General features: G+C 43.0%; 4 protein-coding genes and 1 long non-coding RNA gene across 6 annotated transcripts; 1 reads left to right on the top strand and 4 right to left on the bottom strand.

Moving 5' to 3' along the window:
* Nucleotides 1-9337: 9337 nt before the first annotated feature.
* On the bottom strand, nt 9338-11532 carry LOC128588072 (growth-regulated protein homolog gamma-like). The gene is made up of 4 exons (XM_053594702.1): nt 11274-11532; nt 11066-11189; nt 10887-10970; nt 9338-9982 (listed from the first exon to the last, which is right to left on the bottom strand). Exons 1-4 carry the CDS (start codon nt 11359-11361, stop codon nt 9967-9969), a joined length of 312 nt encoding a protein of 103 aa, XP_053450677.1. The 5' UTR covers nt 11362-11532; the 3' UTR covers nt 9338-9966.
* A 14909-nt stretch (nt 11533-26441) lies between these two features.
* Nucleotides 26442-27330, bottom strand: LOC128589723 (platelet factor 4-like). Its single transcript, XM_053596464.1, has 3 exons — nt 27178-27330; nt 26719-26848; nt 26442-26603 (listed from the first exon to the last, which is right to left on the bottom strand). Exons 1-3 carry the CDS (start codon nt 27290-27292, stop codon nt 26516-26518), a joined length of 333 nt encoding a protein of 110 aa, XP_053452439.1. The 5' UTR covers nt 27293-27330; the 3' UTR covers nt 26442-26515.
* A 5788-nt stretch (nt 27331-33118) lies between these two features.
* PPBP (pro-platelet basic protein) lies at nt 33119-34612 on the bottom strand. The gene is made up of 3 exons (XM_053594805.1): nt 34421-34612; nt 33976-34111; nt 33119-33825 (listed from the first exon to the last, which is right to left on the bottom strand). The coding sequence occupies exons 1-3, from the start codon at nt 34542-34544 to the stop codon at nt 33723-33725; spliced, it is 363 nt and encodes a 120-aa protein (XP_053450780.1). The 5' UTR covers nt 34545-34612; the 3' UTR covers nt 33119-33722.
* Nucleotides 34613-44522: 9910 nt separating this feature from the next.
* LOC128588057 (C-X-C motif chemokine 6-like) lies at nt 44523-46584 on the bottom strand. 2 transcript variants are annotated; one of them, XM_053594676.1, is made up of 4 exons: nt 46366-46584; nt 46142-46277; nt 45946-46029; nt 44523-45600 (listed from the first exon to the last, which is right to left on the bottom strand). In XM_053594676.1, exons 1-4 carry the CDS (start codon nt 46472-46474, stop codon nt 45579-45581), a joined length of 351 nt encoding a protein of 116 aa, XP_053450651.1. In that variant the 5' UTR covers nt 46475-46584; the 3' UTR covers nt 44523-45578. The 2 variants fall into 2 exon arrangements, with proteins under 2 accessions (XP_053450651.1, XP_053450661.1); XM_053594686.1 differs by having other exon boundaries at nt 44523-45597.
* On the top strand, nt 46366-47982 carry LOC128588065 (uncharacterized). The gene is made up of 3 exons (XR_008380703.1): nt 46366-46487; nt 46596-46658; nt 46967-47982. It is a non-coding gene; the product is annotated as an uncharacterized LOC128588065 (long non-coding RNA).
* Nucleotides 47983-70766: the final 22784 nt, after the last annotated feature.

Genomic DNA, 70766 nt, shown 5'->3' with positions numbered 1-70766 from the left:
AATGAGAACATAAAGACCAGGCAATTATCCCCCACGTTGTGCGGGAACAATGCCTTAATGCCTCAGTCTCCTGTTGGCACCTTTTTTTGTTAAAAATCGCCAGCGCTGGAGGTGTTCATGCTCCCAAATCTTCACTAATCACATGATTCCTGCTGCAGTAAGCACCTTCAGGTATCAATGGGACATTTTAAATAAATTCGGGAGGAATAAAGTAGGAACAGATCTGAATACACTGACGTCACAACTTGTTACTCTCACAGGAATCAACTGAGTGAGAAAAAAAACAAGGTTGGGTGAGAATAAATGTGGCCTGACGCTGACTTCTACACTGGAGCTTCTGCCATGTTTGAGAACCCGGTAGATACACCATACCAATAATTCATTGCTTAAAAATATGTACGGTTGGTGAGAAAATTTAATGGCAAAATCAACTTGATTCCCTTCTATGAAAAATTTTAAATATAAAAATTCTATGTGAGTTTTAACAATTGAAGGTGGCAGCTTCTATCTGCCTATCATCATTCAAATAAACGCCCTGTGCCTAGTCTCAGTAATGCTCCTGCTATGGTCTCTAGTAACAAAAGGGAACTCCTATATTTATATATTTCTAGAAAGTTAAACAGATGTTTTTATTTAACTCAGCAACAAAAAATTATTTGACATCTCACAATCTAAATATATAACTACAGAGGTTTTGATTCCAGTTTCTTAATGCCAAATATAATCTCATTGGTCTGGAATCTTTTCTGACTTCTTCAAGTGCCCACAAGGAAAAGATGAAAGCCTCAGGTGTCTTCCTAAGCATGTGGGCCAAGGACGGATGGCAGGAGTGCTGGTGAGCTCTAGCAGCCATGTCCTTGATCTTGGTCCTGGTCCGGGTGGTGGAATCAATACTTCAGTCCAATTTTACGTGTTCATGTAACCTGAGAATTTTTAATTTTTCTTCTTACTCTCTCTCTCCCCATTGAATGATGATAGGTGCAGCTTATAGGTGGGTGGTGTGCTTGTCCCTCACAAGCCAGAGCCAGAAAGGAACCTGGGTTTGTTTTCAAGCTTTATTTTAATTGGGGCTTTAGAGGGGATGAGATGAACTTGTTGAACAGAGAAATGAAGCTGTTATTTCCTGGAGGTGAAATGCATCATTGTGAGTGTCAATGCCGGTCGCAGTTAATAGTGACTTGATACGATGGAGTCGTGAGAATGTCCCTGCGTCTTCACAAAGGATGTGTTTGTGCAGCATGTGGAATTAAGGTGCTTCTCCCCAGTGAGTATTTGCTTTTGGCTTTTGTATGTATTTGCATAATCCCATTTAAAGTCCTAATAGAACCTGTCAAGCTAAAACCACACTTACAGCATAGATATGCTACAGAAAGCAAAATGGAGCTCAGTTATAACATTTTTCCTGTCAAAAACAGAAACCTACAGTTTACTTGTGATTTGAACATAGCACTTTCCATGGGGTTGAAGCTGGATTAACTAACAAGGGACCATGAGCTTTGATTTTATTCCTTAAGCAGTTTTATGAGTGACACTAATTATCCCATTCTGAACTTTTTTTTTACATTAACAAGTCCAACAGTAAAACATTTGCCTTAGGGTCCTAGCTGCACCATGACAGAGTGCCACAGACCAGAAGGATTTTGTCTCACAGTTCTGCAGACTAAAGTCCAAAGTCACGGTTTGACAGGGCTGCTCCTTTCTCAGGATGAGGGGAGTTGTTGTTCCAGGCGTCTATCGTCTTCATACTCACATGGCTTTTAGTGTGCGGGTCTGTCTCCAAACTTCCATTTTTTTGTAAGAGCAATAGTCGTGTTAGATTAGGGGTTCACCCTAATCACCTCACTTTAACTGAATTTTCTTCTTAAGACATGACTTACAAGTAATGTCACATTCTGAAGTAAGACCTCAATGTATGCGTTCGAGGGGGACATAATTCAGTCCACAGCAGCATTTAGCTGAAGAATCAGTGCTTACTGAAGGGCTGACATGATATGAAGGGAAACCCAACCTTTTTCTTTTGACTATTCTCATTGAGTATCTATTGCCCTCCAGGGCCTTTGCTTGACACCAGATATTTAAAGATAATAAAAATTGAATTTCTGCCCTTGAGATGTTTATAGCCAGTTTGGAAAGACAGACACATGAACAGATTAAACTAGATGATGTGTGTCTTGATAGATGTACACGGAGTTGCTCTGGAGGGAGGGAGGAAGGACTTCCCAGGGGAGTAGGGAAGACATTGTGGAGTGGTAACACTGGATCTGTTAAAAGATAGAAAGAAACTCTCTTTGTGTGTGTGTGTGTGTGTATAATCATGCACATTTGAAACAGAGAAATGCACAAAGGGGCACAGCTTTGTGAAGGATCTTGCCATATTAAGGAGGAAAAAACTATATCAATCTTAAAATGAGATATTTTAATAATCTGATAGCATTCAATTCACTGATTATATCTTGGCCTCTGTATAAATCCAACATATGCAAATAAGTTAGAAGGACTACTATTCTGAGAAAACTTTCATTTCTTTGAATTTTAGATTCCTTCTGTATCAAGTAAAATTAATAAAATTCTGTGCAATCAGTATATGCAGATATTATGATGATAATAAAAAGGTACACAAATATTAAATAACCAAATGTTGAAAAGCTCAAAATAATTTAATTTCTCAAAACTTCAAAGACAGGCTTAGGACATTATGATAGTTATTAAGGATATATATATATATATATATATATATATTAGATAATACTATTAATTCTGCTCCAAAGTTAGTATAAATTTTAATAGGTCTAGAATTAGAGGCCAGCATTTCATTAAAAAACTATTTATTTAACATATAACATTTAACATAACCCCAGCCCTAACTCATATATGTTAAATAAATAGTTTTTTAATCAAACTCTGGTCTCTAATTCTAGACCTATTAAAATGTATACTAAGGGGCGGCGCCTGTGGCTCAGTCGGTAGGGCACCGGCCCCATATGCCGAGGGTGGCAGGTTCAAACCCGGCCCTGGCCAAACTGCAACCAAAAAATAGCTGGGCGTTGTGGCGGGCGCCTGTGGTCCCAGCTGCTTGGGAGGCTGAGGCAGGAGAATCGCTTAAACCCAGGAGTTGGAGGTTGCTGTGAGCTGTGTGAGGCCACGGCACTCTGCCGAGGGCCATAAAGTGAGACTCTGTCTCTACAAAAAAAAAAATAAATAAATAAAATGTATACTAAGTTTGGGGGCAGAATTAATTTACAGTTAGGTCTAGTTTGCTTAAAGTAATGAGACTGTCAGCTTTTCAGGTTTTATATAATCTATTTTTTTACTTGAATTCTCATACAAGTTCGAGGTCTATACAAATATGCAAGTCACTAAAAACATTCAATTGTTAACTATATCTCTCATTCTTCAAAAAAAATGCATCTACACCAAGATCCAATGTGATGCAATAATAATAACAATCATTTATTATATTCTTCTTTGTACCAACATAGTACCATAAATTTCTGTAAGTTATCCAAAAACTTTGCAAGTGATATTTCTACCTTATAAACAAGAACATTGAATTAATAACTATGAGAAATTATAAACAGCCATAATGCTCCTCAATTTGATGGGTAGAATCTATTTCCCCTGACTAACTTTGCTTTCACCAGTGATGTAGTAAAAGTGATGCTGTGGATATTCCAGGTCAAGAGGGCAAAATGTCCAGCATTTCTACTCCTGCCCTCCTGAAATGTTGCTGCCACTGACTAAGAAAATGACGCTCATCAGCTAGACATGGAAGGCCCCACCAATGGCTGACCCAACCACCAGACATGTGAATGAGGCACTCTCCCTCAAGCTACCAAGTGGCTGTACCCACAGGAGTGACTCCAGAAGGGACCATCAGAAGAACCACCCAGCTGAGCCCAGTCCAAGTAGTTGTATAACCCAGCCCAAACTGATGACCTTCAAAATTATGAGCCAGAACAAAATGGTGGTTGTTTCAACCCATTGCATTTTGGGATGATAATCAATAACTGATAAAGTAATTTAGCAGGTCACATAAAGTAGCTGGACCTATTTTATATCTCAAATTATTTGCCCACAATATTAAAAGTATTTTCTTTGCACTATGCTATGGTTGATATGAATGGCTATTAGTTAACCTGAGGTTGGTTCTATAAATTTTGGAAAGCCAATCCTAAATCAAGATTAAATCTAATAATCTTCTTTTGCAATCATAAGAATAATCTAGTTTAATGTAAATAGTCCTATGCTAAACATTGGAAAGCTGAGTTCTGTACCCTTTTTGACATAAAATAGTTCTATGACATTTGGTGACTCCTTAGTGGTCTCTGGGCCTCCACGGTCTCATTTATAAAATGAGAAGACTGATTTTTTTTGTGGTCCCCCAGGTTTCCAACCAAACTCATGCCTTGGCTGCTAAATCATTTTCTGGTCTTCACATCTGATTTAACTTTTCCTCTCCAAACTATCTGATTCCTTTTTCAGAGAATCATTGACTGCAACAGGAATAATTCTAACTATCTCTCATTTTAAAAAGTTAAGGTGTATTATCTTTAATGTGGACAACAAAAATGTCAGTAGGAGAACCTATGTCAGTGTCCTCACAGGTAGAAATAAATACTGTGGTTTTGTAGACCCTTTTCCTCCTGCTTTAGGGCTTAGACCCAGCTTCTGGTTTTAAGTGTAACCAAAAAAGAGAAATCAGTGACTGTTGCCCTGCTGTTTGGATGATCTCATGTAAAATGGCAACTCTAATTTCTTGGTTTGAGTTGGCTTCATAGTCTCTACAGAATTAGAAAGCAAACACTCACTATAGAGGATTAAACATCATACTTACTACAACAGCCACTAAAATCATAACTCATCTGAGGAATTACTGAGAACAAGACATTCTCCAATGTGGTCACGACAACTCACAACAACCCCTTGGAAGCTTAAGAGGTTAAGAACTCAGCTGTGCTTAGCAATGATCACTGTGCTTACACACCCTCCTATTAACTTTCACTTGTTTCTGCCTCACTTCACGTTTTCCTTCTTCCTGATTCTTTGATATTATACTCCTTCAAAAAAAATTAGGTAGGGCCTATGTCTTTACCTCAAGGTCTAATTTCTCAGTAACCTAATTGTCCAAGTTTGGGCTCCCCCCAACACAGAGTCTGATACAAAGATTTATGTGCAGTAGTTTAGAATGATCATAGAAAGAGCAAGGAAGGGAGGGAGAATGTGAGACTGGAGAGAAAGTAAAGCTAATGAACAAATGAGAGAGAGAGCTCTATGGGCAAGTAGGGCTTCATTTTGCTATACAGCCTCAGAGAGACTTTGTAAAATGTTCCTCAGAATTGTCCCACGAAGACATCAATGTTTCGTCACCTGGAAGTAAAAGGGCATTCCTAACTTCTGCCACAAACAGCTAGAAAAGCCAACCACACACATGAAACAACTGTTTTTAGATGCTAGACAAGAGGCAGCAAAGCACTAGAATCCCTAAGAAAGGAAATAAACCAGGTATGGTCTGTGATCACACCCTCTTTTCCTCTGGAGTGATTCTGGACCCCTCTGCAGGAAGGGAGATTCCACATGCATGGGAGTCTTACTGAGTTGAGGGGACACAGATTTGAATTCAGGAAAAGTGAAGTGGCTAGAAGTTAAGAAAAAGATCTGTAGAAAGGAGAGATCTGTGCAGGAAAACAGGACCCTGTTTGATGGATACTGAGTTACACCTGCATAGGGTGAAACCCCAGCAGTCAGGCAGTGGCCAGACGTTTGAGAGCTGAGCAATTCTCAGATCTCACAGGGAATAGGGAGGTATCTGAGCTCTGACTAGTCAGAGGGAAGAGACTATAGCACTCAGGGAACACCCTAGAGCAAAGATTACTCTCTAGACTCCACCTCCTGTTGCATGGCGGGAGACGCCAACGAACAGCAGCTTTGTTGTGGGTGTAAACTCACTCCTGTAATTATTAAGTCAAGAAATAGACCACACACAATTAGATGAGATGAAATGGCATGTAGTGAAAATCTTTATTCCAGGTTTTGGTTTTATACTTTTCCAGTCACGTACACACTTAATCTATTATCTATTAGTTTCATCATTATCTTATTTTACCTATCTGAAATTTAACTTGAAAGGAAATATTTTGTTATCATATCAATACAATCAACTTTATAGTAAACCTCTTCTTCGAAATGTTGACTAATTTCTGAGCAGGTATCTAAAGGAAGATCACAAAGAAGAAAGTAGCCACGGGGGAACAGAGTTAATGGAAGAGTATCTTCAAGCATTCACTCAGTTTACTCAGTATGAAGTAATGACTGTGACCTTCCCTCAGGGCAGAGCACCTATAGACCTCTGACAATATGTTGTTAACATATGTCAAACCTCTGGCCTGTATCCCTGAGGAAGGGCGGCATGCCCTTTGATCTCAGGCTTCACGGGGTGTACAGTTTCAGAGAAAAGGCCTAAGGAATTTTACAGCTCCAAGAAAGCCTAACTCTGCATGTAACCTGGGGGGGGGGGGGTCAAAGTCCCTTAAGCCTCAGGAAGAAAAGCAAGTCATTTTAAACTCACACTGAATTCACTTTGTGTGCTTGATGTAGGATATGTTTAATTCTAAATATTATCCTACACCTCCACACCCCCCCCCCCACCAATACAGCTCAAAAGCAGGCCTCAAACAGATCAGGCTGACAGACTTCCCACCAGAACAGAAACCTAGACTTTAAAGACAGAAAACAAAATCTTGACACTCAGCAATGTAAGATTCAAAGTTTTCTGCAGCCTTTCAGGACTTACTCTGCATGTTTAGAAATAGAACAGCATGAGCCACAGCAAGGGGGGAAATCAGTTAACAAACACTCAGAAATGAAAGAACAAGAGAATGAGCAGAAAAGGATTTTAAAATAGCTATTATAAATATTTTCAGGGGTTTAAAAGAAAGTGTGAACATAATGAAGAGATAAGTGGAAAGTTTTATGTATTCTACATGTTTAATCGATGTTTATTTTAAAGTAAAATGAAATTTGTGTGTCTATAAATCTTATTATATTTACATGTAATATATAAAGAGAGAAAAACTTCTAGAATTATTCAACCAAAAATCTGGGAAAATAGAATATTAACCCATTAATTCCTGTGCCTCCTTGAGTTTGCCTCAGAGGGTATTAAATCATAGGCCATCCTTCTCATGGGCTGAGAAAACTTTCTCTGTCAAGCCCTTTTTCCTATCCCCAGATGAGAAGCAGAAAGATGGGAGCTTCAGTCAGGAAGCTGTTGCCCATTGTGACTGCCGAACTCATTGCAGTGGAGGGACCTGGAGTGGGCAGCAATGGTGAAGACGGGATAAGCCTACTCCTAATCATTCCTTATTATTCCTTATTAGATGACACAGAATGGCCCCTTGCCCTGGACAGACCCCACTGTGCTCCTGTGGGTCTGCCACCTTCATCTTCCTCAAACACCTCTCCAGTTACTTCTCTCAGGAGTTTACTCCCAACACAGGACTCATGTGACACAGCGTCAGCCACATTTCCTCCTCTCCTTCCCCAGCCCAGGCGAACGCTGCTCAGGAAACCTTAGTCACTGTGGCCTTGCTGCTTCCTGCTGATGCTTCTCAGAACTGTGAAGTGTCACCTGTCTTCTTTTCATACTTCCTTCACCCCATGATCACCACCTCACACACCCTGTGTCCCTTCCTGCCATAACACTCCCAACAGCCTGCCTTGCCCTTCCAAGGTCTCAGGCCCTTTGATGTGCAAACTGTAATTTGCGGACCCACTGGCCTGAATGACCCTGAGACAATTGCCCATAGAGGTGGCCTGAGGACCAAAGGTAATAACCTCATTATCCCCACAACTCAGGGGATGGCTCCCTTGTTGTGGAGGAGGGGAAATAAGGTTCAGTGAAGTTAAAATTCTTGCCCACGGTCACAGTGATGGAGCTAGAAAGACTCTAACATCAGCCTTAATCCCCACATGAACAAAATCACGGCCTTTGTCTTCTTCATGTCTCATGCTCCACAGGAGCTAACTGCCCAGCAAAGCAAGCTCTGGGCAACGTTCAAGGGCAGAACCAGCTTTGGGTGGGAGGTGTGGCGTCATGGAGCCTTGGGGCACCTCTAACTGGGGTTACAGTGAATGCTGCATTTCTCGAGCTCCTAGCAAAGTTTCCTTTTATTTATCTGTTCACCGCTTACAAATTTTCTTTCTTCTCATCTTATGCGTGACTAATAACCTTGGCATTACAAAGAGTTTATGGTTTGTGACTTTAACTTTTTTAGCTGTGGAAAAGGCTTTCAGGCCTTCTTTGTTGCTACTTAGGGCCCTTATTTATGCAGCTACTTGGGACCAACCAGATTTGATCTCAAGCATGAGGCTGCCAGGCTGGCTTTCTTATGCCTGCTGGAGGAGGGTACCTAGCGCTGGGATTTCCTGGGTGAGTTACAAATCAAAGGCAAACTCACATACAAACACCCCACCTTTTCAGATCTGGAGCATGATTTCTTTTAGATTACTGGGGTCTTTCTTTCTTTGCTGTGACAACTTTTAGTCTCTCTTAGAAACCTGAGGTGCTGTATCCTCTTGGGGCAACATTGACCACAAAGTCCCCTGAGGGCTTGCTGAGGAGAAACAATCTCAATGATATCTTTTCAAAGGTGAAGTATTAAGCCACTCATTTTTTTCTGCTTGAATTTATGAAACAAATTATTTAAGTTTTGAAGGAAAAAAAATCCACTTTACCTCCAATTTCACTGCCAGCTTCATTGTCAACAATAGTATGAAAAAATATTTAGTAAAAGCAATGATGTGAGAACTCTCGTTAAAATAGCTATAAGAATGTAAATATATATATTTACACTATATATTATATGTATAATATTAAATATATTATATATTTACATGTATATATATATATTTTACATTCTTATAGCTTATTTTTTTTTTTTTAAGACAGAGTCTCAAGCTTTCACCCTAGGTAGAGTGCCACAGCATCACAGCTCACAGCCAGTTCATAGCAACCTCCAACTCTTGGGCTTGAGCGATTGTCTTGCACTTCACTAGCAAGGTATTAAGGGACTTTTATTTATTTATTTATTTTTGGCCCGGGCTGGGTTTGAACCCCCCACCTCTGGCATATGGGACCTGCGCCCTACTCCTTGAGCCACAGGCGCCGCCCTTAAGGGACTTTTAAAAAAACAGCAGTATCAATGAGTCCCTCATCAGGGGTCAGCCTGCAATTTGGAAAAGCATATTCTTGAATAGGTAAGAAGAATGGGAGTGACAGCTCTCACCAGTTGAAAGTTAAAATAGTCCCTCACCCCCCAAATAAAATAACCATTGTTTGTTTTTAAATATTTTATTTTCATGTTCTTTGTGAAAACACTAATAAATATTTAAGCCTCTTTGTTCTAATACATAGAGCAACACTGTGTGATTAACATTAAACAAGGCATTATGCCTTACAAGAAAGACATCAAATGTCCAAGGGATATTCAGAACTACAGTTCTCAAAGCTTCAACATGAAATGTTGACCACACACTGCATAATCATTTCAATAAATAGCAAATGATATTCTTGTCAGCAGTTTCAGAATCAGACGTGCAGGTAGATTTCCCCAGCTCTCAGGTCCCCCAGCCTCTGTCCCAGTGGCTGACCTGCAGTGAGGGCCTCAGAAATACTGGGATAGTGAGTGAAGAACAACTGAAAACCTTTTACCTTCAAATTAAATAAGAATCAGAAGTTTGACATGAAATAATAAATAGAATGGTATAGTGTGTAAGTAGATTCAATCACATCCTTAATCATTTTACATGTAAAATATTAACACAGAATCTTTAAAAACACATAAATAAATAAATAGAAAAATGCCCATACGAGACCGTAAATGCACTGCTTTTCTCTTTTCCTCTTCTTCCTACGGAGGCAGGACCTGCTTCAGGAACAGCAGCAGGTGAGCTGCTTCTGACCGCTGGTCAATTGGCGTTATCTCTATAATGAGAAAACGGTTGTCCTTGTAAGGGCTGGGGAAAGCTGGCCGCAAGCTTCTCCTGTCCTGCCACCATAGGCTCTCCGGTTTCTGAAGAGCCCCCCCAGCCTGGCACCTGAGCAGTTACTGTCTGTGACAGCTGTGCTGTGCCCCAACACCTCTAGGCTCTTGGAAGTTCTAATTATTATGGAATAGGAGTGGAGCACGGTAGTCTGGTCTCAGCTGTGACCTTCTGCTCTGGCCCTCACACTGAGCCTAACCCAAGCGCAGAAATCAGTCTGTCATCCTGGGCCTTAGAGCAATCTCATAAAGAAGCCTAATAAACTCATGAAGTTTTATGGAGGCCTAGACAAGTGGCCTTGATGCACATGGCTAAAAGCAGAAGCACCGGGATTGGTACCCCGAGCTTTGCACTGCAGAACACCTGCTTCTAAGCCCGAAGCTTTAGGGGGCATGTTGCAAAAACCAAGGGTCTGAAGTCCAGAAGGCACTGGAAGGGGGCAGTAAAAAAATGTTTCTTATCAGGTTAAAAGCTTTTTAGCATAACTAGCCAACACCAATGAGATTTTTTAAGGAAAGCAGTTCCTTAAGATGGGAATAGGGTGGGGGTGAGGGGAACACAGGGAAAGCCCCTGGCAGCCAAGCAAATTAATCATCTTAACAGCAAACTTGATTCGAAAAATAATCACGACTTTTAGTCCTTCAACTAATCCCTGAGCTTCCCTTATATAATTTCCAGGTGGCAGAGGCCAGAACTGTGACAGGCAAATTTCACCACGAAGTAACTAAGGCCTGTCAGTCCTTCAGCTCACCCCTGGGTTTCCCTAAAACACACGCACTGATAGGCCCGGGGCAGAGGCCAGAACTGTGATAGGCCGTCCTGGTGCAGACCAAACCCGCGCTCACCTGTCCAGCATCTTCTCAATGATCCTCTTGACCATGGGGGCCTCGGGGTTGAGACAAGCCTCCTGCCCGTTCTTGAGCTGGGCTCTGCGGAGAGAATGGGGGTCCCGTGAGCCAGGAGGAGGGGGACGGGGAGTGATGGCCGGGTGGGGGTGTCAGGAGCGCGGGCACGAGACACTTACACGACTTCGGTCTGGGCGCAGTGGGGGCCCGGGGGCGTCACCTTCACACTCTGGATGTTCTTGAGGTGAATGCCCTGCACGGTCTGCAGGCACTGGCAGCGCAGCTCGGCGACCACGGGCGCCCCTGCGGGGAAAGGACCGGTCAGTGGCGCTGTCCCCGCGGGGCGCCCCGGAGCCCGCCCGCCCCGTCGCAGGGCGTGGGTCCCACCTGCTGTTTGGCGGCCGGCGGCGACCAGGAGCAGCAGCAGCAGCGCGGTCCGCAGGAGCCGGGGGACGCGGGGGGCGGCGCGGGCCATGGGCGCGGAGAAGAAGGCGGTGAGGACGGCGGAGAAGGCGGAGAAGGTGGCGAGGACGGCCGGGATTGCCGGGACAGCGGCGAAGAGAGTGTGGACGGCGGCGGGGACCGCTGTCGCGCTGTGGCACTGAGGTCCAAGCTGTGTGGCTCCCGGGCCGGGAACCCCTTTTATGCGCGGCTGGGCCGGGACAGCCCGGAGCCCCCGGCCGGGGAATTCCCGGAGCTGCGGGTGGTGCCGAGACCCGAGGAGGCGCCGCCCCTCCGGGGTCAGTGGGGGGGGGACCTCGCGGCTTCCCCTGCCGTCCCCTCCCGCTTAGCTGCTGGGGACTGTAGAATATTCGCTTTGTGCCCCAAATCCCCAGAGCAGAATGAGTTGCCGGCGCGCTGCAGGTGCCGCCCTGCCACGCTGTCCGGTCGGGCGGGGATGCGGGAAGGAGCTGGGGCGGACGCTGGAGACCCGGGGCAGGGGGGTCTCTGTTCTTTAGAGGAAGGGGGTGTGTCTGCTTAGCTACCAGACCGGGCAGTAGAGGGGGCGGGGGGGGCTACATTTTGCTGACCTAGCTACCTGTAATTCCTAATCTATCTCTATTCTCTCTCTCTCTCTCTCTCTCTCTCTCTCTCTCATTTTCGGTTTTGGATATTTCATACAGTATATCTGAAGTCAACGCTTTGTCACAAATAACAGCTCATCTCCAACTCCAGACAGGAACGTCCAGCTCGTGTCTGGTCCTGTGCGTTCTCCAATCACACTCAGACCACCGTGTTCACGCCTCCACTTGCTGGGACAGGAACCAGGGTCAAGAGTGGGCCCCACCGTTAGTGCGCGGAGCCCAGGGCTGCACCGTGAACGCGTCTTTCGTCCCCCATTCCTTCCTTCCTCCCTCTGAAATGGTGGGACTTCCGAGATTCCCTGCAGAGCTCCTTTTCTGGGGGTGGGGTTGGGGGTCCAGATTTGACCTGTAGAATAAGGGGCTGCGGTCACTCTGTGGCTGCGGAGGGCCGGGTCCCGCGGGCCTCCGGCTTCACCTTCCTCTGCGCCCTTGGACCGCAGGGCGCGTGGCCCTGGGCGGTGGGCGCCGGGGGTGGGGGTGCAAGCGGCTTCACCCTGAAGCAGCGAACAGGATGCTGTGGATGAGACGGGGAACTCCAGGACGCAGTGAAATCACGTCCCTTCACTGCAGAACTTCCTCCTGTTCCCTGCTGGTCCCCCTTTGTCCCTTAGAAACATTGACATATTTCTGTTTTCTGATCAGGAATCCCAAAGTCTGTTAACCTGGAATCTTTATTACTTTTTCCCTAGAAGCCTTAGAGAATTTATTTTGATTTATCCTTAGGTTTAAGAGGGTTTAATGTCCCCAGCATACAGATCTGCTCAGCCCAGTCCCAGGGTGTAAGAGCCGTGTCCCTCCACAACCACAACCTGCAGCTCTGCTCCTGCGTTTGGTTGCTGGGTATCACCTGCAGGTTGTCAAACCTCTCTATTCTTACCCCAAGGTGATTATGACAAATCAACATTTGTAAGAACTAGAAGGGATTAAATGACTTACAAATGTTTGTTAAGTAAATAAAATGATGATAGCTTTTCCCAACATTGCCTAAACAGAAACTTGACTTGTGAATTCTTCCATAAAGGGAAAAAAGAAATCTAATTGAAAGGTTTACTCCCCAATTTTTCTCCTATTTAAACTTTATGGATCTGTTACTCCCTCTCAACTGTCCCTAACTATATACAACTTGAAATGGAGCCGAGTCAGCCCTTAAGAAATGAGGGCAGGTGCTACAAGAAAGAATGTTCTGGTAAACACCCCTGTCCCCATCTGCAAAGTGCCCTTGTTCTCACTGGGGTATTTGTGGTACCACTGCAGTCATCTTGGTCAAGTGTGGAGAAGTGGGCGACAGTATTGTGTTGCTTTAAACAAACACTACAGATAGTAAATGCGCTGCAGTCTTTTTTCAAAAAAAAAAAAAAATCCTTTCTCACATCTTCCTAATTATTTAAATTCCTTGACAAAAATGATACAAGATAAACGTTGACCCAATGGAGTCCAAAATCCTAAGTTTGCTAAATATCTTCAGCAGTTTCAAACCAGTAATAAACGCTGCAGACTTCCAACCTATTAAAGAAAACTTAGTTGAGAATTTACAAAAAAAAATAAAAAATTAAATTTTATGTATCATGTTTTCAGAAAGAAAAGCACATCTCGGTGTGTTGGCAGGTGCACTTAACTGTTTTTAAGTTTTGAAATGGATCGTTGATTTATTTCGAAGTCCCACCTTCAATCACTTCATCTGTAAAGAGATTTTGAAAAAGACTTTCTGTCTTCATGGAAAGGATGTCCAAATGGAATTATCATCTTTAAAAGTACTTTAGTATTTACCAGTATAATCATAACAGAAATACTAGGAAAATTGAAGGTGATTAAAATTTGAATGAAGGAATAGGAAACGAGAAATAATCCTAAGGTTGTGAAATACATGGCTAACTTGTGATCAGTTGAGAGTTTGTATGGTTACTCTGCTTATGGTCAATATTTTTCTGGGATTTGACTGAAAACTGACCCAAAAATATGAAAAGTGATTCTTTAAAACTTGAAGGATACGTTGTTTCCGCTTTCTAATTGTAGTTGCGAAACATGTTCGTTATATGAAGTTTATAAAAGAAAGGCCTAAAGATATTTTTTCCCTCCAATATCTCAACTTTTGTCTATGAAACTCATTTTAACAGGTCATTAAAAATTTATACTGTTTCTTTGAACAAACACAGTAGTTACATTCTAAGAGCTTACAGGATTCTGGGTAAATATGGAACGTGCTGTTTCCTTTGTCTGGTTGCCACATACCATGGGCAAGTTACTAAACCTTGTACCCACCCCAAGGGGCAGAGCTTCATTTTGTGCCCTTCTACGCGCTTCACAAATACTGATTCATTCAACCTCCAAACAACCCTGTGAGGTGGATACTGTTACTTTACAGAAAGTTTAGGTTACAAGTAAAGAAACTGAGGTACAGGGACATTAGGTAAGTTCCCTAAATTCGTACATCCTAGAGCCTGGAATCCAATCCAGATTCCTCAATCATGCTATGATAAAAAAAAAAAAAAAAGAATCTATGTGATAGATGATTGATAATTTCAGGAGAAGAATAGTTTTTAAATATCTGTTTAGTATTCCCCTTGTTGGATGGTTCAAATTGTACTTATTCTAAAATGAAAACAGCAAAATAGTCATACAGCTCCATAGTTATTTCACTAACACATAACTCTCTCCTGTGGCACTGATATAGCTTGTTATATTTTCTTAGAATGTTCAATTCCGAAAAATAAAATAGTAACTTTACTATTGAAGAAACCAGCAAACTACTTCTCCTTCTTTTTTTTTTTTTTTTTTGTAGTTTTTGGCTGGGGCTGAGTTTGAACCCACCACCACCTCCGGCATATGGGGCCGGCACCCTACTCCTTTGAGCCACAGGCACTGCCCAGCAAACTACTTCTTTATGAAATGACGACAGTTAACGTTATCAGTGGGCTGTCACGCTGATATCGGTTACCCCCTGATGGGAAGTCCTAAGGGCATAAGAATATCTCTTCGGTATTCTTTCCAAAAATTCATAACCCATGCCTAATTGAGAAATATTCTTCAAACCCAAAGTAAAGAATATTAAATAGCTAAGCAGAACTTTTAAAAAACATTCAAGGTCATGAAAAATTAGGAAAGACAAGAACTATCACAGTCCAGAGCAACCAAGGAGACGTGTGCACTAACTGGGACGTGGGGCTTTGGACGGCTGCTGGGAGCAAGAAAAGGACTTAATAGAAAAACTCGTGAAATCCAGTTTAGTCTGGAGTTTATTAGTTAAATGTAATGTGCCACTGTTGGTTTCTTAGCACTGACAACTATATCAGAGTAATGTAATGTTCACTATAGGGGAACTGGGCAATGGGTACACAGTTATCTTTGCAACTCTTGTAAATTGTAAAAGTTGCAACTTTTGTAAATCTGAAATTATTTCTTTTTTTTTCTTTTTCTTTTTTTTTTATTAAATCATAGCTGTGTACATTGATATGATCATGGGGCATCATTCACTAGCTTCAAATAACATGTTATTTAAATTTTTTTTCCTCTTCTTAAATTAATTTTGAATGCTACCAAAATGATATCAACAGATGTGCAGGCTTTGTTGACTTTCTAGAAAGGAAACTGGATTTTTGTTGAGTACCTATCTGCTGAAATATAAAAATCCAAAATATCTAATTCCCCAGTTTGGACACTTCATCATGTTTCATAGGATTAAATAGTTTGCCTTCAGTATTAATCATGTTGAGTCTGTCATCCGATTCTTGTAACTGAGGAAAACCAAAACCATTCTTGCTGTAATGGTGTCCAGACCCAACCCCAAATGACGAAATGGGAGCGCTCAGAGAGAGCTGGCTCCAGTCAGCCCCAGGAGCTGCCAAAGGAAGGAAGCTGCCGCATTGGGAGACCATGCAGAACTTGATTCCCAGTGATGACTTAATCAAAATCAGTGTTTTTATAAGTGAAGTAAAAAGAAAACTTCTTAAAAAATTGTTATGTTCTGGGCGGCGCCTGTGGCTCAGTGAGTAGGGCACTGGCCCCATATGCCGAGGGTGGCGGGTTCAAACCCAGCCCCGGCCAAACTGCAACAGAAAAATAGCCGGGCGTTGTGGCGGGCGCCTGTAGTCCCAGCTGCTCGGGAGGCTGAGGCAAGAGAATCGCTTAAGCCCAGGAGTTGGAGGTTGCTGTGAGCCGTGTGACGCCACGGCACTCTACCCGAGGGCGGTACAGTGAGACTCTGTCTCTACAAAAAAACAAAAAAAAAAAAAAAAATTGTTATGTTCTTCTGAATATGCCACTCAAATTCGAGAGAACTCCATAAACCCTAACTCACAACATATAAGCACAGGAATGCTGTAGCCTAATCAAAGAAACAAATTTATGCTCTTCTCTGAGCAATTATTTCTCCAAGTTGATTCCTTTTCGAGTGTTTATATGCAATCTTTAAACTTACATGCACCCTTACAGAAATGAAAGAATCTTTAAAAATGGACTCTCTGGCAGTGGAATCCCACCTGTCCCACGGTCGTTACAGCATGTGTCAGAATGGGCAGTCCAGCTGCCGTGCTCACATCCTCAGCCCACCATCATCTCCTGTCACTGCTGCAGCAGCCAGCTGCCCTCAGGTGCCACCTGTCAGAGCCTCCTGCAGCTGTACCCATGTCCCTCACTTTCCAGCCTGTGTTTCTCCGCTGCTGTCACGGAGTAGCCCTGTCCCGTGTGGAACGGCAGCCAGGGAATAAACCTCCCCTGTCCACACTTTCAGCAGCTGTTCTGCATTATTTCTCCGTGGTCCTTGGTGGGATGGAGCCCACTTGCCCACATGCTCACCTTCCATTTCGTTGTTCTGCCCAGCTCCCAGTCCCAGGCACCGGGCACATTTCCACATCAATAACCACAGTGGCTCCCCTTGGGGAGAGCCTAGACTGAAGTAGCTGTGCTGACTGGCACTGAGGATGGGAGTATCGCTCTGCTCTACCCCAGTTTGCCTGGGAACTTGTCCCCTCCCCTCTGCCATCCCTGTTTCCCCAGAGTCACCTCCTCTGCTGTGATGACTCTGCTACTGAAGGAAGAAGAACTGGCGTGTGCACAGGGCAGCACCTGCCTGGACCAGTCGCCCACAGTGCAAGGGCCTGAGTGCCGGCGACAGGGTCGGCCTCTCTGTTCAGTCTCCGGAGACTGCTTGCCCGGCTGGCCCTGCTCTTCCTTCTGTGACCTGCTGACATCACCTGCTCAGGCCCATGGTCATCAGTCAGAGCAGCCCATTCCTCAGCTTCTCCTGTCACCACCACTTCCACCACCTGCAGCTGGTGGACCAGAGGGGCAAGTGACCCCAGCCCGGCCAAATAGAAATGGTCCCTAAAGTTTTTGGTGGAACAATTAAAAAATAGATTCTTAAATCCCCCTGGGGTTGCTAACCTGGTAAAATGAAGGCCTAGGGTTTGCGGTGCTGTGGGACAACCTGTCTCAGGTGACACATGGACTGGGGCAGATTTCTAGGCATACGGTTCGCACACCTGGGTCCTCCAGCTGACTCTGCTTTTATTGTGGACTTTTCAATATGTAGACCATAGATCTTTCTTTTCTTTCTTTTTTTAAGATTGCTAGATATCTGTCTCTGGACTCTGAGAAAGTGTTACCTAACACCACCCATCTTCCACACATCGACTAGAGGTAACCTCCAACACAGTTGCTCTGTTCATTTCCATACCTCCCTCCCTTACATCCTTTCACCATTTTTCTACCACTTACAAAAACTGGGTTAAAAAGAGGGAAAAGACAGGCTCTGCCATTAATGACATGTCCACTCACAGTCTGTGGAGCAGAACAGTGTGAGGGATATGGAGTTGCTAAGCGTGTCCGAGGCTTCAGAGGCCCTGAAGGAGGCTGACCCTTGTCCTTGGGAGGGTGAGAGCCTCCAAACAAAAGGGCCTGAAGGAGGGTGCTGGGGAAGGTGAGTGGTGTGGGACCCATTCCAGAAGACCAAATGGGCAAAGGCACGGACGCTGGACAACGTACGGTGTGACCTGAGAACAAAAACCAGTGGTTTGTTTTTCTAATGTGGAATTTAATATTGAGGCAGCGTATGCAGAGACTGAGAGGGGAGTAACTACGGCCCAATCACTGGTGCCCCTTGTTATCACCCAGGGACCACATCAACGTCACACTCATCAGAAGCCCATGATTCTTTCCAAGGGTTTTCCTGGCTTTTGGATACAGATCACCTGGGGAGGGCCATCAGCTTATACTCCCATGCTGGGTTACATACTCCATAAGGACAGCCAACATCCCATCCTTCTTTGCATCCAACAGTCTCCAATAACAGCCTGGCTCACACTACACACTCAGCACGTTTATTGAAATAATACGTGAATAAGTGGCTTCAGGCCACTGGTTCATTACCAAAGTGTCCTGATATCAAGATATCAGAAAAATGCCATCAGCAGATCACAGCAATTCCTTACTTTGGGGGGAAGTTTTATTCCATTTGGAGCATTCGGTGCCTGAATAAAACTTCTAGCTGCACATAGTGAACCCAGATGAGACAAATGGGCCACAGCAAAGGTGAATTCTAGAGTGAGAGATGGGGAAGAGTGTCCCACCTGGGACAGCCAGAGAAATGAGTCTGAACCACAGTGCTTAGAGGGCTCCGAGGCCAAGGTTGCCCACGCATTCCAGGAACACAGGTGGCATGTGGAAATATACTCGAGCCGGTGGGCCTGACCTGCCAGTCTGGAACAGAATGAGAGTGCTATCAGAAATAAAACCAGGGAGTCGCGTGACTGCCACAGATGGAGCAGGAATTTCTGTGTTCGGCCTTTACTGATCATCTGCCTCACGGCGAAGGGGAAGATCCAGCTAATTAAGGGCACACAGTAGACAGAAAGTGAGTGGGTGACAGTTTTTTCACGTGTTTTTTATTTATCTACATGTCTAAGACATAGTGATAGAGTGAGTACAAGAGGTAAAACTGGAGAAAGTCAACATCTAATATTAAATTCTGTTTAGCCTGTATACTTCCTCATGCAATACAGGATTGTTTAATTTTCTGTTCCTGGAATGATGATCTTATGATCAGTTTGCAAATGCTTAAAATTATTAATGTAACACAGAAAATCATGCAAATACAATCACTTTTGCCATGTTTTGGGGGGGCAATTGTTGGTTTTTAATTTTTTTTATATAAATTGCTGCATATCTTCATTTTCTTGAGCTTGTTTCTTCAACCCTCAGGAAGTAGTATTCAATGAATAAATGACATCATGGTCACATAATGTGAAAAACAGAAGTACAGGATTGCCTAATCCAAATAAATAAGGAAATGAGAAAACCTCTCCAAAATAATTACATATAAAATTTGTTTTGGAGATGAAAATATCATTATGGGATTATAGAGATAAAATCGGGAAAATTGAAAGATGAATATGTAAACCACAAATGAAACTACTATGCATAGAATAAAGACAGAGATTTCAACTAGGAAAATAATGAATCATCAAAAAAAATTTGTGTACTGTGCATAATATTTTTCAAAGTTTGTTATCCCCCAATTTTTTTGATCAGAAATGTTTTTGTTTCTATTTTGTCCTTCCAGGCTCTGCCCACACACCCAGGTCATCATTGAAGCAGAGCTTTCCAAAAAACAATGATTTCAAAGGGTGGATCTGCCATAGTGTGACAGCTAGTTCATTAACTGACATGTATGAAATCATTAACTAAGGGCACTAAATAAATATATAATCTGATCAGATATGCCAAAATTGTGGTGGAAGTGAAGAAAGAAAGGCTTGGCCTTGTGTATTTTACATGGATGTGTGTTACGCATTGAATGTGAATCTATATAATCAAATAATGTTTAAAGAACACATATCATAGCATGGTGGATGGACAGAAAGAGAGCACTTTAACAGATTCACTAATATTTACAGATATGACTTCAAGTAAAACAGCAAACAAATCATTGATGAGGAAAATGGTGTGAGTGTGTTCCAGTATCTATGAATAACTTGGCAATACCTCTGATCCTATGAAGATGAGGAGCTGGGAAAACTAAGTCTTTAATGTTGAGCCATCTCTCTGTTGGCTTGTCCTCAGCACCCACCTGCATTATTATTATTCTCCGTTCAGGGGTGTCCAACCTTTTTTCTTTTCTGCTGTACATTAGAAGAAGAAGAGTTATCTTGGTCCACACATTAAATATGCAAACACTAATGAAAGCTGATGAATAAAAAAAATGCTCCGTGCATATTTGTTGTGATATCTGATACCACAGATAAGCAAAATAGTCCTCATATAATCTACATGTGGCTCATGGGTCTCAGCCTGAAAACCACACCCTTATGGACAGGCATTTGGCACCTACCCTGTCAGGCATTTTTCCAGAACCTAGAATGAAAAGACGTGATAGGCTTAACCCTTATTCCATGATATTTTTAATTTGTATAAATTTATGGGGTATAAGTGGGATACAAATAGATTGTGTAAGTGAAGGTTTTGGGCTATCTATCACCTAATATACAGAACATTTCACCCATTCAGTAACTTCTAGTCACTGCCCTCTTCTGACCTCCTCACCACCCCTACCATGTCTCACTGTCTACGATTCTACATTCTGCATTCACGAGCACATCTCATTCAGCTCAACTAGTAAGTGAAATTTTGCAGCACTTGTCTTTCTGTGTCTGACTTATTTCACTTAAGAAGATGACCTCCAGTTCCACCCATGTTGTTGGAAAAGACATCATTTTTCTTTTTTGGCTATCATTCCACACTCCACAACCACATGTACACATTATTTAGATCTCACTGGTAGGTGAGAACATGTAGTATTTGTGTCTGATTTGTTCCAATTAAGATCATGGCGTCCAGTTCCACTTGTGTCTCGGCAGATGTCCAGATTCTTTTGATGGCTGAATAGTATTCCATCGTGGTTGCAAACCACATTTGTGTTATCCAGTCATCCTTTGATGGGGATTTAGGTTGAGTCTATAGCTTTACTATTGTGAATAATGCTGCAATGAACTTACAAATGCAGGTTGTTGGTTTTATACATATAATGATGATTTCTTTTCCTTGGAGTACTCAGTAGGGGGATTACAGAATCAAATGGTAGTTCAATCTTTGAGAAATCTCTATACTGCCTTCCATAGAATTTGTACTAATTGAAATTCCACCAAAAGTGTATAAGAGTTCCCTTTTCTCTGCATTCTCACAAACATCTGGGTTTTTTTGTTCGTTTGTTTGTTTTTGTTTTTTAATAATAACCATTCTGACTGGTGTAGGGGATATTTCATTGTGGTTTTATTTGTTTTTCTCTGATGATTAGTAAGATGGAGCACTCTTTCATGTGTCTGCTGGCCATTTGTACATCTTCTTTTGAAAGAAAATCATCCCATGAGAAAATTGTCAAGAAGATGTATTTAATAACTGGTGCAGGGAAAATTAGATCACCATATGCAGAAAAATGAAACTGGACCCTTATATTTCATCATATACAAAAATCAACTCAAGATGGATGAAAAACTTAAATGTAAGACCTGAAACTATAAAAATACTAAAAGGAAACCTACTGAAAACTCTTCTACACTTTGGTCTAGGCAAAGAATTAATGACTAAAAGCTCAAAAGCATAGGTAACTAAAATAGAAATAGATAAATGGGATTTAATTAAACTAATAGCTTCTGCACATCAAAATAAGTAATTAATGGAGTGAACAGAAAATTGTAGAATGGGAGAAAAATATGTCCAAACTGTTGACAGGTGTCTGATATCCAGAATTTACAAAGAACTCGAACAACTCAATGAGAACAGTAGATAATCCCATTACAAAGTAGGCAAAAGACATATTTCGTTTGGGTATTGTTTTATATTCCCTTTCTGGCATTTTAAGGATTTCTTATTGGTTAGAATTTATTGCTGGGGAATTAGTGTAATCCTTTGAGAGTGTCATAATGCCTTTCTTTTGCATGCTGCCTGTATTTTCACATTGATTTCTAAGCTTCTTATTTTTCAATTTACTTTTGGGAAAGATTAGGGAAGATTTTTTTCCTGAAAGTTAAATGGTGATGTTGGTTGCATAGGGCCATTTATCTTTGCTTCTTGGTGCATACAGTGGTGAAGACTGTAATATTTCCTTGACTATAAATAGCCTTAGTGGATTCCTCTGTATTAGGATGTAGTTATTGGTGGAGACTAAGGTGAAGTTGTGCTGGGGACTGAAGTTCCCTAATGGCTTCTTCATCAGGTTTCTCTGTTAATGGTAATAGCCAAACCCTTGTGTCTTTAGGCAGCATATGCTGGCACCTGTGTTGGCGATTCTAGGCAGGCTGATTACTGGCTTTCTTGAAAACTGGTTGTAGTAGTGGTATACTGGGCATGTGAATGAGTAGTCAGTAAATGTTACTGAGTTCCTGGGCAGCCAGAATGGTGTGAGAAGGTCTTCTCATTCCTGAGAGCTATGTTCTTGTTTTAGAAATTGTGGCAATGGACTGTGCAGGCCAGCCCCCAGGACAGCAGGAGGGCATGCAGACAAAGCCAGCTCCAGTGATAGCAGCAGGGCTTATGCTTGACCTTTGTTTCCTGGGAGAAGTGTTCTGAAGTTCCTGGTGGTACAATGGGCTGTGAAATCCCAGGAGACTGAATCCTGCACTCTATCTTGGGAGGGGGCGGGAAGAGTGGTATAATACTGCGTATATTGGGGCTGGCCAAACTTGTACTCAGGCCCCTCAATGGCAGGAGCATGCACCATACTTGGTGGGGGTGGCATCAAGGTGGAAATCCTCGGGCCCTTGGAGAAATGGCCTTTGGTGTGCAGAAAACTTAACAAGGAAAGGGTGGGGCTGCTCCCGTGGCCATGGCTTTGGCTGGTGGGAGTGGTACTTGCTGTCCTCTCATGCCCTAGTCTCTGTGGGTCTTGCTCCCCTATCCCAACTGCTGGTTGAGGTAATCAGGAGGTGAAGGCCCCAGACCTTAGGAGATGCTGCCTGGTTTAATGATAAGCCTCTCCTGCTCAGTTGGGTAGATGCACCCAGTTTCTGCACCAATGGATGAAGTTCATGCTGCGCCATGCCGCTGGCCCAGTCCTGGTTAGGGCTTCCCCTGCCCCTCTACAGCCTCATGTTCACAACTGGCCATCCACATCTCGGTTTCCAGGACTATAAGGCACAGTTTTATTAAGAGCTAAGACTGAGAATGGCATCTCACCTAGGTCTGAGGAAGTGTGAAGGATGCTTCCTGGGGTAATTCCTTCTCACAGTCTCCTAGCTGCTCACTAAGTTAGATTCAGGGATTACTGTACCATGGCCTGGACTGTATGACTGCCCAATGGGAAAGGGGCCTGCCAAAGGCACTCACTCACCACCTGTCATGCTGGGGACTCACTCCCCATTGGGGCCAGTCCTGGCCACAGGGCTGCCTGCTTTCCCTCTCCTTACTAGAATTTGGAGTTTCCTTTTGCTTTTCTGTTGACTGCTGTGCTCACTCTCAGACAAAACCTTCAGGATGTGATTATCTATGTACAGTTTTGGATGAGGTAGTTAGGCAGCTTCAGAAAAACCTCAACAATTCCCTGATTTAAAGCAGAAAAGCAGACAGATAAATGAATAATCTTAGAGTAGAGTAGTTTAAAAGTTATTCTCATGGAGGTATGTCCAATGCTTTATTCTTTATTTGCTAGTAGTCCATATAGTCATCTTTAAAACTACTGGAAAAGGAAGACTAATTCTCCAACACAACTGATAAGTAAGAGCAGATCACTCCAGCTCTGATGACTACTCTGCTTTCAAGTCGTATTGCCTCTCACCACAAGTGCCAAATGATGGTATAATCCCCATGTTGTGCCTTTCACAATAAGGAAATAAATATTTGGCAGGTTTATATCCGCAGTTAATTTTTTGTTGTTTCCTTTCCCAGAAAGACAGTTAAGACAGGGTCTCAATCACCAGATGTTTTGTGTATTTTAATATCTTATACCATAGATATGCTAACTGAAAAACATTGGGGTTTTGTTATTTGATTTTCTTCTACTTGCTCCAGTGATTGTAAAATGCTTACTAGTGTCTCTCATGTTAAATGTTTTTCTTAACTATCGTTCTGCACCCAAGCTTTGGGTTGTGGTTCTGTGCAGGAAAGTTCTGGCTTTTTGCCCCTGCTCTTAATGAGTTGTGTCCCTGGAGAGCTGTGGCCATGCTGTTTGGAAATGTTATCTGCTCTGGGAGCAGAAGTCAAGTCAAGGGAAGAAAAAGAGTAAGGAAAAAGGCCATGTGGGAAGAAGACACAAGTTTAAAACAGCTAAGTGAATTGCATGTGAGTGTGTTTGCTTTTTTATAAGCCCTCTTACAATACAAGGTAGTCTCTGCCCTTAATTCTAGAAACCAAAAACGAGGATATACATGGCTGAAGCAGAATGTGCTGTGAATGTAAGTAGGTGTCCCCAGCTGAGAAGGACCTAGAAACTCAACAATCCAGACAACATCTAATTCGATGTGACATTTTCCCCTCCAAAGCTTTTCTCATGGAGTTCCCAGAGATTCTAATGTTCTGTTAGGGAACTTATTAGTTAGAGAAGCTTTCCCTACCCCATACGATGTAGTGTTCACTTGTACATATAAAAGTCCTATGCATGCCGTGTGCTTTGTGTGTGTGGGTATGTCTGTGTGTGTGCGTACGTCCATACAGCATGTGTGTCTCAACTCCTATACATACCCATAAACATACAGAAAAAGGAAACTGATTCTGTTACTCTGGGACATGATGAGATAGGAATGCTCCCTAACTAATAGCAAGGCAGTTAGGTAAATACTTACATTCCCTATCATTATGTGCAAATGAATAATACTTTATTGAAAATTAACAATTTGCTATACGACCACATCAACTGACTAATATTTTGAAAAAGAAAATAAGACATTTTTGAGTGGTGAAATTACAGATGTCTAAAATAAAAATATTTTTCTTTATTTTCTCTATATTTTCAGTTTTCTATAATAAATGCGCATTGTATTTCATAATGAAAAAATGTGTCTGTGTCTTTACTACCAAGGAAATCTTCAATGTTATATGTATTACAAAGAAAATTCTTTTTCTTTCTTTCTTTTTTTTTTTAACCACAAAAGAGCTTATATGGAAAAGAAACAAATATTTCAAAAATGCAAACCATTTCTGAGAGCAAAATATGTTCTGTTAGTTTTGTTTTATTGGTAAGGGGCCATCACTATGTAGTAAATGTCTCATTTGTGGACCTTTTCTGGGACTACATCCAACTAGTAAGGCTGTAGGATTTGGGGGGTGGAGTTTAAGTACATTTGATCTTTACTGCTCTGTGAATATACTCTCTGACTTGAGTTTTTCCCAGCAGAAAACCCTCTCCCAATGTCCTTGCTGACAGAGGAAGCAACTCTAAAGTGTTCTCAGAATAGTTAGACCAGGGTATATCTGAAACTAGGATCTATGAGCCACAAACATTCCATCACTGGTTGGCTTTGCAAAATTTGTTTTGGCCTTTGATCCTTTGAGTCGTGTCTACTAATTATTGAATTCAACTAAGTATGTTTCTAAGGAAATGGACAAAAAAAACAAATACTATACCACCCACGTGTCATTTCCAATATTTTCTGCATCAGAGTTATTTGATTTGATGCAACCTTTTCTGCTACTTACACCAAAACTTGCCCTGTTAAGTGCCTTACTCAGCATTCCAAACCAATTAGGATAGTGTCCTGGGAGAACTGTTGACAGCAATAACATGATTAGTAGTTGTTAATTTTTAAGCACAGACTACAGACAAGGAACTATGCCAAGGGTTTTGCTTATGTGATCTAGTTGGTCCAACAGTGCTCCAGGAGATGAGGAAGGCAAGGAAATGATTCTCCCAAAGGAACCCCGTTCTACGGACATCTTGAGTCTAACCTTATTTTGGACTTGTGACCTTTAGAATTGCAAATCGATAATTTTGTTGTATGTAAGCCACTGAGTTTGTGGTAATTTGTTAGAGAAGCAACAGGTAACTAATACACCCATACTGCAACTCCTTCCCCTCCCCCCAAAGAGTGTCCATGTCCTCCTGAAGGGCGGGAGCTATCTGGCACCTCTCCTGGTTCCCACACTCCTATCTCCAGTGTTAAGGAATTCATGGAGATGAAAGTAGAGTCCTATTTATTTACTATTTTTTTAAAAGCAGTTTTCAACATTGAACTGCTATCTATATTTATTGGCAAAGCTAATTATATCATTAAAGTAAATATGAGAGTGTGCAGTAATAGGACCATGTAAATGCACCAATCTGTATCAGCCAGCATGCACCCGATGTTAAGCAAAACCAGTCTTTATTAAGTCAACCCTTACTTCAGAGTGTTTTTTGCTTAAAACTCTGAAAATGTATTTTTATATGAAATTGTGATCAGTCAGCACTATTTTTTTGTTCTATTGTTAAGAAATACTTTGACTATAATTCAGCTTAATTAATTTTGTTTATTCAAGATTAGAAAAAATACAACAAACAGCTGAAAATTCTTTCACAGTTAGATGCAAAATAAAAAGAAGTATCACACATTAGGTAGCAAAGGTGCAGATTTAGGTAGTCAGTAGCTAGACCTCCAAAAGTTTCTTAAGTATTCTCTTATACAGGGAGGCTTGCTGCTCCAGGCAAACTTTTCCTCCCTTCTTCAGCGTGACTCTGCAGGGAAGAGAGAAGGGGCTGCTTTCTTTCTTTTGGAGAAGGGATCAGGCAGGGGAGGGGCGGGCAGAGCAGGGGCAGGCTGGGCCCTGACTGAGGCTGTGCTGGGACTCACATCACTTGGGCAGTGGGGCAGTGGGGTCCGGCCTTGATCACCTCCAGGCTCGTGATGTGCTTGAAATGGACCCGGGAGGTGGTCTTCACACACAGGCATTGCGGGTCCCCAACTCCTTCTTGGAGGTCAGCTGAGGATGCAGGGGAGGTGGGGACACAGATGGGCATAGGGGAGGGAGTGGTGATTCCATGAGTGGCCAGAGATCATTGAGGGATCATTTCTGCTAGCGCTGGCCCCCCTTTCCTTAGCCTCCAATCACACCTTCCTTGGAAAGAAGCCCTGTTGACTGCAGGCAGCGGGGAGCTGCCTTGCTAGGAAGGCTCTGCGCAGCCCCTTAGCAAGCTCGGGACAAAGTCTGGGCGGTGTCATTAGCGTCGAGGGCTTCCTCCCCAGCCCCGGCGCCTCCCAGGGTCGCCCTCCCTGCAGCTCGCGCAGTCCGGCCCCTCTCCCTGCTCTCACCCCCTTCGCTGGCGCTGGTGCTGGCGGTGGCGAGCGCAGCGGTCAGGAGCAGCAGCTGCAGGAGCCGCGGCCCGGGGCTGGCCCGGGGGCGGGAGATGCCCGCTGGGAAGCTCATGTCCTGGAGGTTCGGGCGCGATCTAAGTGCCCAGTCGGAGCCCGGAGGACAGCGGCTTCTGGAACTCACCCAGCGCCTTTAATCCCCTCTGCCCTTCTGGTCCGGAAGCCCGGGCGTGGGGTGGGGGCGTGGGGTGGGGGGTGGCGAGGAACTGCGGTGGGGGAGCCCAGGCGCTGCTCGGAAGAGCTGAGCTCTGGCCCGGCAAGATTAGAGACCCCACAAGAACAAAAAAAGCCTCAACAAAGACCAGGATCAGCTGCCATGACTGGGAGCTGGTAGCAGGGTCCCCACCTCCACCTGGAACTTACATGCACATCTGTGGAGTAAGAAACAGCCCCTGAATCTTACAAGATGGGCCTTTTCTTTGTGACCTGTAACAGCAGAGTCCTCTGTAGTCACCACACCGCAGGCACCGCACACCCCTTCGGGACCAGATGGCCTCTGTTCTCTTCCCTGCTCCCAAGTGCCCGTCTAAGGAGTCCCATAGCCTCTGTCTTCCCTCTCGATTACTATGGAGTCCAGTTTGGCAGCTGTGTTTGTTAAAGATGTTTTATTAGTAATTGTTTCCTTTTACTAAAATGTCAAATTTGGTCTTTAGTCGATGACTCTTCTGAATTTCTCCTAAATATGGAAGCCTCCCCCAGTCTCTTTTCTGGGGGTTCCAAGGCTCTACCAATAATTAACCAGTAGCCTATAGGAAGCCAAGTCTGTTATCCTCACTGCTCTTAGAAAAATGACAAAAGTAGTGTCTGAATGCATACTCAGTATGCCTGGATGTTCCTGCACCGGGGCCATCCTGGATAATACTCCAGAAAGGAGGACTAGGAGGGTTTGTGGGATTCCATCTCCCAGTGCCTGCCACCAGTACAGTGACAGGGAGAGGGGCTGCACTGTTGGTGGGGAGCAGAGGTGGTCTTTGTAGGGGGACGCAGGGCGTCTGGGAGTTGCGTGGAAGACGCTGGGGAGGCAAGGGCGGAGGGTGTGCAGCAGAATCCCACACAGGAAAGCCGAGGAGATCAACGTGGACTGTTCTTCCTTCCCTGAAAAAGAATGACTTTGGCTCCTGATCAGGGCAGGTCCACCCTCATTCCAAAGCCAGAGGCTTTCTGCCACACTGATTAAGGGTGGAGAGGGAGTCAGGGCCCCACTGCGTGGAACTAGCTGATGTCCTGTTGACCAGCAAGACCAGACTTGTGCAGAAATAAGAAATTTAATTGTTAGGACTGGAATGTTCTTTCTCCAGCTTTCCCACCATAAGCCTTTTCAGCTGCTCCATCTTCCTCATGTCTCTGGTTGTCAGCTTAAATGTCCCTCTTCAGAGGCTTCTTCCCTGTCAACCCCTGACATATCTCATCATGGTCTATCTTATACCACTCTCTGCTTTTCCTCTTACTTACGGATGATCAGATGATACGCACATCCACGCACACATTATACTCACAGATGTCTGTGTTTCAAATTGTTCTGTTCCGTAAATGGCAAACTCTATGAAGTTAGAGGTCGTAACTTTCATCACTACTGTAGCACACTGTTAGGGGCTCGATGTAAAGTAGCCATTAGGGAAGATAATATATTTAAAGTGATGGTGATGAGGCTCTGATGTGTCCGTGGGTGTTCTCCTGGATGTAACTGGAGCCTAACTCTTCATTAAGATAATTCACATGTGGTTGTAGTAATAATTATTTACCTGTTTGTCTATCGTTAGATAGTGACCTCCTCAAGGGAAATATGATTTATATTTATGATTTATGATTTATATACAGTCACATGCCACACAATGTCCTTTGGGTCAATGATGTCCTATTTCCATAATGGTGGACCCATAAGATTATGATGGAGCTGAGAGAGTCCTATTGCCCAGTGACGTTCTGGCCATACTGAAGTCCTAGTACCCAAGGCATTACTTGTGCTTTTGGTGATACGGGAGTGAACAAACCTACTTTGCTGCCAGTATTGTGAAAGAATATGACATACAATTCAGGGCTCCCTTAATTATCTCTTTACCTCATAGGCTCAGTCCATTAAAATGTTTTCTTCACAAAATAAATACATTTATTAAGTAATAGTTAACCAGAAGTATTCATAAATAAACATGTCCTAAAGCAATAAGTAAGGATTGTGATCATTTTCATCATTTTTTTCTCCAATAATTCAAAATAGCTCAGGCATCCCTGATGGTTCCCCACTGAAACGTGACAGGGCCAGGTTTCACAGGTAATGCCTTGGGAACTAGAGCTTCAATATGGCCGAAATGTCACATGCGTAGTGCACATGTGTAATACTTGGTAACGGTAATAACTACATTGCCGTTATGTATTTACTGTACTATACATTTAATCATTATTTTAGAGGGTGCTCCTTCTACTACTTACTCAAAAAACAAAGTTAACTGTAAAACAGCCTCAGGCAGGTCCTGCAGGAAGTGTTCCAGAGCAATGCGTGCTTTCACTGGACAGGACTGTCACATCCATATTGCTGCTCCTGAAGTCCTTCCATGGGACAAAACGTGGAGGTGGAAACAGTGATATCAATGATCCTGACCCTGTGTAGATCTCGGGAAGGTGTGTCTTTGTGCCTTAGTTTTAACAAAAAAAATGTTTTTAAAAGTAAAAAAAAATTAAAAAATACAAAAAATCTCATAGAATAAGGATCTAAAGAAAGAAAATATTTTTTTCACCTGCACAACCTGTTTGTGTTTTAAGGTGTCATAACAAAAGAGGCAAAAAAGTTTTAAAAAGTAAAAAAAGTAGAGTAAGCTAAGGTCAATTTATTATTGAAGAAAGAAAAAAATGATAAATTCAGTGTAGCCTACGTGTACAGTGATTACTGTACAATCTATGATAATGTGCAGTAATGCCCTAGGCCTGCACCTCCACTCAACACTCACTGACTCACTCACAGCAGCCTCCAGTCCTGTGAGCTCCATTCCTGGTGAAGCACCTTCTACAGGTACACCACATTTTATCCTTTATATTGTGTTTCTACTGTGCTTTCTCTACGTTTAGATGCACAGATACTTACCATTGTGTTACGGCTGCCCGCAGTATTCAGTCCAGGAGCATTCTGCCCAGGTGTGTGGCCAGGAGCAGCAGGAGCACAATGCAGCCCAGCTGTGCGGTAGGTCGGCCGAGCCACCCATGTCTGTGAGTGCACTTTGAGATGTGCCAACAGCAATGAAGTGCCCTGAGGACTTATTTCTCAAAATGGGTCTCTGTTGTGAAGCAAGGCATGGCTGAATTTTGAACATCTAGTAACTAGCACAATGGCTGTCACAGAAAGTGTTGTAATTCATTTATGGAACTGAAACTTGAATGCCCTACTGGGTTTGCAACAGAGCAAACATGAAAAGAGATGGTTTGGAATGGGATGAGCAGCATGGTGGGTTTGCACAACTTTATCCCTAGATTTCAGTATTTGCATCATAAAGGAATCCAAGCCATGGTGAGTGGCAATTATATTACCCTTTCTTTGCATCTGAACAGAATAACTCAAGACATACACACAGAAATAACAGACCCCTGCATTTCAAGACATATAAGCATAGAGCTAACACCATGGTGTCAGGATCTGGCCCTGTCAGCTTTCAGTGGGGAACCATCAGGGATGCCTGAGCTATTTTGAATTATTGGAGAAAAGAATGATGAAAATGATCACAATCCTTACTTCTTGCTTTAGGACATGTTTATTTATGAATACTTCTGCCTAACTATTACTTAACAAATGCATTTATTTTGTGGAGAAAACATTTTAAGGGGTTGAGCCTATGAAGGTGAGGAGATAATTAAGGGAGTCCTTAAAATGGGTGGCTGGACACAGTGGCTCACACCTGCAATTCCAGCACTTGGGAAGCCAAAGCCAATGAATTGCCTGGGCTCATGGGTTCAAGACCAGCCTGACCAAGTGCAAGACCCTATTTCTAAAAAATAGCAGGAGCCTATAGTCCCAGCTACTTGGGAGGCTGAGGCAAGCGGATCGCTTGAACCCAAGAGTTTGAGATTGCTGTGAGCTATGATGCCACAGCACTCTACCAAGGGTGATCAAGTGAGACTCTGTCTCAAAAAAAAAAAGCAAAGTGTGTGAACTACACACTCAGTACATGAGAGTGTCCAAAAGGCCACCACCAGGAGTGGGCGAGTTTATTTTCTCTCCTATCACCTGTGTGGTGCACACACAATGCTGTTTGTGTGTTAAGTCCTAATATGTGTCTCAACAACACTACACACACACACACACACACACACACAAGTATAAATATGCAGTAATCTCTTCAATAGAGAAAGAGGAATCACAAAAGTGGTGTGTGTGGGGAGCATGGTTTCAAATTCCCAATCTCACCTACTTAGATATCTGATCTCTTGGCAAGATTTTTAGTCTCTTTGAAATTCACTTCTCTTTTCTCTAATACTGGAGATGCTAATGGCAATAATTACTCACATTTGTAGTGGGTTACAGTGTGGCATGCATTATTTTAATCACCTCGAATTTATGAACTCTCTTAATCCTCACATCAACTCTGTGAGGCAGGCAATATTATTACCCCCATTTGGACGGAAGACACCAAGATACTCATGTACAAAGAGATTAAACAACCTGACCAAGGTCATATAGGTGGCAAATGCTGAATCCAGATTAGCTGGTTACTCTGACCCCAGACAATCTGCTCTTAATTAGATCATAGCTGTCTTGTAAAATATTGTTTAATTCCTGCACACAAAACACTTACTATTTCTGGCATATTAAATGTAATTAATGAATATGAGCTATTATACTACATTGAGAAGGCCACAGGTCATGACTTCCATTGGCCATGTTGTGAAAAACCATATTGTAAACATAAATGAAGAGATGAGACTTAATGTCTTTTTCTAACAATTCTATTAACATTAATAATATATGACAACAAATCAATAGCAAATTTTGATTTCACATTGATTCTTCTGTTAAAAAAAAGTGGCTCTAAATTGCAGTAGTTAGGAAATGAATGAAAGTTCTATTGAATAACAACAATTAGTAGTCCACTAAAGCTTTAGTTCATGATAATAATTATTTGCAAGGTCAATTCTAAAATTAAAAGTGTAACCATGCATGTACTTTTTTTTTTTTTTTTGAGACAGAGCCTCAAGCTCTGGTAGAGTGCTGTGACATCACAGCTCACAGCAACCTCCAACTCCTGGGCTCCAGCAATTCTCTTGCTTCTGCCTCCCAAGTAGCTGGGACTACAGGTGTCCGCCACAACGCCTGGCTTTTCTTTTGGTTGCAACCATCATTGTTTGGCAGGCCCAGGGTGAATTCAAACCCACCAGGTCAGATGTATGTGGCTGGTGCCTTAGCTGCTTGAACCACAGCACCGAGCTCCATGCATGTATTAAATAAGCGCTAATATACAAATACAAGTCAGGGTAAAACAATTAAAATCAAATTTTTGTTCAGAAAATACTAGATTGTTTTAAATGGACTAGGATAATCCTTTTTCATTATAGTATATTTCTGCTCTTCTATTATTAAATATATTCTTTTTTTTTTTTTTGAGACAGAGTCTCACTATGTCACCCTCGGTAGAGTGCTATGGCATCACAGTTCACAGCAACCTCAAACTCTTGGGATTAAGTGATTCTCTTGCCTCAGCCTCCCAAGTAGCTGGGACCACAGGGGCTGCCACAACGCCTGGTGATTTTTTGTTGGTGTTCCAGTTGTCTGTTGTTCAGCTGGCCCAGGCTGGGTTCGAACCCGACACCCTCAGTGTATGTGGCTGGTGCTGTAACCACTGCACTAGGGGCACCAAGTCAATATATTCATTTTAAAGGAAATAATCACTACAGACAAGACTTACATGCTATAACTTTATTATTGTTAGAATCTCAAAGCTAAAATTAACACTAGAAAACCCTTTCAGGGTATGCTTTGAAATAAGACATCCCAGGACTAAGACACTTAAGAACTCTATGAAGTCCCTAAATTTGTTTACAAAACTCTATTGAGTAGCCCTGGGCTGGGTTCTGTATGATTCCTTGTGTTCCTGACCATGACCAAATCCATTAACCGCCCTGGGCTTGTCTAGCCTACAGTAAAGAAGAGCAGTGAAACACCAGTGTGTTCGGAAAGAAATTGTCAAACAAAGAAATGCAAAGTCCTACAGCAGATTTATCCAATAATTAAAGAGTAAACCATATATTTGTTACTGAAATTAACTTTTACTTAGTTAGTAAAAGTTTTACTTTTAATTAGTTTTACTTATTTTCGTCTTCTTTCTGTCATCTTTTAAGCAGCTTTCTCACAATAAAATGTGATTTTTACATGGAATGAAAGACACATCCTAATTTTAATATAGTAAAAAAAGGTATTGTGGATAAGTAAGAATTCCAGAAAGCCAAGGCTTTAACTCCTACCCTTCCTAGGAGGTAAAAAGATTTGGCACAGAGTGAATGATAGATTAAGCAGCTGATCTGTCATCTTTCAACATTTTCTCGACTATTTTCTTAACCATTGGAGCATCTGGGTTCAGGCAGACTTCCCTTCCATCCTTCAGGATGGCTCTGCAAGGAAGAACAGAATTGTCTATGGGTGTCCTGGCCTGAATATCAGAACAGATCTGAGTGGGAGAAAATGGCAGAGGTGGGGGTGAAGGAGGTGGGCGGAGCAGGGGCCTTCTCTAAAGAGGCAAGAATATGGAAGCGGGGACTTACATCACTTCTAGTTTGTTGCAGTGGGCTCCTGGCTTGATCATCTCCAACTTCTGGATGTTCCTGGGATGAACTTCAGAGACCACCTTCACACACGTGCAGCGCAGTTCAACGTACAGGTCAAGATCTGTGTGTTCACCTTGGGTTGAAAACACAACACCATTACTGGTCATGGTTATTTTCCTTAGTTCCCCTATATTGGGAGTAATTGTACCCCACATAGGACATTGTGAATATGGTCTGTAAATGTCCAGTGAAGTGCGTCGCAGAAGGCCCAGCTCATGGGAAGGGCCCACTAGAGCGCCTTTCCCATTACAGCCGTTAGCATAATGCATGTCCCCAGCCCCAGGACCACCAACCAGGTCTTTCCCCAGATACGGCAGCAACAGGACCAGCCACAGCTACAGGGAAGCAGGGCCTCTCCGCTCAGCTTTCCCTGGTTTCTTACCTCCTCCTCCGATGGTGGAGGGAACCAGAGAGGCCAGGAGCAGTGACAGCAGCAGCAGCACCTGCAGGGCACATAGTGGCCTGGCTCTGTGAGAGGAGGTGGCGGCACCGGGTCTGAGGCTCATGGTGGAGACTGAGCTAGAGGTGGTTCCAAAGCCAGGAGCCCTCAGTGTGGGGCTGGGTAGCTGCCTAAATCTGTCTGCAGTTAAGTGGCTTCCCATGCCCTCCAGATGTCTTTTATATACAGTCCCTGAAGGCCAGTGGGCGGAAGAGGTGGGGTGGGGCAGTAAGGGCACTTGTGTCATGTACACATAAGATTATCAGGCTGTGCCCAGCCCAGATAAAGACCAGGCAGGTCATCCTTCCTGTCCAGTTGCATTTTATGCCTCATTCCTGCTCCTTTCTCAATCCCTGTCTCCCCTGCACACATAGGAGCACTCTGCCTGGGGAGGTGAGAGTGACTCTGAAACACCACCTGTGCCTGTGACAATGTGCCCTCCCTTCCTCCTGTACAGTTCACAGGCTCAGTAGACTCTTCATGAGCTGTCAAAGCTCAAACACGTGGGCCTTGAAAGACAGACCTATGTCCCTTTGCAGTTGTCCAAGAAAGCAGGTGCTCCCGCCCCGGTTGCTGACAAATGTTGAGATTGGTTTGGAGTTTGTAGGTAAAATGTGACCCAATGGCCAACAAAGGCTCATTTTTGCATGTGAGCCTATGGGCTCATTCTTTCTTCTAAATGCATTCTGTTTTATAATTTTATCTCAAAACGACAAGCAGAACTCATCCTCCTTTGCATTATAAAATGAGCTACTTGTTTCTATCACCTGGGAATATCCTAAAAATCAAGACCCAGCATATTTACTTTTTCTTTTTAATCTAACGGAAAATAGATATAATTTGTTGTAAAAGATTCATACACTGCAGATATAGGGGAAATAAAACACGAAAGTTCTCTCGTGGTAACCACTGGCAACATTTGGCGTTAGTTTCTCTCTGCATTCATAGGGACACGTGCACCCTTACAGGCATATGAGTGGGACACCCATGTAACACACGGGGAGACACACACATGGAAGTGTGCACACACTTTTTAAATATAAATGGGATTATTCTGCATAGATCATTATACAGCCTACGTTGGTCCTTCACAGATATGTGCTTGGCATCCTTTCATGCCAGCTCAGGGGAGTTTGCCCCCCTTTTAAAATGGCTACCTGACATCTTATAGTGGGGACACTACTAGTTCAACCTGTGCCTTGAGCAATTGTTGATGACCTTGATCATGTTTCTAGCTTTGCACTATTGCAAATTGTAATAAAATATTTGTTCCTGAATTCTCAGGCCTGATTAAATGTCTTGGTCTGAAATGCACATGAGAGAAACTAACTCCCGCAGAGGGACAGAGGCCCAGCTGTGTCTCGTGCTCGCCCCATGCTGGCTCGTGAGCTGTCATCTGGATCTCTGTCCTGTCTGCAGGATTTGCTTCATCAACTGAACTTACAGTTTTGGAGACAGAGCTTTGTCCTGGGTGTCTTTGAGTGTCTCCTGTAACCTTATACTTGTAGGATAATGCAATAAACATTAGATCTTAACTGGTGTTAGTAAGTCAGTGACTATAAAGGAAACTTCCCTTTTAATCAGCTGCAATTCCCAAATCAAGCTCCATATGACCCAAAGCACCTGTGGTGTGAGAAGTGATCTGGAAGACTGGGGATGAGGAGTGAGGCAGAGACAGGCAGCCAGGGCCACTGCTGTCTTCCTATTACAACTCTGTATAACTCATACAATATTATTTACATTTCTTGTGGTTTTTACTCTTTATACCTTTAAAATTTTAGAAGAAATTCTCAAAATTTTAAAATACAAAATTACTTTTTTTAAAGAAATGAATATGACTTTTCCCCCCCACATTATTATTTATTTATTTGCAGTTTTTGGCCGGGCTGGGTTTGAGCCTGCCACCTCCGGCGTATGGGGCCGGCGCCCTACTCCTTTGAGCCACAGGTGCCGCCCTCCCCCACATTATTTTTTAAGCACTCAAACCAATTATTTCTGTAGTTTAATAATTTCTGACTATGCCGACCTAAGTTCTTAGATCCTGTTTTTGATATCTTTCATATTTTTCTTCACCTTAACTTTTTTTTTTAATTATAGTTTAGCAGTAGAACTTGTTAAATTAACATGACCTTCCCCCGTCCCAACAGAGAAATTGGTCATCTAAGATGCAAGCTGACAAGAAAGGGCTTAAGCCAAAAGTTATTATTCCTCTAGCAGCTGAGATATGGAGTCAGTTACAGACAGGAGCTCAGCAGGAAACAAAATAAGGAGAGTACTTCTTTCTAGTTCTTTCTGAGCGATGTCTTTATAGCCTTTTCTCTTTGCTATTATCAAAATATTGTTAATTCTCAAGTCAAATGTATTTTTATTTAAAGCCAAGCTCAGAGCCATTTCCAGAACAACATATAAAAGTTTTTAACATTATTCATAGTATCTTTTTTTTCCTTTTCATTACAATGCCCAAAACATATTGCTGAGAATACTTATCGGCTTTACTGAACACTTTTTTCTTCCGATACTTATATTGTTAAAACTTCTCTATTTCACTTTAAGATTACCCAAAAGTTACTAATCTTTCAGAAAACTCTATCAGGTGACTTTCTTAATCAATATCTGTCTTGTCACAAAAGATGCATCATCAGCAAGGCTTATGAGGAAGTATTAACAAATTTCTTGTCATTAAAATTTCTTAAGCCTATTAGCATCTGATATAAAACAAATTTTTGCTAGGTTTCATTTATTCTAAAAACATTGGCTCAGCATCATTGTATGTGCCAGGCACTATAAAGTCCTCTTCTGTGTGTGTCTTGGTCATTTAACTCTTTCCTTTAAAAAGTGAGATCTAAAATGTTTCTGCAAGACACTAGGATGTGAAGAGTCCTCTGCCATTACAGCCACTATTACAGCTACTGTTGTTAGCTGCTGTTGCTGTCACAGCCATCTTTTCTTTCAGTTTCAACGATGAGAAACACAAATGGTGATTGATCGACTGTTTAAAAAGTTTAAAAGGTATTTTAAAGTTAGTTATTGTGTTAAAAGAAGTTTGCTTATACAAACTTACGAGTTAGATGAGCAACAAAAACAAGTGCCAGAGGTTCTTGAGTTTTAAAATAACTTGACAGCTTTTTTTATAAATTTTACATTGTCACCCTAGGGTATTTTGGGGTGGGAAGTTATTTTATCTCTTTTTCCTTTAAGTTGTCTTATATAGAGAGTCATTCAGGAAACAAGTAAGTTTTTCTAAGACCCAAAATGGAACTTATCTGTTAGCTATTTTTAAAAAAAGCATTTAGAGATATTAGAGCAACATTATCCATTAAAATGAAAACATTAAGATTCTGTCTCCCTTACACAGAACATTTTGAGCTTGCATTTCCCAAATTCTTCTTCGAAGTATGAAAGAAATAAGCTGTCACTTGCAAATCAATTATAAAAGCAATTGATACAGAAGATCCTAGTAAAATTTTGGGTCACTTGTTAAAGTATTTAAATCAGTAAATTGAACAAGTAGCTAATGAAAGAATTTCTTTAAGTGCTAAAAGCAAATGTGGTTTTTGTGTAGCTCTAAGTTGGCAAGAATTGTCCAGACCTCAGTTACTCCAGACCTCCAACTAATTAAGGTTCTGCTGCCTCCTGCCCAGAGGTGAAGGGTGAGATCCAGGTGAGATAGAGAGGGAAGGATGAAGGAGGTGGCGGGAGGTGAGGGTGGGAGGAAGTGCTGGGGGAATATTTTCCTGGGTGTGTTTGCAGGCCTAAAAATTTTATTTTTATTTATTTATTATATATATTTGCAGTTTGGGGCCAGGGCAGGGTTTGAACCTGCCACCTCGGGCATATGGGGCCGGCGCCCTACTCCTCTGAGCCACAGGTGCCACCCTATTCATTTTCCTTTTATGTTGGTTAATATCACTTATTAAACCTCAAATGCATGTGTTTCACCACATATATTTAGTCATTTGAGGAAATTTTAATGCAATGTTATTCTAGAGCCTGGAAACATATTAAGTAGTTACTACATACCAGCAAGTCAACATTAAATGCCTTAAAACAACAATTTACTATAGTAGAGCCTCCATAGTTGGCCACCTCCCTGCTTCACCCCTCCCTCCTCACGTTGCCCTCATTTCCATGGACAGGACACGCATTGCACACACTCAGTGGCAGCTCCTCCTGTGACTACCTGAGGGTATAATGTTGCTTGGGCAATCAATTTACAGAGGTCCTTCTATATTTGTGTTTATGCACGGACTTCAGTCTATGAAGTAGAAGAGAAAATTATTTCCAGGTGAGATAAATTTAAAGGGGGTGGGGTAGAAAGGGTGGGTAAACTCATCCCTTTCAAGTCTGGGGCACACTGCGGGGGGAGCACACTTACAAGGGTGACCCATTTGTGAAAAAAACTAAGTATGTAAATAAAACACGTAACCCCCTAATATTCTGAAATAAAAATGAAGAAATAAAGGCACAAAAAAATGAAAATTCCTCTAAACCTGTTTCAGCAATTAAAGTGTAAACAATTTTCTGATTTGAATATAATTATCTACATAATAATGATAAACTTATTGGCAAAGGTTTTATTTTTAATATAAAAGAATGCCTGTTAAAACTGATCTATAGGGATAATGTAATTTTAGAAAATGTTATGGCAAATTTTTAATATGTGATAATTTTCTAAGCTAACTATATGGGGAATAAACATTAAAATATAATAAATTCTGTTAAGAGTATCTTCAGGGGGTCTACGAATGAAAATATAAAATTTCTTAGGAGGAAAAACACAGATGTGTGGCCAACTGTGGCCAGTTTCACATAAAATGCTGAAACTGTCATATGGGGGAAAATTTTATATACATAGATACTTTCTATATATACTTTCTATACATAGATGTGATTATAATATGATTTCCCATCTTTTCTTGTTTCCCTAGACTTATTGCTAAGATTTAATTATATTTCCTACCTCAATTTTTCCCATGAAAGATCTCAAAAAAAAAAAAAAATTGAGAACTCTGGGTGAAAAAAAATGGCCTTGTTCACATTTCTGCTGAGGCTCCTCTGTCCTTCTCCTCTTTAAGGAGCGTTACTGTATTTCTCAGAAATAACAAAAATGAAGGAGGGAGGGAGAGAAAAGAGAAGGGGAGGGGCGGGGAAGGAAGAAGAGACGAGGAAGGGGAAGAAGGAAGAAAATAGAAATGAAGTTTAAAAGGACATGGTACAGACACAAGCCCTCCTCTGCTTCCTGCTTCCTTCCCCCTCCTCTCCCTTCTCCTCCCCTCTCCTCTGCTCTATCCCCTCTCCCCTCCCTTCTTCCCCTTCTCCTCCCCTCTCCTCCCCTCTGCTCACCTCTCTCCTTTTCCCTCTCCTCTTCTTTCCCTCCTCTCTCCCCTTCTGCTCCCCACCCTTCCCCTTCCTTCCTCTCCCTCCCTCCTCACACCTCTCCCCTCCTCTGTCCCCTCTCCCCGGCCCTTCCCTCCCTTCCCTTCTGCTCCCCTCTCCTCTCCTCCCTTCCCCTTGCCTCTCTCCTCCGTTTTCCTCTCCTCCTCTTCCCCTCCCCTCCCCTCTCCCTTCTGCTCCCCACCCTTCCCATCCCTCTCCTCTCCTGCATCCCCTCTCCCCTCCCCTCTCCCTTCTGCTCCCCACCCTTCCCATCCCTCTCCTCTCCTGCATCCCCTCTCCCCTCCCCTCTCCCTTCTGCTCCCCACCCTTCCCATCCCTCTCCTCTCCTGCATCCCCTCTCCCCTCCCCTCTCCCTTCTGCTCCCCACCCTTCCCATCCCTCTCCTCTCCTGCATCCCCTCTCCCCTCCCCTCTCCCTTCTGCTCCCCACCCTTCCCATCCCTCTCCTCTCCTGCATCCCCTCTCCCCTCCCCTCTCCCTTCTGCTTCCATACCCTTCCCCTTGCCTCCTCTCCTTCCCTCCCCTCACCCTCCTCTGTCCTGGTCCTTCCTGTCATAGCTCCTCTCTTTTCTTCCTTTCTCCTTACTAGAAAATCTTTGTTCTGTGGGGAAAATGAGTATATTTGCTGCAAAAAGACCTTAACCTAGACTAAGAACTCTTCTTCTACATAATCTCTGAATCATAAAAATTCTGCATAGGGTCTGGTATGTAACAATATTATCAATAAGTGTCAATAAGTTAATGTATCTATGAAGGAAAATTATCTATGTAATTAATATATCTATGAAGGAAAATTCATACTTTTTTTTTTTTTTTGAGACAGAGCATCAAGCTGTCACCCTGGGTAGAGTGCCCTGGTGTCATAGCTCACAGCAACCTTTGACTGCTGGTTTTAAGTGATTCTCTTGCCTCAGCCTCCCAAGTAGCTGGGACTATGCCTGCAACAATGTCCAGCTTTTTTTGTTGTTGTTGCGGTTGTCATTGTTGTTTGAGCTGGCCTGGGCTGGGTTTGAACCCACCAGCTTTGGTATATGTGGCCAGCGCCCTACCCACTGAGCTACGGGCACCACCAAAAATACATACTTTTTTTATAGTTATTATGTAATTGACAGGGAATATATACAAAATATATAAAGACTCTTCTTTAAGAAGACTCATAGAAACAACTTTTTAGGAGCACTAAAAACTAATCGTTCACAGGTATGTGGAATATAGATTTTAAAATAGTGGGTTTGGTTTTCTCATTTGTAAAATGAAGTTTGAGTTAGAGGACCTGGGAAGGGAACTAGTGTCTATCAAGCATCTATTGAGTTCCAGGATGGTGCCTGTAAGATAGATATTATTATATTGATTTCATATATGAGAAAACAGAGGAATACAGATGTTAAAACAAATTGTCAAGCTCACATAGGTAGAAAGACTCAGAACTAAATTTGAAATGCCATTATTCTGACTATGTACTGCCCCACCAACTGTAAAGAAGTGAGACTAGCCTCTCTTGCAGCAAACAAGGCAACTGTTTTTTCTCTTAGTTCAATCCTAGAGATGGATAAAACACAAACATAAATTCATGTGAGGGGAAACATCCTTTCAGTAGGTAGATTTTCCAGGGAAAGTCCTTGTGATTTCTCTGTGTTTAAGAAATAGGACTCTGGAATTGGTAAAAACAAAATTTTAGACATAAACCCTAGGATTCTCTCTGTTATTATCTCTGCCTACATATTTGAAGCATGAACAATCCTTCTTAATAATATGATACTAATTGTGCTAAGAGTGAATCAGAAGTGTCAGCCACAGTCAGAATCATGGTGCACTTGCCTTCTGGTCCTTGATTCAGTCAGGGAGGCAACTAGAATTCCCCAGGTGCTCCTGAGGTCTGGTAAATTTTTCATTTTGTAACATCCAGGAAGGATTTAGACTGTACATGAGAATAGTAATTCTTTTCCTTATGCAAGAATTAAAACTATGATACAAAACCAAGGCCACTAGTCATATGCTATCATGGATCTGGTGATATCTTCAGGAACTGAAGGATTATGTGACTGTGTCACACCAGGAAAGTCTGGTGGAATGAAGGGTGTGAGCATGCAGAAGGTTGCCTCCGACTGGGGCACTGACATAGAGTGGATTTCAGCTCAGCACTTGTTCAATTCGAAGTGATCCAAGACATATCCCTGGAAGACAGACATTAGATTAGTTTTCCCCAGATATGTTAGAGTTTGCTAGTGGCAGGATCAACTAGCAGTGGTCATAATGTGAGCAGCTGTCACCGAGGTTCTTTTAGAGGTTACTCTTTGGTAATAGACTATTCTCTGTTTTCCTTCTGGAGTGACCAGTGAGACTTGACAACTAGAATTGCAGTCATGTTACTAATAGGCCTTATTCTGTGGTCTCTGTATAAACAAAACATAACTTTTGCTTGGGGGAAAAACAAAGACTTTAAATGGCGATTAAGTAAAAGTTACCAGTAATGTCTATTTCCTCACAAAAGTTATATTTTACACATCTAAAATGTGTTTGATGTGCTTTAATTTATTACTATCAGTTATTATTCAATTCCAGGGCAATAGAACAAATCAATGATTGTTTAAAACACTGAAATTGAGAGTTCATTCATTTGTGGTGATTTGATTTGTTTTTGAGTGTTTCCCCAAGATTAGTGGATAATTCATAGGTTTTGGGGGGAAAGATACTATTCGAGAAAGCAAAGAGATACCCCCCAAATTTAAAGCTTTTAAAAATAATTAGAGGTATTTTTTAGATTTGTAAATCACTGAAAAATTGTGAGCATACCCATCTATGTGAAAGCTGCTCTAGGTTTTTCTGGATTTTTGTATCTGTCTTTTTACTCTTCTAGAGATATTCAATATATAACAATAGAAAACAATAATCTAATGGACATTTTATACATGAGGAGAGAGATCAAAAAATATAGAAAAACCTGGATACAGGTAGTTATGCTGAAGATATATTAGCATATTCTAATATATGCAAATAATGCCCATATAAGCATATATCATAGCATATATTAACCCGATGGCAATGTGAGTGCATGCTGATTTGACTAGCCTTTTTCCTTTCCTTTTCTTGCTTTACTTAAGAATGGGCTATTTATGGGAAGTTGACATTTTAATATTTGAGAAGTGGAACTCAGTTAGCCTAGATCAGTCATCTACTCACTTGCCTACTGTGTGCTAGAAACTGTCCCAGGGGTTGAGGTGAATGTGGTAAACATCATCCCTGCCCGCACAGAGATCTTCGTGAAGCTGGAGTAGATAGACGAGAAACAAACAAACTAGTACATTGGCTCTGTAAACTCCAATCTCCGTGGTAAGAAAATGTTCTGTAAATAACCACAGAACAGAGGCCAGGCACAGTGGCTCACACCTATAATCCCAGCTCTCTGGGAGGCCGAGGCAGGTAGAATTGCCTGAGCTCAGGAGTTCCAGACCTGCCTGAGCGAGAGCCAGACCCGTTCTCTAAAATTGCTGGGCATGAGGATGGCACCTGTAGTCCCAGCTACTCAGGGGGCTGAGGCAAGAGGACTGCTTGAGCCCAAGAGTCTGAGGTTGCTGTGAGCTATGACATTACAGCACTCTACAGGGTGACAAAGTGAGGCTCTGTCTCAAAAAATAAATAAATAAAATAAAAAAATGAGCACAAAATGCTATGAGAGGGTAGGAAAGGAGCCTTTATCTGGTAGGGGGAAGGATTAGAGAGGTGGCCTCCAGAAAATGACCAGTGAGCTATTCCCAAAGGAGGGAGGATGGGAGCTAGCCAGGTGACAGTGAGGTAGATGTGACAGGTTGAGGGGACTGTATATGCCAAAGCCCTTGTTGCACTGCCTGTAGACAAGAAGGAGAGAAGAGGGTAAGATATTATAACTCCTACCATGAGCCAGGTCATCAATTTTAGAACACTACCTGACAATTGTGAGTCAGAGTAACTTAATCCATTAAGTCACATTTTGTGCCCGGCAAGGGGGATGCAGAGACGCCTGGAGCACAGCTGAGACCCTGGGGAGCCCTTAGTAATGTAGGGTGGAGAAATTTATAAAGAAATAACACCAAGGCAATATAATTTTATAATTCTGGCATCTAGAAGATACTACAGGAACATCAAAATGGAAAGCAGGAGCTTTGCTGGGTGTGTCAGCATCCCGACAGAGGTGCGCTCTGAAGGGTGAGTAAGCTTCCTCCTGTAGAGCAGAAGAGAGAGAAGTTCCTTCCAGGTAGAGGCCCCAGGAGGTGCAAAGGCAGGGACCCAGCAAGGGACCTGCTGGTTAAGGAACTCAGTGCCTGACTGTGAGGGAGGGGAGGGAGCAGCCAGGAGTGGGATGAGAAAGGACTGCAGGTGCCACACAGCAATTTTTATCCCCTGTCTGGGAAACAGGGAGTGGTAAGGATTGAAGACAGGGAAGCCTCACACCCTTCTGTGTTTTGTAAAGGCCCCCTGAGGCCAGTGGTGCTAAGAAAGGGGTAAGTGGAAAGGAAGTGGGCTTGGAGGAAGTCTGTACCAAGGCAGCCGCTGTGAGAGGTGAGGGCCCTCTCTGCTGGACAAAGAGGAGCAGAGTGAATTTTTTTTAAATAACATAGAATTAAAGAAAAATAAAATTTATTATAACAATATAAGAAGGGAGGAACAACATGTAAGTTTAGAAATCTTTTATTTTTTTCCAAAGAACAAAATATTACCAATTGATGAGACACAGTAAAAACTGCAATTGTTATATAGTAGACATGATGCAGATGTAATTCCTTCTAACAGAATTGCCAAAACCTTTAAAGGATACACTATTTTTTGAAGACTAAATAATGAATTTTTACGCAAGTAGAATACGTTTTTAAAACTTTTTTAGTAGATCAATATTAAGTTTGTTTTATTTTACAAAGACTAAAAGAATGCATTTCTATAAAACGTAGAAGTCATGAATTTACCTGTTTTCTATGTTCTTCATCTATTCAAAACATATAATCGGTGGCCAGAATTATAGCATTTCTGGTAACATAATAAACAGCAGATGATAGCAGTTTAATGAGTAATTATGACATTATGCCATACGAAAAAGACATTAAATGTCTAAAATTATATGAAGAGAATATATTAGTCCTTATAGAACTTAAATGTTTAGAAATTCTGAATAAGGAACTATATTCTACACAAACAGTGGTATGATATGCCCAGCTGCCTAAGGCAACGCAACCGCAAGAGCCTCCCGGCTGGGCACTGAGGGAATTCTCTCTCATATTTCCCAAGAAACTACTCTAAACTATGGGGGGGTGAGGGGGACAGGGTGTGCCCCTCAACAGGACCTTAGTGAAACATCAATCCCACATGAAATCTGCAGCCTTTTCAGCTACACTATAAAAAAAAATTCTAGAAATACAACCCTCTGTTCAAGACACTTTGAGGTCTAACACCCAGCGATTCTTGACTCACAATGTAATTAATTATCACGTATTCTATTAACATAGCAAATAAAATAACAAGAAATTACAGGAAATACGATGCTAAATACTGTATGAGCTGTGCTGAAAGTTTCAGGGACCAACTGGCTTTCCCTGCCCTCTTCAAAGCGGGGTAAGGGGAGAGAGCCGACTGCTGGGAAAGTCAGCCCCGCTTCCGGTTTTCTCTGGGTCCGGAGACCCGGAATCTGCTCTGCTGAAGCCCAGGCAGGATTTCCAGCGCGCAGTTCTTTCTGTTAATCAGTTTTTCTTCTTTCCACTGCTGAGAAAAGAGTCCTGTCGGTTAACCAAACTTCACACTTTTCTCTTCTCCAACCCTTTACCCAAAACACAGTGTTTAAAACATTTGGTGAAAATGAAAATAAAATCCAAAAAAAAAACAGAGGGTAGACAAAAAGTCTGTGGGGTGAGGACTGTGTGGGCGCTCGGGGGATCGCAGGCGTGACTGGCGATCAGGGTTTCCCTGGGCACCCCTAAAAACCTTTACTCTTTCTTCTTAGCAACCTTTTAATTCTAAGCATAGTCTGAAAGGAGGTACCCAGACTCTCCAGAGAGAGTGACCGCCTACAAGAGGTTAAGGAATCACAAAGGTCAACGTGGCAAGTACCTGTTCAAATACATCTGGATGAATTTCTGGATCAACGGGGCTTCTGGGTCCAGACAGAGTTCCTTCCCGTTCTTCAGGGTGGCTCTGCAGAGAAATAGAGGGCGCAGCCGTGAGCCACAGCGGTGAATACCCCGGCCCGGGCGGGGGGCCATCCTCCGGTCAAGGTCACAGCGGGGCCACGCGCGGGAGAACTCACATCACTTCCACCTTGGGACACTGCGGCCCTGCGGCGATCACCTGCACGCCGATGATGTTTTTGGGGTGAACTCTCCCCAGAGAGGGGTTTAAGCACATGCAGCGCAGCTCTTGCACCACAGCGGCGACAGGACCAGCTGGGGAAGGAAAAAGAGACACCGTCATGGGGCAGGTGGCGGGGCAGCTCTTCCCCGAGGCCGGGGAGCCGGCGGGACGCGCTCTCACCGCTGGCGAGGGGCCTGGGCGGTGTCAGCAGCAGCAGCAGCGCGGTCAGCGCGCAGAGCGAGCCCGAGGGGCCTCGGACGCGGGCGACGCCGCTGTGCAGGACTTGCATCGCGGCCGGGGAGGTGCGGGCTCTCAGCGACCGGGAGGGCGCGCAGATTTGAGGCTCCGGAGGGCTGTGGCTGCCTGGTGCCCTCCGCACTCCTTTTATCCGCACCCCCTTCCCCCAGCAGGAAACTCAAGTTTGGGGCTGATGTTGAGGGAAATTCCCTGGTCTCCAGGATGGGGGTTGGGAGGTAAGTGGGGGCTGGCGAGGGGGAGGGGGCAGTGCGGGCGGGGAGCAGGGCGGCGGGAGGCGCAGCCAGCGCGCATGGGGAGGACTCCGGGTCCCGCCCTGCGCGGCGGGAGTGCGGCCTCGGGGGCGGGAGGGCGAGCAGTGGGAGCCGGGCCCTGGTCCGCGGGGCTGCGGGGCCAGCGCCTCTGCGGGACGGCGCTCCTAAGCGCCATCCAGAGAGACAGACGGACACCAAAGTACCGGAGCTTTGCATTCTGAAAAATATCCAATGTCTTAAACCCTTTCTAATTAGTAGTGTTATTATTACAGAAATGCAGTCCCTCCGTGGGGTTGTCCGGACTTGAAAGAACTTGCTCTCCTCCCCGCAGGCAGGTTCTTCCAGGTTCCCTGAATTACCTTCTGACCCTCTGCACCTCAGCCAACCTTCTGGACCGGGATGGAAGTGTCTCTACTCCCACTTGAAGTCAGTGACCCCAACAGGCTCCCAAGTCGAGGCTGCTTACTGGAAATTCTAGACTCCTACTTTTGCAAGTGTGTGAGCTTTAAGCAATTTAACAAACAAATCTAAATCGCCCAGCAAATTGCCCTGGAAGACGCTCTCTGGCGCCGGGCAGTTCAATATCACGTTGAGTTAGAAGAGGTCCTGGTCTTCCGTGGGGGAGGAGGGCCCCAGAGCCCAGCCTGCCCAGTTCTGACTCCTCAGCCAGGGGTGTATTTGGCAGGATTTGGAGAAGTTGTGGGAGGCAGAAGAGATTGAGGGGCTCATCTGGAAGTCTGGTCTGAGGGTTGAATCAATTTGGCAGCAAGACACCTCTGGTTTTCCTTTAATCTTCGTGTAGCCCCCACATGCTGCAGGAGCCATCCAGTTCCATGACTACTGGAGACCAAGGCTGCTTCCACAGGCCTGCTGTGGTCCCCGCTGACCCAGAACTGCCACCTGGGATGGAAGGCAAGGTGGCTCCCAGTGTCTGCTCCCTCCCTCCCTTCCCCTGTAACCTGGGAAGTCTCAGCTCCAGGCCCCCCTATCTAACTCCAGGGCAGGCTGGCTGAGCTCCTGGAATGGCCCACAGGCTTCCTTCCATGCAAATCCAGCTACACCCTGGACTGTCCTCGGGACCCTTGTCCTTGTGGTAAGGGGGCTAAGGTAACCTGCAAACATGAGGGTGACAACCAATCAGTGAAGAAAGGGAACACTTCCTCCTGTCCTGTGACAGGGTGAATTCTATCAACTCCCTCACCCCTCACCTCCACAGCTGAGCAAGAAAGCGGTGTCTCCATCTTTAAGGCTGCATAATATTCCATGGTGTACATATACCGCAATTTATTAATCCAATACGGGGAAGGGGGAGAGGGAGGGGAGGGAGGGGAAAGGATGGGCAGAGGGAGGGTGATTGGTGGGATTACACCTGCGGTGCATCTTACAAGGGTACATGTGAAACTTGGTAAATGTAGAATATAATTGTCTTAATACAATAACTAAGAAAATACCAGGAATTCTATGTTAACCAGTGTGATGAAAATGTGTCAAACTGTTTATAAAACCAGTGTATGGTGCCCCATGATCGCATTAATGTACACAGCTATGACTTAATATTAATAAAAAAAAGAAAGAAAGCAGTGTCATAGACCTGTAGAAATTTTATTCTAGAAGGAGTCTTAAGAAATTCTCTGGCTGAGGAAAGCTGGGAGATTTGGCCCTGGCTTTGTGGGAAGTTAAATGGGAAGTTCTCACAGCTTCCTCATACCATCAGCATCATTCCTGACTCAGCAAATGTCATCCTTCATCCCTCCTGGGAGTGGTCCTCTGTAGAAAACAGCCCGCAGATTTATTATATTAACATTTTAGAGATTAAGACAAAAGAAAAGCCTCAGCAAAGATGCTAGGAAAACTTCAAAAAGTGATTAAAGATCTTGGGCAATCAAATTTGACTTAACCACAAAGAATAAACCACAGTACAATAGAACTTTGTTAACAAAGGGAAAAAGGCTTGTGGTTTTTAAAGTCTATGTGTATATGTATGTCTGTGTAGATTAGTTTCAAAGAAGCTATCTTAAATCTAGGTGAAAATATGAATTCATATTTGTCACCAAATGGTCAGATCAGAGAAGGCTCATGAGAAAAGGTTGCCACTTCCCTGATGCCTTAGAGACACACACATATGCGGCTATTCATGTACCAACTGGTTTGTACCTGGATCATCTCACCAGGGATTGTTGATAGGGTACAAGGAAAAAAAATATTTCTACAGCCTGCAAGCAGGTAATGGAAAGTCTCCACTTGAGTGAGGCATTGTGCTGCCCAGGCAGGGTGCAGGGGTCATTTCTTGTCCAAATCATTCTGGTCCACTGTCCATATCTGGCTCCTGTCCAGGCATCTCTGATGTTGGTCTTGTACAAAGACAGACAGGAATACGGATGCCCAGAGACCCCTTGAGGCTGAGAGTGACAGCATGAAGAACTACTGGAGACAGAGCCTTTAAAAGCAATGGCTTCCTCCTTGCCAGTTGAAAGAGAAGCTATTTGTTGCACCTGTACTGTGTCCAGGTGGTAGAGAAAAACTCTGTGTTATTTTTTTCAACTATAATAAAATAATCCAGATAATGGCGTTACCATCCTGGTAGCCTGAAAGATTTACTGTCTATCAAGAGGGATCTAATCTGAGTCATTATGCCACAGAGCACTGTTCCTCGTGTCTGCCGTGGCTTCCAAACCACGGTCATGGTCTTACTTCTTCAGCTTTACGTTGACTCCTTGATGCAGATTACAGACATTCTTTTCCCCATTTTCCAGCCAGGGAAAGTAAGGCCAGAAAAATTGATTAAGTCATGGAAATGCCTGGATTACAAGTCAAGCACTAGAGAATCTGCCTTAAGAAATTTTTAATGGTTTCCAGATCACAAACCACCATGTTCACGGTCACTGACAGACACCCCCAGCGGCTGTCCACAGTCTGGCTAACCACTTTCTTATATTGCCCAACAACCACAGTTGAAGCTATTGAAATCCTCGGTTTATTCACTCCCAGCTTTAAGGCCACAATAATGTCAAAGGTACTTCTAGGTAACCCAACGTGAAGCCGTCTTCTGCTTTCTAAATCCCTCACTTTCTCAAGACAGATTGAAAGTTCCGTCTCCTCTGAGAGGGTTTATTCTCACAGCACTGCGTACAGCAGGCTCCTCCCGCCTGTGGTACTTGGACATCTCGGGAGCTGACGCTGCTTCCTCATAAGGCCGGGTTCAGTTATTTCTTCCTTTGCTTTTCTCTCCCTCGAGTCAACTGTGAACTCTTTAAATCAGTGGTGATGTCTTATATTTCTCACGTAAACTCCCACTAGTGCTAAATTCAGTAGTGAGCAGTCTACGAGCACTTGATGGTGAATACTGATAACACTTCTTATTTTACGTGTTTTCTGTGTGTGTACTGTCGTTAACGTCTCTGGGTTTTTTTTTTTTTAACGCCACAATTTTGAATTGACTGACTTTGATGCTAAGAATTGTTTCTTGGTTAGTCTCAGAGAAAGTTCAAATGATAATTTTAGTTTTTACAATATCAACAGTGCAGAAGAATGCTCAGTACCCAGCACACTTACTATAAAAAGAAAGAAAATTATGGCTCATGCCTCTAATCCCAGTGCTTTCAGAGGCTGAGGCAGGAGGATCACTTGAACTCAGGAGTTCAAGGTTGCAGGGACCTCTAACCATGCCCTGCACTTCAGCCTGGGCAACAGAGGGAGATCCTGTCTCATAAACTAACAAACAAAAAATTACATAGTAAAGCACCAAGGTACCAAACAAAGTACATATTTGCTGGGACAGGTGACAAGGGGAAATTCTGATTAAGGTACAGTGTTGAATATCAACAGTATAGAATGGCATTTTAAATTACTTTTTCCACAAATCAAATTATGTGGTTTAGTGTGACATAGGCCTTTTCAAATATTTGTCTGTGTTTCTATTTTCATTTATATACATTACTTTTAGAACTGCTATACAATTGCAGTAACTAAAGTTGTACACACATTATGAGGTTAATCATATCTATACCAATCTGAGGAAGAAAAGAATTGTTTACATGGAGGATAGAGTTACTTCCTTGGATGCAAAGGAAAGCCAGGAACTCTTGACTTTCCTTGACCGTGTCAGCACCATTCATCTCCTTCTTTGCACTTGGTGGTCTAATAAAGAAGCAGCGGCATTCTGGGAAGAACTCTGCTTCAAAGTCGCTTTAGCTGAATGTGAAATGTCGGAAATATTGTCATTGCTTCTGCTTGTTATCCAGTTTTCTTTGCTGCCCACTGCAGATTAAATCTGTTTCAGAATGAAGTAAATTAATAAAACTTCACTGGGCTTCTACCAAATTAGACTGTAAATCACCTTCACTGGGCTTTTCCTTGTCACTTTCTGGGTAAATGGGGTGACTATTAGCTTTCGTCCAGCTGAACAAACCTACAGAAGTTTTTGTTGACAACAGGAGATGACGCATAGAAAAAAATGATGAGGATTAAAGCTTTAAGTGGTTGCAAAGCCTTGGGTTTACAGAAACAGGAAGTATTCATTGTTCTCACTTTTTCCTTTCTTCAGAAACAAGAAGGAAAGAAAGAGAGAAAGAAAGAGAGAGAATCATTTATTTTCCTATTTTTTTTTCATTGTTGGGGATTCACTGAGGGTACAAGAAACCAGGTTACACTGATTGCATTTGTTAAGCAAAGTCCCTTTTGCAATCATGTCTTGCTCCCCAAAGGTGTGGCACACACCAAGGCCCCACCCCCTCCCTTCTTCCCTCTCTCAGCTCTTCCTTTCCCCACCCCTCCCTCCTTCTGAGAGAGAGAGAATCACTTTAGCATTAACTACTGTAAATATCTTTAAGAAGGCATTTGTACAATAGTGCAAAGGTCATTTATGGATGCTAGACTTCTAATACTATGCTTAACAATGGCCGCTTGCTGGATTGTTTATGACCACCATTCCTTCCACACCTTGTATGTTCTTAGCAGAATATTTACTTATGCATAACCTCACAATATATTTCATTATTATTTAATATATAGCAGAACCTTGTCATCACTGCTCATGTAGGCATAGTTGTGATGTATTTGTTTGTGTATGATTTATACATAGTCTAGATTCTAGACCAGGGGTCCTCAAACTTTTTAAACAGGGGGCCAATTCACTGTCCCTCAGACCAATAGAGGGCCGGACTATAGTTTAAAAAAAACAAAATTATGAACAAATTCCTATGTATACTGCACATATTTTATTTTGAAGTAAAAAAACAAAATGGGAACAAGTACAATCACACCACCTCATGTGGCCCGCAGGCTGCAGTTTGAGGACCCCTGCTCTAGACAGTCAAAATATCTATTTACCTCCCTTGTGACTACTGGAAAAAATTGCCAAGACCAAACATTTGCCAAGTCTCCACAACAGTGTCCATGAAAACAAAGGGCAAACACATACACATAGCACCACCATCACAACCAACAAACAAAGCCCAAAAGAAACAGTAAGGACAGACACAGCACCACTACCAACCAACCAAGACCAAGACAAACAACAAGGACAGACACACACAGACACAGCACCACCATCACCACCACCAACCAACCAAGACCAAGACAAACAACAAGGACAGACACACACAGACACAGCACCACCATCACCACCACCAACCAACCAAGACCAAGACAAACAACAAGGACAGACACACACAGACACAGCACCACCATCACCACCACCAACCAAGACCAAGACAAACAACAAGGACAGACACACACAGACACAGCACCACCATCACCACCACCAACCAACCAAGACCAAGAGAAACAATAAGGACAGACACACACAGACACAGCACCACCATCACCACCACCAACCAACCAAGACCAAGACAAAAAACAAGGACAGACACACACAGACACAGCACCACCATCACCACCACCAACCAACCAAGACCAAGACAAACAACAAGGACAGACACACACAGACACAGCACCACCATCACCACCACCAACCAAGACCAAGACAAAAAACAAGGACAGACACCCACAGACACAGCACCACCATCACCACCACCAACCAACCAAGACCAAGACAAAAAACAAGGACAGACACCCACAGACACAGCACCACCATCACCACCACCAACCAACCAAGACCAAGACAAAAAACAAGGACAGACACACACAGACACAGCACCACCATCACCACCACCAACCAACCAAGACCAAGACAAACAACAAGGACAGACACACACAGACACAGCACCACCACCACAACCACCAACCAAGACCAAGACAAAAAACAAGGACAGACACCCACAGACACAGCACCACCATCACCACCACCAACCAACCAAGACCAAGACAAAAAACAAGGACAGACACCCACAGACACAGCACCACCATCACCACCACCAACCAACCAAGACCAAGACAAACAACAAGGACAGACACCCACAGACACAGCACCACCATCACCACCACCAACCAACCAAGACCAAGACAAAAAACAAGGACAGACACACACAGACACAGCACCACCACCACAACCACAACCAACCAAGACCAAAAGAAAAAGAAAAAAAGAAGGACAGGAATTGTCTTAATACGTGTATCTAAAGGCTGGAGAAGCTGGGGAAAAAAACAACCCACAAAATAAAACTGCATTAATGATTTTTTTCTACCATTTTTCTCTAAATCTGATTGTGATTTCCCAGTGAAAAACTGCTTTAACACACACTTAAAATGTTATTTTCATAAGAACAGGGAATTAGGAAATTGCTCATGTTGACATAAAAAGTGTTGCAATGCTGAGCCAAATGTCACAAAATCCTAGAAATTCTGGCCAACATTGGACTATGAGTCCCTTACTACTAACCAGGTGGGATTTTAAAGCATGGCTGCCTCTGAGGAGTAACTTGACCAGATTGTTTTAACGAAATGTTAAACGAAATGTTTTGCTTTGAATCATTTGGTTTTCAAAAAATTCAGCGTTAGTAAGTCAAACTGGAGGTCATTTTCTTTGGAACAGAATGTACCACAGAAACAGTTCTTACTTTTTTCCCCTAAACAACTAAAGTTTGGTACCAGATTGACAAATGCCATGACCAGGGATTATGTCATAGAAAAGAGAAATCATTTTGTATGTGGCGGGAAAAAGATGATTGCCATAAAATTACTGCTACTCTTCCCAATTAGCTGTGCTATTTCTTTTCACACCCCTGATTCTGAGCTGGCTCCACGCCTGGCTTTGATAAGAACATGCAGCTGTGATTCTGTGTAGCTCATGAAGCAGACATGCAGCTTCCACCCCTCTCTTCTGGAATGATTCCTCTCGGAAGCCAAGCCCGGTGCTGTGAGAGGCCAGAGCCATGTTCAGAGGCCGTAGGGAGAGACCGGAGGCACTCCAGCTCACGGGCTGGCCAGCTCCGCTGACAGCCCGCTGCAGTTGTCTGCCATGTAAGGGATCTAGTGTACTCGCCAGCCGGTTAGGTTTCCGACGATCAGATGACAGCAACTTCAGACACACTGAGTGAATCACCCAGTGAGTCCAGTCTCCTGTCAACCCAGGTAATCCTGAGACAATAACTAGTTATTGTTTGAAGCCACTAAATTTTAGAACAATTTTTATGCTGGAATAAATAAACAAAATAGCTACTTTCATTTATCTTGCATAGGTGTTGGGGATTAAACTGCTAAATTGCAGGTGAGGGGTGTGTATTTAACTTCATAGGAAACTTTTCAATTGTTGCCAAAAGTGCTTTTATGATTCCCTACTCCACCAGCGAAGTAAGAGTGCTCTGGTAACTCGACATCCTTATCATCACTCTGTCTCAAACTGCAGGGACTGGTAGGCATTGAGGGCTACCCGCTAGGCGTTTAAATATCATTTCATGATGACTAACGGTGTTGAAGCTTCTCCACGCACTTCTTTGCCATTAGTGAATCTCCTTTTGTGAAATAGATTTTCAAATCTTTTGCCTTCTTTGTTTTAAATTAGATTTTTTTGTCTTTTTATATTGATTTCTTAGAGTTCGTTGCATTTTCTAGATACACATCTTTTGATTGACAGATAAATGCCTTGGACTCTTTATCTCAGTCTATAGCTTGGACTTTAATTTTCCTAAGAATGTCTTTGAGGGCGGCGCCCGTGGCTCATTGAGTAGGGCGCCGGCCCCATATACCGAGGGTGGCGGGTTCAAACCCAGCCCCGGCCAAACTGCAACCAAAAAATAGCCGGGCATTGTGGCAGGCGCCTGTAGTCCCAGCTGCTCGGGAAGCTGAGGCAAGAGAATCGTGTAAGCCCAAGACTTAGAGGTTGCTGTGAGCCGTGTGACGCCACGGCACTCTACCAAGGGTGGTACAGTGAGACTCTGTCTCTACAAAAAAATAAAAAATAAATAAAAAATAAAAAAAGAATGTCTTTGAGAAGCAGAAACTTTGAATTTCAATGAAGTCAAATTTGCCAAATTTTTTCTTTTATATATATAACCTATATAACTATATAACCCATATATAGAGATATAGATATAGGTTGAAAGATACTCTGCTTTTTTCTTAGAGATTTATGCTTTAAGCTTTCACGTTTATGTTTCTGGACCATGTCAACTAAAATTTTTATGAATAGTTCAACATTTTTATGAATGGTTCAGGTTGATTGCTTCATTTTTGTTTTCATATTGATATCTAGTCATTCTAGCATGATCTTTTTGAAAAATTTTCTCCTTGAGTTTTCCTGGGAACCATTATCAAAATCCAATTGATGCCGTACAAGTTTGAGCAACTAAGTTCTCAAACTCATCCTGGAAAAAGTTCTGCATACACAGTTGCTGAACATCACTATGGTCACCTTTGAGGTGCTGCCCTTGGGAAGCTCTGCACCAACACCAGCGCCCAGTTCACCCTCAAAGCAATCTGGGAGCTCTTTATCTGGAGAGGCCATCAGAGCTGTCATTGTATGTGGTCTGACATTAAGATTGTAAACTCATCCTAGAAAAAGTCCTATGTACCTCATTGCTGAATATCACTAGGGTCACCAATGGCCAAGGGGAGGACTTCGAAGGTGACCATATATCATGTGTCACTTCCTGATTTTATTTTGTTTCATTGGCTAATGTGTTTCTTCCTAAACCAAGCGTCCTGTCCTTTATGGTAAGGCACACATCATTATCAGAGATATTCAACAAGCTCTCTTCACCTTTCCTAGGCTGGAGTCCCAACTTTCCTAACACGACATGGGCTGATATCACCATCCATCCCTCTCTCAGTCACACACCAGCCCATCTCTTCTAGGCCTCACGGAATCTTGTCCTATACCTGCATAGCCCAGTGTTTGGCCAAGGAACTATACTTGATTTCTTATCAAGTGACTTCACGAGTTTATAAATTTAATATCATTTATTTATCTGAGGGTGTACCTAAACATTCACTGTTCCTTTTTCTTTGTACACTTTAGCCTTTGGCTCCAAAAAAGCTTCGGCTCCCATGACACATATCTCATATCCTTGCCTCAACATTGTTAACTTAGGTCCTTCACTAGAAAGAGCTTTTCATTATATGTGTAATTAGGCTTCCTGCGTTTTCTCCTGTGCATCACGCACGGGTGACATGCTGCACATGTTGTGACTAAGTAGCTGAGGTTTTCTAATAGTCTGCTATTTCATTCCTGTTCAGGAGTCCTCCAATTCGGTAATGTTCAGGGTACAAACACTGAGTTTCACTGGCACTATCTTGCTGCCTTGGCTCTGCTCTTGGTGACTAACTTTTCTGTTAGCTAAGGACTGTGGCACTGGTCAATCTGGATGTTCACACTGCCCATTCTGAGCTTTTACAATTCTCCTTTCCTTTAGATTCCTATTGAATGGAACTTCTAGAAACTCTGTGCAAAAGCGTATGCCTGTAGGCAGCCATAACCCTTAACCAGATCTAAAACAAACAGAAAACCAAGCAACAAAGCCGATAACATCATCATTCAGGATATTACAGACACGACAGATTCGTGTGAACGTGCTGCAGGACTGGGTGTTACCACTCTTTGACTTGGAATGGGGGAGGGCACACTCCTGTTAGTTCCTACTGAGAACTACCAAGTTCATGTCCAGGCAATCCTATACTCTGAGAGGATTTCACTTTTATTTTGAGGAGACTATACGGCACATCTTGTTTTATGTAGATGGTGCAGCAGTTTGGGAAAATAGTTCAACAGTTCCTTAAAATGTGAAACGTAGACCTGCTTTGTGACCCACAGTCTCACTGCTGGGCATATAACCAAGAGAAGTAAAAACATGCGACCGCACAAGAGCGTGTCCAGGGATGCTCATGGCAGCATTATTTGCAATAACCAAAAGTGAGAACCAATTCAAATGTCCATCCACTGATGAATAGAAAAACAAAATGTGCTACATTTATACAATGCCATTTTATCCAGCCATAAAAAGTACTAATTTATGCTACTTAGTGGACGAACCTGGGAAACATACTAGGTAAAAGAAACCAGACATAAAAAGCTACATCCTGGATACTTCCATTACATAAAATATCCAGAACAGGTAAATCCACAGAACAGAAAGACTAGTCAAGGGAGAGATGGGGAGCAACTGCCAGTGGGGTGGGTTTCAGGGATGACGAAACATTCTGGAATTAGATACTAGTCATGGTTGCACAACTTTGTGAATATACTCAAAACCACGGAATTCAACCACTTTGCAAGGGCTGATTTTATGGCATGTGAATTAAATCTCAATTAAAAAAAAACCTCGGGGTGGGAGACAAGATGGCGGACTGAAGCCAGCTTTCAACAAAGGCTCCCGTCCAGAAGGAGAGTTAAGGGACAGGAATTTAGTAAGTATCCTGGTGGACTTGAGCCTCACCAAGAGAGAAGGCTGAAGAACGCACATCAACACCGCTGAGGCAAGTTGTGATCACAAGGACGCAAACAAAAGGTACAAAATCCACCACCAAGCGGACGGGAGTCCCCCTCCCCCATGAGACCGGCTCTAGAGCCCCACAATTGAACAAGCGGGCAGAAATCAAAGGCCCTCCCACTACACTCCACGGGAGAGACCTTCTAAAAACTGGACCTACCTCCCCTACTGGGGTGGCGTGGCGTTCTCCTGCCGGCATAGGGCTGAATAAAACTTTGGGAATCCTTTGCCGGCAACCCTGAATCCCCGGCGCTCCCCTCCCGCCCACTGAGGTCTGGAGGCCTGTCCCCCAGGACTTCGGATCCTTGGGTGATTTCTCAAGGGGAGTGGACAGTCCCCGAGTTGCGACTGGTCAGCATTGACTCTGAGGCGCGCCGAGTGAGGAGAGGGCACCGGGCTGAGGGGGAGTCACGCCTCGCGGCACTTCCCTGCGGTGCAGTGCAGCAACCCTCCCCGGACATACAGGGCCCAAGACTGAATCAGACTCTGGCCTCCCCACTGAGAGCTGAGAACCCCTACTCTCACTCGGGGTCTGAGGGGCTATCCCCCAGGAGTTCGGCTCCTTGGGTGATTTCTCGATGGGAGTTCACAGTGCCTGAGCTGCGTCAGGTCAGCGCTGACTCTGGGATACATGAGCGAGGAGAGGGCACTCTGCTGAGGGGAAATCAAGCCTTGGCGGCACTTCCCTGCGGTGCAGTGCAGGAGCCCTCCCCGGACCGTAGTATTGCGTGAAACTGAATGAAACTCTAGCTTCCCTCCCCCCATTCCCAATCGGGGTCTGGGGGCCCATCCCCCAAGAGTTCTGATTCTTGGGGGATCTCTTAAGGGGTGTGGACCCAGCACAAACTGCGGCCGCTCAGTGCTGACTCTGGGGCGCGGGACAGAGGAGAAAAGGGTCGCCTGAGTGCCCACACCAGAGCAGCAGTTCCCTGGAGGTAGATCAACAGCCGTTTTTTATTTAACAGCAGAACGCTCACTTCTGGATATTCTGAGGCCACACCCCCTGTCTCCCTGGGCAACCAGAGGAGGCCACCGGTGACACGGCTCACAAACCCGGAAGCCTCCAGGGCGGGGCGACCCAGAGAGGTGTTCAGACGCAATTCTCCAGCAGCAAAGACGTTTGAACTCAAAACAGCCCGTCTCCTGTAGGCGACGACAGGAACAGAGACAGAACCTCACAAAGTTGTCTGTTCTGTTCTGTTAGCAGCATCCATCAGGGACGGGGCTAAGCCTGAGTGAACACCTCCTTCCCATCACCTGCATCAAACACTCAAAGATGTCAGGCCCCATCTCCTCCTGCTAGATAGCGGCAGTCTGCGGGGGCCTGGCAGACTTCCTTGCGATTCAGGCAGGTGCAAACCCCTGGAGTGTCTGTTCACTGCAGGCAACTGGGTTAGCCATCTGCAGAGATACCAGTGACTGGGTCCGACGGAGGGGCAAAGTGGGGAAGGAGACGTCAACCTTCCCAGACTGCTCTGTTTGCTGGGTGGCTCCTCCTGACTCCACGCTGCACTGGGGTGAGCTGTGTCAGAGGAGTCACCAGGCCCCTGTGATCCAGTTCCCAGAGACCTCTTGAACCCTTCCACCCGAGACAAGTGCCGATTGAGACAGTTGATTCGGACCTTTTGAACTGGGCTAATAGACTGAGGACTCTCCAGGCGGTGCCCTGGGTGTGCGATTGTAGGAAGGTTTGATTCTCCTTTTCCAACTGGGGCCAGAGGTGGGCAGGTGGGGTGACTTAATTGCTGATTTTTCCACACAGCTGAGACTTCAAGCCAGAGTAGAAGTTGCAATAGGATCGAACAGAAACCAGCTGAAAACAAGACAGAACCACTTTGCTCCACCACACCAGACAGGGCCCCAGTTTCTCAGGCCACAACACTGTACGGGCCCTTGATAAAACCCCAGGGGAAAAACCAAAGGGAGTAAACCATGGGGCGGAATCAGTGGAAAAACTCTGGTAACATGAATAACCAGAATAGATCAACCCCCCCAAGGAAAGATACGGCAGATGTGATTGAAGATCCCATTCATAAACAACTGGCTGAGATGTCAGAAGTCGAATTCAGAATTTGGTTTGCAGACAAGATTAATAAAATGGAATTAGGAATTCGAGGAGAAATTCAAAAATTGTCTCAAGAATTTAACGAATTTAAAGACAAAACCACCAAAGACTTAGACACACTGAAACAAGAACTTGCAGCCCTCAAAGATATGAAAAATACAGTAGAATCCCTCAGTAACAGAATGGAGCAAGCAGAAGAAAGGATTTCTGACATTGAAGATGAAGTCTTCGAACGCTCCCAATCTCTCAAAGAGGAAGAGAAATGGAGAGCAAAAACGGATCACTCACTCAGAGAGCTCTCAGATAATTCGAAAAAAAACAACGTAAGGGTTATAGGAATTTCGGAGAATGATGAAGTGGCTGCCAAGGACACAGAGGCCCTTCTACATGAAATTATGAAAGAAAATTTTCCAGACATGCCTAGAGAATCTGAAATTCAGATAGCAGACAGCTTCAGAACCCCAGCACGATTCAACCCCAATAAGCCATCTCCCAGACATATCATAATTAGCTTCACTAAAGTTAACATGAAAGAGAAGATTCTCAAAGCAGCCCGGCGAAAGAAAACTATAACGTACAAAGGTAAGAATATTAGAATAACTGCAGATCTCTCTGCTGAAACTTTTCAAGCAAGAAGAGGGTGGTCATCAACTTTTAATCTCCTAAAGCAAAAAAACTTTCAACCCAGGATCTTGAATCCAGCTAAACTGAGTTTCATCTATGATGGAGAAATTAAATACTTCAATGACATTCATATGTTGAAAAAATTTGCCATAACTAAACCAGCTCTTCAGGATGTTCTCAGACCTATCCTCCACAATGACCAACCCAATCCTATACCACAAAAGTAAACTCACTCAGAAACTTCGGATCAAACTCCAACTTCCACACTGGCGAAAGGATTAAAAATGTCCACTGGACCTTTGAAAAACTCGATACCCAAAATTCCACCAGACTTATCAATACTCTCCATCAATGTGAATGGCTTAAACTGTCCTCTAAAGAGGCATAGGTTAGCTGACTGGATACAAAAACTCAAGCCAGATATTTGTTGCATACAAGAGTCACATCTCAACTTAAAAGACAAATACAGACTCAGGGTGAAAGGATGGTCATCCATATTTCAGGCAAATGGTAATCAGAAAAAAGCAGGTGTTGCAATTTTATTTGCAGATACAGTAGGCTTTAAACCATCAAAAGTAAGGAAGGACAAGAATGGTCACTTCATATTTGTTAAGGGTAATACTCAATATGACGAGATCTCAATTATTAATATCTATGCACCCAACCAGAATGCACCTCAATTTATAAGAGAAACTCTAACAGACATGAGTAACTTGATTTCCTCCAGCTCCATAATCGTTGGGAGATTTCAACACTCCCTTGGCAGTGTTGGATCGATCCTCCAGAAAGAAGCTGAGCAAAGAAATCTTAGATTTAAACCTAACCATCCAATATTTAGATTTAGCAGACATCTACAGAACATTTCATCCCAACAAAACTGAATACACGTACTTCTCATCAGCCCACGGAACTTATTCCAAAATTGATCACATTTTAGGTCACAAGTCTAACCTCAGTACATTTAAAGGAATAGAAATTATTCCATGCATCTTCTCGGACCATCATGGAATAAAACTTGAATTGAGTAACAACAGGAATCTGCATACCCATACAAAAACATGGAAGTTAAATAACCTTATGCTGAATGATAGCTGGGTCAGAGATGAGATTAAGAAAGAAATCACCAATTTTTTGGAACAAAATGACAATGAAGACACAAGCTATCAGAACCTCTGGGACACTGCAAAGGCAGTTCTAAGAGGGAAATTTATAGCACTGCAAGCCTTCCTCAAGAGAACAGAAAGAGAGGAAGTTAACAAACTTAATGGGACATCTCATGCAACTGGAAAAGGAAGAACATTCCAACCCCAAACCCAGTAGAAGAAAAGAAATAAACAAAATTAGAGCAGAATTAAATGAAATTGAAAACAAAAGAATAATACAACAGATCAATAAATCAAAAAGCTGGTTTTTTGAAAAGGTCAATAAAATAGATAAACCTCTGGCCAACCTAATCAGGAAAAAAAGAGTAAAATCTCTAATATCATCAATCAGAAACAACAAAGACGAAATAACCACAGACTCATCAGAAATCCAAAAAATCCTTAATGAATATTACAAGAAACTTTATTCTCAGAAATATGAAAATCTGAAGGAAATAGACCGATACTTGGAAGCACGCCACCTTCCAAGACTTAACCAGAATCAAGTGGAAATGTTGAACAGACCCATATCAAGTTCAGAAATAGCATCAACTATACAAAACCTCCCTAAAAAGAAAAGCCCGGGACCAGATGGTTTCACGTCAGAATTCTACCAAACCTTTAAAGAGGAATTAGTACCTATATTACTCAACCTGTTCCAAAATGTAGAAAAAGAAGGAAGACTACCCAACACGTTCTATGAAGCAAATATCACCCTGATCCCCAAACCAGGAAAAGACCCAACAAGAAAAGAAAATTATAGACCAATATCACTAATGAATATAGATGCAAAAACATTCAACAAGATCCTAACAAACAGAATCCAACAACACATCAAACAAATTATACATCATGACCAAGTTGGTTTTATCCCAGGGTCTCAAGGCTGGTTCAATATACGTAAATCTATAAATGTAATTCAGCACATAAACAAATTAAAAAACAAAGACCATATGATTCTCTCAATCGATGCAGAAAAAGCTTTTGATAATATCCAGCATCCCTTCATGATCAGAACACTCAAGAAAATTGGTCTAGAAGGGACTTTTCTTAAACTGATAGAGGCTATCTACAGCAAACCCACAGCCAATATCATATTGAATGGAGTTAAATTGGAATCATTTCCACTCAGATCAGGAACCAGACAAGGCTGCCCATTGTCTCCATTGCTTTTCAACATTGTAATGGAAGTTTTAGCCACCGCAATTAGGGAAGAAAAGGCGATCAAGGGTATCCATATAGGGTCAGAAGATATCAAACTCTCGCTCTTCGCAGATGATATGATTGTGTATCTGGAAAACACTAGGGACTCTACTACAAAACTCCTAGAAGTGATCAAGGAATACAGCAGCGTCTCAGGTTACAAAATCAACATTCATAAATCGGTAGCCTTTATATACACCAACAACAGTCAAATTGAAAAAGCAGTTAAGGACTCTATCCCATTCACAGTAGTGCCAAAGAAGATGAAATATTTGGGAATTTACCTAACAAAAGACGTGAAAGATCTCTATAAAGAGAACTATGAAACTCTAAGAAAAGAAATAGCTGAAAATGTTAACAAATGGAAAAACATACCATGCTCATGGCTAGGAAGAATCAACATTATCAAAATGTCCATACTACCCAAAGCAATATATAATTTCAACGCACTCCCTATTAAAGCTCCACTGTCATATTTTAAAGATCTTGAAAAAACATTACTTCGTTTTATATGGAATCAGAAAAAACCTCGAATAGCCAAGACATTACTCAGATATAAAAACAAAACAGGAGGAATCACACTACCAGACCTCAGACTTTACTACAAATCGATAGTGATCAAAACAGCATGGTATTGGCACAAAAACAGAGAAGTAGATATCTGGAATAGAATAGAGAACCAAGAGATGAATCCAGCTACTTACCGCTATTTGATTTTTGACAAGCCAATTAAAAACATTCAGTGGGGGAAAGATTCCCTATTTAACAAATGGTGCTGGGTGAACTGGCTGGCAACCTGCAGAAGACTGAAATTGGACCCACACCTTTCACCATTAACTAAGATAGACTCTCATTGGATTAAAGATTTAAACTTAAGACATGAAACTATAAAAATACTAGAGGAGAATGCAGGGAAAACCCTTGAAGAAATTGGTCTGGGTGAGTATTTCATGAGGAGAACCCCCCGGGCAATTGAAGCAGCTTCAAAAATACACTACTGGGACTTGATCAAACTAAAAAGCTTCTGCACAGCTAAGAACACAGTAAGCAGAGCAAGCAGACAGCCCTCAGAATGGGAGAAGATATTTGCAGGGTATAACTCTGACAAAGGTTTAATAACCAGAATCCACAGAGAACTCAAACGCATCAGCAAGAAAAAAACAAGGGATCCCATCGCAGGCTGGGCAAGGGATTTGAAGAGAAACTTCTCTGAAGAAGACAGGCGCACGGCCTTCAGACATATGAAAAAATGCTCATCATCTTTAATCATCAGAGAAATGCAAATCAAAACTACTTTGAGATATCATCTAACTCCAATGAGACTAGCCTATATCACAAAATCTCAAGACCAGAGATGTTGGCGTGGATGCGGAGAAAAGGGAACACTTCTGCACTGCTGGTGGGAATGCAAATTAATACATTCCTTTTGGAAAGATATATGGAGAACACTCAGAGATCTAAAAATAGATCTGCCATTCAATCCTGTAATTCCTCTGCTGGGCATATACCCAGAAGACCAAAAATCACAACATAACAAAGATATTTGTACCAGAATGTTTATTGCAGCCCAATTCATAATAGCTAAGTCATGGAAAAAGCCCAAGTGTCCATCGATCCACGAATGGATTAATAAATTGTGGTATATGTATACCATGGAATACTATGCAGCCTTAAAGAAAGATGGAGACTTTACCTCTTTCATGTTTACATGGATGGAGCTGGAACATATTCTTCTTAGTAAAGTATCCCAAGAATGGAAGAAAAAATACCCAATGTACACAGCCCTACTATGAAACTAATTTGGGACTCTCACATGAAAGCTATAACCCAGCTACAACTTAACAATAGGGGGAAGTGGGAAAGGGGGTGGGTGGGTAGAGGGAGGGGAATCGGTGGGATCACACCTGTGGTGCATATTACAGGGGTATTTGCGAAACTTGGTAAATGTAGAATGTAAATGTTTTGGCACAGTAACTGAGATAACGCCGGAAAGGCTATGTTAACCACTGTGATAAAAATGTGTCAAATGGTTTATGAAGTGAGTGTATGATGCCCCATAATCATATCATTGTATACAGTTATGATTTAATAAAAAAATTAAAAAAAAAATAAAAAATAAAAAAAAACCTCTTGGCCCCTTCCCCCAAACCACTCCTAAATCAAAAGGAGAGGGTGAGGCAGGTAGACCTGTGTCCAGAGAAGCTGTCCAGGTGACTCTGTCCACATGGATGTTTGAGAAGCTTTCCTTCAAAGTGTTCCTTACAGACATCCCAGGCACGTCTGATAGGGACTGACCCCACTGATGGGTTTTTTTGTGCATTTGTTCATATAGGACTACAGAACTTGCAAAAAGAAAGCATCAGTGGGGGTCAGACCCTGACCCTCTACCCTCGGCCATTGGTATGCACCTGTAGCATTCAAAAAAAGACTCTATTTGACTATCCTTAGAATGTTCTTTCTGATCTTTTTTCCCATCAAAGCTTCAGAATATACCTTTATTAAATTATAATATATAGGATCTGATAAAAATGAAAGGTTATATAAGTCAAAATAATAATAATAAAGGCTACTCTATGTGTCAAACAAATTGTTAAAAATCATGCAATCACTAAGATCACAGAATCTCATGTTTTCCGGTTCTTTCTGCTGACTCAGTGCCATGTGGAGACTTACTTCTCCGTCAACGCTTCCTTCTGTTCCCATAAGCAAGATTTTGAACCTTTCCTGGTTTCTGGTCTCTTCAAGTGGTTTTTCTTTCTTTCTCTTCCTCTACTTCTCATTCTCTGGAAGAAACCTTCTTAATTCTTTTGGGCTCCAGACTCTTCTGTATTTGTACCTGGCTTTGTCTATTTTCATTTTATTCATTCACATATTCAATTTCTATTTCCTGGCAATCTTCCTTGCCTTAGAGCTCAACTTGCATTGGTGAGTAGGGCTGTCAAGGACCTGGTCCTCATGGAGTCCATATCTGGTTAGAGAGGTAAAATAATAATAATAATAATAATAATAATAATAGACAAAGAAACAAGGTGGAGGCTGCAGTAGGTGTCACGGAAGACTCAAAGTAGCTTCATCACTGGATGAAAAGGCACCTGGGCTGGGAGTGCTCACATCACAGCAGCAGTCATTGAAAAGGTGATATTTGAAGCTGACTCCAGGACAACATTGAGACGGGCCTGCAAAGAGCCTAACAGGAGAGATGCTCAGCAAGAGGAGCTGCGGTACAAAAGTCAGAAGCAGGAGCAAGCTTTCTGGGTTTTCATAACTAAGAGAAGGCCAGCGATAGCTGAGCCTTAGTCAGAAAGAGGGAGAGATGGGTAAGTAAACACCAGGTCATACAGAAATTTCCAGGTCGAGGGTAGAAAGGTTATATTTTATTTTAATTGTAATAGAAAGCCCTTCAGAGATTTTATAAGAATTTTTTTGTGTTTTTGATAAATGTCTGACTTGTGTGTAGAAATACCTCAGTGTCCAATTCTAACAGTCTGGTGAAGGGGAGGCACACTGTCACCGGGGCCCAGCCTGGCTCGCCACAGGTTTCAGTGCATCAACTTTTAGTAAAACTCAGTGAAGATGATTCGCACACGTCTTCCCCATGGCCACTCTCACAGGAAAGGAAATGTACTACGACAGGAACTCTATGGCCTGCAAAGCACAAATATTTACTCTCAGCTCCTTTACAGAAACATGGTCCGCCCCTGGTTGGATGAGAAATGATGATGGATTATCTAGGGTGGATTATACTAGGGTGGTACCAAGGAGGCAGAGATGTTGAAAGATTCTCTGGATATCACTGATGCAAACTCCAGGACATCTGATGGGTTAGATCAGGCAAACCGTAAGATTCAATACTCATTCCTCGTTAGCTGATGGACGTCACTGTGTGTATGGTGATGCCGGTTATTGAGAAGTAAGAGAAGGAACATCTTTACACAATAGTGAAATGAAGAATCCTCAGTTAAACATCTGAAGTTTGAAATGCTTATAAAATATCCAAGTGGAATGACATGGAGCAAGCTGTCTAGAAGAGTCTGGAAGTAGGGGAGAAGTTTGAGCTGACGCTACTTATCTGAGAGACATCTCCTAGAGAATTACTTACAGAATCCAGCTAGTGAGAGAGCTAGAAAGAACTCTTGGCTGCTTTCCTGCCTGCCCCTCCTGTGCCGCGGCTGCTCCATGTTCTAGGTAGCAGCTTCCCAGAACTTACCCCCCAGAGACATCCTGAAAGAGACACCATGCAAGCTCTTGTGTGCCTAATACCTTGCTAAAGACAATGAGATCAGGAGTGGCAAATGACCGGTAACAATTTACACAGGAAAAAAAAAAATGTATTAAAAAAGATGCCGAGAGGCTTGCAGAGTTTCCAAGAGGGCCAGAGAGCCAGTCAGTCTCAGAAGACACACACCAGGAGGAAGGGCCAAATCCATACAGCAGAACTGGGCCGGGAAGACAGCATGAGCTTTGCCCCGCTCACCACAGACACCACAGCTTGTGCCACTGACACTTGCAGGGCCGGGCTGTGGCCTTCATTACTAGAACTGTGTGCCTGCTGCTGCTATAAGGTGACCTGCCTGCGTCACTGCCACGACCCACTGTGCCATCGCCACATCTGCTCGTGGTGGTCTCAGCACAGACCACCTTCTTCATTAAGGGCTGGCACCTGCCAGGGCTTCCGATTCATCTCCTGAGACACCACCCTGGGAAAAAGTGGGGTTCCCTATTCCTCATCATCTTTTGGTATCTGGTACTATCACCATAAATATAAAATGCTAATTCTGTAGCAAGCTGAAAAATTCATTTTTCTCAGTGTGGGGGCCAAAACTACCTGTTTGGGGCCAGCTTTTGACAGACAAGAGTATCATAATCAGCAGCTATTGCATGCTTTTTTTCCAGAATTGTTTTTCCATTGGTGAGGTATTTGGCTGATGGGACCCTGTATTAATGCTCTACCAACTGGTAGCCAATTATTTTATAACAGATGTCCTCAGGTCCCCGACCTCTTATATAGCAACTCTCTGAGGTTTATTCTAACACTACCATTAGCCATTTAACATTTTGATATCTTGTCTTATGAACAGCCAACATTCATTTTGTGCAGAGAAAGTACAGTGACGCTAGCCTTGAATTCCCCTACAATATATTCTACTGACATATATGTGATGAAGCTTTTTTCATTTAAGAGTCATTTTCATTCAATTCATGAGGTGTTCTAAAAAGATGCTCAGGAGAAAAATAGATCATTGATTATCTTGTTTTTCTCCCTACCTGGAGCTCCTGCTAGTCAAGGAGATTACCTCTTAGTAGCTGGTCTTGGGATAATGTGCCAGAACCCCATGCTGGGTCTTCATGGGGGCACCACGGTTATCTGGCTTTTCAATGTAATAATTAATTCAAACAATTTCAATTTTAATGTACCTGTGGTTGAAAAGATACTGGGACTCAACCCACCAAGGCTTATTTCTGCCAATGAATGAATTAATCCTTCATTCTGCAGACATCACTGATGAGGGGCAAGGCTGTCCTGGTAACCTGAGGTGGTGGGAGGGAGAGGAAATAGTCACAAAAGGTTCTTTAAATGGTGCTTCCTTCTCTCTGCAGTTGATTCTCAGGTAGAAAGCAGACTTTATTCCTTCTCAGTGTGGCTTGTCATTAAGAGCTCCGTATCCTCTGTATCCCTGACGGTCTTCTCTGACTGGTGCTTACAGGCCATTTTCTTAGTTCCAGATGGCCGTCTCTCTGGGAGGTAGCAGAGACCTAAGTCCGACGTGGGTAAGGATGTGCAGACTCTGCTCAGGGCAGAAACTGCAGCCACCCACAACCTCCAAATCTTCTGATGTGGTGGGCACAGCCTCCACGTGCTGTCAGGGCCACTGCGGCGCCTGCAGCGGGCCGGAGCCATGGCCTCGGGGCTGACTCTGTGACCCGCCCCTCTTCCCCCTGTTTTGAGCCTCCAGTACCACTTCTCTGTCATTGCTTCTCCCACATTCTAATTCTAACCGCCAAAGAGTAGGGTGACGTGGTGGTCACCAGCACTCAGCTAGTCCTTTGCAGAAGCATTTTGCTGCAGCTAGCATCTGTTCTTACATTTTTAATGTAAATTTGATTTGCCAGAATCTGCTCTGTTGCTCCACTATCCTCAGAAATCTCTTTTTCAGCAACAACACATAAGAGGTTTTCATTTTCCTTTGCTGTTCGATGGTATTTAAGTATCAAACAAACCCATCTTTCCATTCCATTCTTCTCTCCCTCCCTACCTCCCGCCCTTTCCTTCTCTTCTCTGTATTCCAAATATCCATTCAATAGACTTTAGTAGTAGCCACAGCGTCTGAAGTCTGGTCATTGAACAACCTCCTGAGCAGGACCCCCTCGACAGAGTTCATCAATCTCCTCTTTCAACTGACCGTTCCTGTTCCACTGCTCCAGGGGCTGAGCCTCCTCTCAGGGAGCTGTAGTCCTTAAATGACAGCTGTACTTTTTGATACCGCAGGGATCCTTTCCTGGAAATGGTGACTCATCAGATCACCAGTTCCACAGCTACAGCTCCACCTGCAAGGAAGTCTTCCTGAGAAGCCAAGAAAAGCCAAGGAAAATTCCTCTTTTTGCTCTCTTTTTAAAATTGGTGACCACAGGTACTGATTTTTAGTTTAGTTACTGGGTACCTTCCTTTCTTCTCCTCTTGCACAGTGCACACAAACCTTCTGGGCTTCTCTCTGTCTCAAATACAGTAGAGTCTCTGTAAGCTGACCTCCCCTCCCCCCCAAGGGACTGTACCAAACTGGTCAACACACAGTCAGCAAAAGGAACCAGGCCTGCTGTACTGATACATCCACCTGGTACATGTCTATGCTGTGAAACTTAGGTCAACTTAGGGAGGTGGTCAGTGTAGGGAGGAGGTCAGCTGTGGAGGGTCTACTGTACTGTGTATTTGTTTGAGTGTCTGTGCAGGAATCAAGGTGGTTTTACCACTAGGTTTTATCATTTCTAGGTGGCACTGTCCAGATCAGAAGACATAAGGGGATCAGCTGGACCATCCATGCCTCTCAGTTTGCAGAACTCTTTAGTTCTAAGTCATTGAAATGCACCATTGTGCACAAATATTGTTTTTATTGGAGATCTCAGACTTGGCAGTCCAACATCTCCTACAGGTAAACCAACAGGCAATTCCTTCTTTCCCATGGCTGCCAATCCTTCCCATGGATTGGCAGCCATGGGAAAGATGCCTCTACTGGCTCTACTGGGAATAGCAATGGAGAGGTACTTGGATCCTCTCTCCTCTTCTAATGCCTAAAATATTTCATATTTCAACCTACAATACACAATGGTTGAAAACTTAATCTTAGAGCCATATGCCAAGCTATGATAAACATCTGCCACGTGCGGTGTTACTAAATTACGGAGTCTGTTATGTCTTAGAAATAACTCATGAATTTATATTCTCCCTCACTCTTAAGCCATTTTCAAATGCCTTAGTTTCCACATGGTTGAAACTAAGTTGTCCCCTTGTATATCTGACTCATCAGAGCCCAGGGCAACACAGGTGTGCAGGTGTGCCCATGCTTGCCCGGTCCTGCCTCCATCACCATCCCATGCCTGGAGTTCAGGGTCATATGGCGCGAGAGGCTTACCTTCCTCATTCATCCTCCAGGGAACCTCATTCTCATTCATTCATATTCTCTCTCTCTCTCCTCTTTTTCTCTTTCTTTTTTCCTTTCTCTTCTTGACCTACCAGGAAGGTTGATACACTTAACTGCAAGGCTGGACCAGATCTCATCCTCCTTCAGCCCCCACGGGTCAGCTGATGGCTGTTTTATGTACACCACAGTTGCCCACCGTAACAGGAAGCTGGGTTAGCTCTTTTTCTCTGTATATAAAAATGTTTAGAGAAAACCTTTCCATCTACCTTCTTTTCTCTTTATGAGCAGATACCTTCCCCTAGAGTCCCTAGGAGATGTGATGTAAACCTTGATTTTTACATCCAAATGTTTGCTTCATATTCAACCACAATGCTTTTCTGCTTCAGTGTCTGACTTAAGGATTCATTTGTTACTGGACAACTCATTCTACATTGTGGCTTATGGAAAACCCCTAATACTTAACAATAGAGGTAAGAAGGAATTGCCTGTTGGTTTACCTGTAGGAGATGTTGGACTGCCAA

This window comes from Nycticebus coucang, chromosome 1 (assembly GCF_027406575.1).
Source record: "Nycticebus coucang isolate mNycCou1 chromosome 1, mNycCou1.pri, whole genome shotgun sequence".
In the NCBI taxonomy this organism is placed as follows: domain Eukaryota; kingdom Metazoa; phylum Chordata; class Mammalia; order Primates; family Lorisidae; genus Nycticebus; species Nycticebus coucang.
Note: the sequence above shows the minus strand (reverse complement) of the source record. Positions and strands in the feature narration are given on the sequence as shown.

Bases quoted from the DNA above. Each gene is read 5' to 3' on its own strand.
- LOC128588072 (XM_053594702.1), bottom strand. From the start codon at position 11,361: ATGGCCCGCGCCGCCCCCCGCGTCCCCCGGCTCCTGCGGACCGCGCTG. The intron at 11,190-11,273 runs GTGGGACCCACG...CTTTCCCCGCAG, and splicing joins CGCCGGCCGCCAAACAGCAG to GGGCGCCCGTGGTCGCCGAG. The intron at 10,971-11,065 runs GTAAGTGTCTCG...TTCTCTCCGCAG, and splicing joins TGCGCCCAGACCGAAGTCGT to AGCCCAGCTCAAGAACGGGC.
- LOC128589723 (XM_053596464.1), bottom strand. From the start codon at position 27,292: ATGAGCTTCCCAGCGGGCATCTCCCGCCCCCGGGCCAGCCCCGGGCCG. The intron at 26,849-27,177 runs GTGAGAGCAGGG...CTGCATCCTCAG, and splicing joins CACCAGCGCCAGCGAAGGGG to CTGACCTCCAAGAAGGAGTT. The intron at 26,604-26,718 runs GTGAGTCCCAGC...TCTTCCCTGCAG, and splicing joins TGCCCCACTGCCCAAGTGAT to AGTCACGCTGAAGAAGGGAG.
- PPBP (XM_053594805.1), bottom strand. From the start codon at position 34,544: ATGAGCCTCAGACCCGGTGCCGCCACCTCCTCTCACAGAGCCAGGCCA. The intron at 34,112-34,420 runs GTAAGAAACCAG...TTTCAACCCAAG, and splicing joins CTCCACCATCGGAGGAGGAG to GTGAACACACAGATCTTGAC. The intron at 33,826-33,975 runs GTAAGTCCCCGC...TCTTCCTTGCAG, and splicing joins TGCAACAAACTAGAAGTGAT to AGCCATCCTGAAGGATGGAA.
- LOC128588057 (XM_053594676.1), bottom strand. From the start codon at position 46,474: ATGCAAGTCCTGCACAGCGGCGTCGCCCGCGTCCGAGGCCCCTCGGGC. The intron at 46,278-46,365 runs GTGAGAGCGCGT...TTCCTTCCCCAG, and splicing joins GCCCAGGCCCCTCGCCAGCG to CTGGTCCTGTCGCCGCTGTG. The intron at 45,601-45,945 runs GTACTTGCCACG...CTCTTTTCTCAG, and splicing joins ATCCAGATGTATTTGAACAG to CAGTGGAAAGAAGAAAAACT.